The sequence below is a fragment of the Cornus florida genome, unplaced genomic scaffold (genome assembly GCF_030987335.1).
Source record: "Cornus florida cultivar Cherokee Brave unplaced genomic scaffold, ASM3098733v1 CherokeeBrave_3.0.0_Hap2_Chr05, whole genome shotgun sequence".
NCBI classification, from domain to species: domain Eukaryota; kingdom Viridiplantae; phylum Streptophyta; class Magnoliopsida; order Cornales; family Cornaceae; genus Cornus; species Cornus florida.
The window spans coordinates 28,349,980-28,422,068 of record NW_026775575.1 but is presented as its reverse complement, the minus strand read 5'-3'; the positions used below and the strand labels follow the sequence as shown (position 1 = coordinate 28,422,068).

General features: G+C 38.1%; 2 protein-coding genes across 2 annotated transcripts; both read left to right on the top strand.

Moving 5' to 3' along the window:
• Positions 1–48,419: 48,419 nt before the first annotated feature.
• Positions 48,420–56,256, top strand: LOC132306223 (autophagy-related protein 18a). The gene is made up of 4 exons (XM_059803546.1): positions 48,420–49,527; positions 51,852–52,059; positions 55,151–55,277; positions 55,736–56,256. The coding sequence occupies exons 1-4, from the start codon at positions 48,631–48,633 to the stop codon at positions 55,824–55,826; spliced, it is 1,323 nt and encodes a 440-aa protein (XP_059659529.1). The 5' UTR covers positions 48,420–48,630; the 3' UTR covers positions 55,827–56,256.
• Positions 56,257–57,635: 1,379 nt separating this feature from the next.
• LOC132306222 (glutathione S-transferase PARB-like) lies at positions 57,636–60,027 on the top strand. The gene is made up of 4 exons (XM_059803545.1): positions 57,636–57,757; positions 57,842–58,003; positions 58,889–58,937; positions 59,476–60,027. The coding sequence occupies exons 2-4, from the start codon at positions 57,854–57,856 to the stop codon at positions 59,928–59,930; spliced, it is 654 nt and encodes a 217-aa protein (XP_059659528.1). The 5' UTR covers positions 57,636–57,757; positions 57,842–57,853; the 3' UTR covers positions 59,931–60,027.
• Positions 60,028–72,089: the final 12,062 nt, after the last annotated feature.

The window sequence follows — 72,089 nt, the reverse complement described above, 5'->3', positions numbered from 1 at the left end:
TTTTGGCCCGGGGCAAAAGACTTTTTGACGATGTGTTTGTCATGAAAAGCTTTAGTCTTTGCCTTATAAATTTTGGCACTTTCATACGCATCATTACGCATTTCCTCAAGTTCATTTAATTGCAACGCACGATTAGAGCCGGCTTGTTTGAGATCAAAATTGAACCTTTTTATGACCCAATAAGCACGGTGCTCTAATTCTACCGGGAGATGACATGCTTTGCCAAAGACAAGTCGATATGGCGACATGCCAATGGGTGTCTTATAAGCTGTCCGGTAAGCCCAAAGCGCATCGTTTAGCCTTAATGACCAATCTTTGCGGTCTGGTCTAACCGTTTTTTCCAAAATGTGCTTAATCTCCCGGTTAGAAATCTCTACTTGACCACTCGTTTGAGGGTGGTAAGGTGTAGCAACCTTATGAATGACGGAATACTTAGCAAGGACGGATTTGAGATAACGATTTCGAAAATGAGATCTGCCATCACTAATGATTGCTCGGGGCGTACCAAAACGACTAAAGATGTGAGACTGAATGAAATGGATCACGACTTGGTAGCCTCGGCTTCAACCCATTTAGACACATAATCCACCGCTACAAAGATGTACTAATAGCCATAAGAAGATGGAAATGGTCCCATGAAGTCAATCCCCCACACATCAAAAATTTCAACAATTAAAATGTTAGTGAGGGGCATCATGTCTCTTCGGGACATGGATCCAAGTTTTTGACATCGTTCACACAATTTGCAAAAATTGTATGCATCCCAAAACAAGGTAGGCCAAAAGAATCAGCTTTGAAGAACTTTGTTAGCGGTCTTTTTGGCACTGAAATAGCTTCCAAAAGCAAGAGTATGGCAAAATTTTAGAATGCTTGTGGCCTCGGTTTCAGGAATGCATCGCCGGATGATTTGGTCCGAGCAATACTTGAATAGTTTCGGATCTTCCCAAAAGAAATGCTTAACTTGGGAGAAAAACCGGTCCCTCTCTTGTTTGGACCAATGAGCTGGAATTTTGCCAACCGCAAGATAATTGACAATATCCGCAAACCATGGAAGAGTAGAATGTGAAACTTGAAGAAGTTGCTCATCCGAAAAGGAATCACGGATGGCTGCGAATTCTGAAGATTTCTCAATAAGTAAGCGAGAGAGATGATCGGCGACAACATTGTCGGTCCCTTTTTTGTCCCGGATTTCAATGTCAAACTCTTGAAGTAAGAGGATCCATCGAATTAAATGGGGTTTTGTCTCTTTTTGCGCTAACAAATGCCTAAGAGCGGCATGATCCGAAAAGACGATGACCTTGGAGCCAAGAAGATAAGAGCGAAATTTATCCAAGGCGTACACCACAGCTAGCAATTCTTTTTCAGTGGTGGTGTAGTTTAATTGGGCATCGCAGAAAGTCTTGCTGGCATAATAAATGACATGCGGAAGTTTATCCACACGTTGGCCCAAAACCGCCCCTAATGCATAGTCGGATGCATCACACATGATCTCAAAGGGAAGAGACCAATTAGGCGGTTTCATGATTGGGGCGGATGAGAGAAAAGTGCGAAGTTTAATGAAAGCTTCCATGCAAGCGTCATCAAAATTAAACGAAACATCCTTGGCTAAGAGATTACACAAGGGCCATGAGATTTTGCTAAAATCTTTGATGAAGTGACGATAGAATCCGGCATGGCCAAGAAAAGAAAGAATTTGACGGACGGAATTCGGAGGAGGAAGATTAGAGATTAACTCAACTTTTGCCTTGTCTACCTCGATTCCCCGTTTAGAAATGACATGTCCTAAAACAATGCCTTCTTGGACTATGAAGTGGCTTTTCTTGCAACTTAGAATGAGATTCATCTCTTTGCATCTTTGGAGCACCAGAGACAAATTTTTGAGACACGAGTCAAAGGAGGAGCCAAATACGGAAAAATCGTCCATGAAAACTTCCAAGAACTTTTCAACCATATCTGAGAATATAGACATCATACACCTTTGGAACGTTGACGGCGCATTGCAAAGCCCAAAAGGCATGCGTCGATAGGCAAAAGTACCAAAGGGACATGTGAATGTTGTTTTCTCTTGATCTTGGGGGGCGATTGCCACTTGGTTATAGCCGGAATAACCATCAAGAAAACAATAGAAGCTTTGGCCGGCTAACCTTTCTAGGATTTGATCAATAAATGGGAGTGGGAAATGATCCTTCCTAGTTGACGAATTGAGTTTCTGGTAGTCAATGCACACACGCCACCCGGTGGTAGTCCGTTGTGGCACGAGCTTACCCGCTGAATTTTCAACAACGGTAAGACCGGATTTCTTGGGAACAACTTGTGTGGGGCTCACCCACTTGCTATCAGAGATAGGGTAGATGATTCCCACATCTAGCAATTTGATCACCTCTTTCATGACCACTTCCTTCATATTTGGATTTAACCGGCGCTGGACCTCTCTAGTAAGCTTTGCGTCATCCTCCATATGAATGCGGTGCATACAAATGGAGGGGTCAATTCCTTTCAAATCTGCCACTGTCCAACCAATAGCTTTTTTATGCTCTTGGAGAACCGCTAAAAGGTTGGTCTCTTGGTCTTTTTGAAGGTTCGAGGCAATGATGACCGGAAGGGTTTGCTTTGGACCAAGGAACACATACTTGAGATGGGCCGGGAGCGGCTTAAGCTCAAGTTGCGGCAGAGATAGCAATGATGGGACCGGAGGAGTAGTGGAAAGTTGGGGAAGTGGTTCTTTTGGAATTTTCCAAGGAGGTACATCCATGATCGCATTAATATCAAGCAAGGAATTGACTTCTTGAATGGCTTGATCAACATCAAAGTTTGAGAAGTCAAAATGGGACATGCAAGTTTCAAGAGGATCTTCGCTTAGAATGAAGGGGAGAAATTCTTCGACCACTTCATCAATGACATCCACAAGAAAACAATCATCCTCATTGGAGGGATGTTGAGTTGCATGAAAGATGTGGAGTTTGACTTGCATGTTTCCAAAAGCAATGTCCATCACCCCGGTTCAGCAATTAATTGATGCATTAGCCGTGGCTAAAAATGGCCTACCAAGGATCACGGGAATGTGCTTTTTTGGGTCATGGACCGGTTCCGTATCAAGAACCACAAAATCTATCGGGAAGTAGAATTTGTCCACTTTGATGATAACGTCCTCGAGAATACCTCGTGGATGCTTGACCGATCTATCGGCAAGTTACAAAACCACGGAAGTCGGCTTAAGATCTCTTAAACCAAGTTGTAGGTAGACTGAATATGGGATTAAATTCACACTAGCTCCTAAGTCAAGGAGGGCCCTCTCGATTTTCCTGTCACCAATGACGCAAGAGATTGTGGGGGCACCCGGATCCTTATACTTTGGAGGAGTGCTGTGCTGAATGATGGCACTAACATTTTCAGTCAACCTCACCTTTTTTGGCAAATGATTTTTAGAAGTGCGCTTTTGAGTGCACAAATCTTTGAGAAATTTTGCATAGGGAGGGATTTGCTTGATAGCATCCAAGAGGGGCAAGTTAATCTTCACTTGCTTGAAAACTTCCCACATGTCTTGAATTTTACAATTCTTGTTCCCAAAATGTGTCGACTCTTGAAGACGTTGAGGAAACGGAGCTTTTGGCTCATAAGTAGTTTCCACATTTGGGGTAACATGTGTGGGATTTCTGTGAATGGTATTTAGACAAGAATTTGGATTAGAAGAGCTTGGATTTGGATTAGAAGAGCTTGAATTTGGATTTTTCAAAGGAGGGTTTTTCTCACTTGTGTCTCCATGAACCTTGTTGTCAACCACTTTACCACTCCGAAGGGTGGTGATAGCTTGAACTTGTTCATGAGTCAACCCACTCGGAAGAGGGGTTTCATCAATCACATGCATTCCTCTAGGATTTTCAAAAGGTTGAGAGCGAAGCTTGCCCTTATCCTTTTGAAGCAATTGATTCACCGAGTTAGCTATTTGGCCGACTTGATTTTCGAGATTAGCTATGGATTGAGTATGAGAGTGAACCATTTGGAGAGTAGGCTGCAAGGATGTCAAGAGTTGCTTGTTGGAATCCATGATTTACTTGTTCAATTATTCCAACATTTGCTTGTTTGCAGCTACTATCTCGTCAATTGGACACACAGGAGGTTGATTGGAAACATTTGGATTGTAAGGAGGACGGTAGCTTGAAGAGGCTTGGAAAGGCCTACCTTGATATTGAGAAGAGGGCTGATTTTGAGGCCCTTGATTTTGAAATTGGGAATTTTGTGGGGCTTGTTGCCTCCACAAAAAATTCGGATGGTCCCTCCAACCCGGATTGTAGGTGCTGGAATATGGATTGTTCCCGGGCCGTGAGAACATGGCATTAGCTTGCTCTTGGTTGGGATTGGGAAATTGCTCTGGTGTGGGGCAATCTTCCGAGAGATGGAATGGATTAGTACATGAAGCACAAACTGAACTTACCGAATTTTGAGACAATGAAGGAGGAAGATGTGGTGCCATCAATTGGTAGAATTTATGAGCGATGGCATCCACTTGAGATGATTCCTCCCTTATTGATTTTGGTTGACAAGGGTTGGTGTTCTTTGCAATGGTTGAGGTCGGAGCCCTACGAGAATTATGTTGAAGTGAATTTTCGCTTAAATTCTCAAGTAGGGTCCAAGCCTCATCCGCATTCTTGGACATGAACATCCCACCACAAGAAGAATCAACCATGAATCTATGGGTTTCGGTCAAGCCGGCATAAAAAGCTTGCACTAATTGCCATTTTGGGATCAAATGATGAGGACATTTCCGAAGAAGATCTTGTAGCCTTTCCCAAGTCTCATGGAGTTGTTCTCCATCAATTTGAGAAAAGCTTAGAATGGAACGCCTCATTTGGTTGGTTTTACTCATCGGGTAATACTTCTTAAGGAATTCTTGTTGCAATTGAGCCCAAGAAGTAATGGAATTGGGAGCGAGGGAGTTCAACCAATATTTTGCCCTATCCTTTAGGGAGAATGGGAAAAGATGGAGATGGAGTGCATTGTCCGGAAAACCTCTCAACCGGATGGTCGAACAGATTTCAAGGAACTCATCAAGATGCTTATATGGATCTTCATTATCAAAGCCATGAAATGATGGAAGCATTTGGATGGTGCTTGATTTGATCTCATATTGAGCTGCATCGATGTTTGGCATTACTATGCAAGAAGGAGAAGCTTAGGTGGTATGGATGAAATGATCTCTAAGAGTCATTAGCTCGATATTAGGAATTTCAGCCCTTTCATTCCCCGGATTTCCTATATTATCTCCCATTGTATTAAATTCAGTTTCAAGATCCCTTATAAGAGTAGATTCCCTAAGGTTTCTTCTAAGAGTTCTTTCAAGAGAATTGATATCAATGGGCGAATCGATTGTGGGTAGAGAGAGTGACCTACGACCGAACATCAACAGCACAGCATATAATCAACAAAGCAATTCATTATCCACAACTCCACATACGATGTTCCCTTTCTCCTCAATTATCAAGACAGAAAATAAATGGCCATGACAAGGACCGATGCTTGAACACGAAATTAAAACAATAATATAGTCTCAACAAGGGCTTGCAAATAAATTAACTACTTCTAAGCTTAACACATGCATGATATCTTACAATGTGAAACTAAAAGGTCAAGAAACTTACCTGGGGTCCTCTAGACTTGCGCTTTGCTAGCGTTCCCACAGCGAGAATCGAGTCCCTAGAATCTTACAACACTTAAAACACAAAGATGGTCAAAACACACAAGGAATATTCACAAGACACAATATTCACAATCAAACTAAAATTAACCCTAAACTTTGGTTGCTAAACCGTTTGCAGTCCCCGGCAACAGCGCCAAAAATTAATCGGTTGATCAACTATACATCAACCTTCACAATAGCACGAATCATTGTAAAATAGGGCTATTGGTCGGCTAAGTCGAACCACTGGGACTGCGCTAGTCTATGGCAACCTAAGAGTCTAGAATTGTTCTTAGAATGATAAGGGGTAACAAGGGTTTGTTTGTTTGTCACTAAACTAGGAATTCAAAGATACATTAATAATAAAATTGTAAGAAATTTAGAAAGAGACATCTAGGTAGAGAAGACTAAGGAGATGAATTTACACTACACCCTAAGTACATGCTAGATTAAGTCTAAATTGGGGATGGACAATATATGCAATGGTTCAAGAAATACATGACAACACTTAATTACCATATATTTGTTAAGAGATCCATTAAATTGGCACAAGAATGATCCTTCAAAAGCTAACACATTGAACTACCTAAACTAGGATGTAGAGTCAAATATATTATCTTAAGCTAAAGACCATCAAGCATTCAAGTAAATGACAAAGCACATGAAGTAGGAAACTAGCATAACCCATCAAAGGAAGTTCCTAAGCAATGGACTATCCATTTTTCTATCAACATGCCTTGAAAACATTTCATAGTTTTCTCCCCATTGTCACCATGAGAATACAAGCAATAAGATTAATGTAAGAATCATCAAGTCAAGCTAAATAACTTACATCAATCATTTAAACATAATAGAGTTCATTACAAGAAGTAATATGCTCTAAACTATGAAAAGACCAAAATCTATACATTAAAATCCCCAAAATAGAACCTAATCTAGAACATGAACAATAAGGGGAGGCTTCATCACCTCCCTAGATAGAGTTTAGTTACCCATTGATGCACTAGAGGAAGGAGGAAGCTTGAAGAAAGACTCCATTTTCGTGCTCCTTCCTTTGCTTCAAGAACACACCTTTTTTGCTCTCTTCTCTCTCCTCTATCTTGCAAAATGTAGCTTAATGATTTTGTGTGGTCCTCCCTCTCTCTTATCAAGCTCAAGTCAAGGCTCTCTCTCCTCCAAGGAACACCTCCAACCACATCATAAAGAAGGAAGATGGCATTGAGGAAACCAATGTGCAAGTGGCTGAAATTGAGCCATTTCCGAGTGCAATCTGCCAGAATTTCGAGCACTCGAAGGGTGGTCTCGAGCACTCGAAATTAGTGTAATGAGCAACATGCAATTCTTGCCCATCTCTAACCCACTGTGGAAGAATGACCATAACTTTGTACTCCAAACTCCGAATGATGATCTGTTTGAAGATTTGCAGAGCTGATTCAGAGCTTTAAAAACTTCATGTTTTGATGAAGACCCAATTCTCAAGTCTGGTTGGTCGAAAATGGGGAGAAAGGCAGTACTTCAGTGCTGCCAGGCAGTTCTGCGCACCTCTGTTAAGAAGATCATAACTCTCTACTCCGAACTCCGAATGACGAACTGCTTGAAGATTTGGAAAGCTGATTCAGAGCTCTAAATCTTTTATGCTATGATAGAAGTCCAGTTCTTGAGTTTGCTAGGTCAAAAATGGCAACAAAAGTCAGGTTCTACTGCTGCCAGAATTTCAGAATTGGCACCCTTTTTGTTCAAAATTCCACAAGGCATCATTTTTGCTTCCTTTTTGCAATTTAACCTAAAAATGTACAAAAACATGCAAATGGAGATAATCTACATAAAATAATCAATTAATGGACTTTGTTAATGTAATTTAGGGTGCTTGAATATACAGTATTCGGCGCTTATCAGTTGGCGATTGATGTTGTTAAGTACATCCATACTAAATTGTTATATTTAATTGTTTTCACACTTTTAGATTTCAAGTTGATAACTTAGAGAATCTATGTCTTGATGTGTGGTATTAGAAATTCTAATTGTAATAAATTGTTATATTTAGTTGTTATTGCATTTTAGATTTCAAGATGGTAACCTTGAGAATCTATATCTTGATACTTGTGTAGCATGCTTCTATGTTGGTTAATTACGTAGATATTGTGATTTGTGCTTTGTTATTCAAATGTGACTTTAGAATGATCCTATAGATTCATTTGGAACATAGACTTTAGGTGGCATGATCCACTATAGTTGTTTTAGCATTTTAGATTTCAAGTTAGTGACATTGAGAATATACATCTTTTTGCTTTGTATAGCATGCTCCCATGTTACTTAAATTGCACGAATGATGTGATTTGTGCTAGAAATGATCTTAGGTAGCTTAGGATGCTCCCTGGGTCACACTTTGACATAGACGGTAGGTGGCATAAGCCCCTTTAACATGTTTCACTTTAAGGTGATAAAATTGTAAAAAGTTAGGTCGATGCATGCTTATCTCCTATGAGTAGCTTTATGTTACTCACCCACATTGTGGGGACATTTTTTAGGTACAGGGATTAAAGTTGAGACTCTCATTATGCTTGGATGGTTTTTAGACTTGGAGGTTTCCATCTTTGTGAAGGTTGGCTTGGAATGCCATTTGTAACCTTATTTGTCAAATGTGTATATTTGATTCTAAACTTGTAGTGTGTGACTAAGCACACTTTTTGAGTCTCATTTTATGTATATGACATGAGGCTAAGGACCAAACTTCTTTTGAAATCACATATATGTCATGGATGTTAAATTTTCCCTTTAATTAAAATATATGAAAATTTTACATTTTAGTATGTTATTTCGCACCGGGGTATGCATTGTGTATGAGATTCATCCATTAGCATTCATTAATCATGTATGAAGTGTGGCCAATGGCCAAATGGTAATTTCCAATCATTTGTTAATTTTGGTTTTCAAAATTTCCATTTCAAATTCATTTTCGCCTTTTTGGCCGTCGGGGGGTCAGATTTTGCATCGGTTGTTTCTGGGAGCCCCGGACCATTCCTGCACGCTCAAAATCACTTATTACGTTTGCATGCATATTCATTTAAGCCTAGAAGTGCATTTGGGGTCAAATGTATGTTTGGTGCAAACTCACATTTTTGCTATTTTGAGCCTAAACTGAGCATAAGGGTATTTTGGGGTTTTCACATAAAAAATAAAGTTTTCTTTTGGCATGGTTGGCTAGAAATCATGATTTTAAAGTGGGTTACTTTACAACTTTTTTGCAAGAAGGGCCCAGAAAGTCCTCAAAATCACATTTCAAACTTAGTTTTCTGTTAAGCCTTCAGCAAAACGAGCGCTCAAAGATGTCGCACGAGCGCTCGAAGTTGAGGCAAAGAGTTTTGGCCCTTGGACGTGTGTTGTACGAGTGCTCTAAGCCCTTGCACGAGCACTTGTGGTACTGTTCACGTGTGTGTGTGTTTGTGTCTTGGTTCAGCACTGCACCTCCGACTTCAAATTATCATATCTTCTTCGTTTTAACTCCGAATTGGTCCGTTCTTGAGTCTAAATTAACGCGTCAAAATAATCTTTCCAATGGTACCAATTAAAACTTCAGATTCTTCTTGTAGCTCTAGATATTCAAGTTTTAGTAAGGTAGTGTCTGTTTTTGGTTCGAACCGGGATAGGGTTTCCCTTCCTTTGACTTTAGAACTTGATATCTTTGTCGTCCGGACTCCGAATTATGCGATTCTTGAGTCTATTCTTGTTGATTTTTCATTGGCTTTCTAATGGTATACTTATTAGCATCTATTTATCTATGAAATGACCATTTTAGCCCTTGGTTCATTTCTCTTCGGATTTGGCTGCATTATTGCTTAGCTCATTTGAGTTCCATAGCTTCACGTGGAGTCATTTTGGTGCCTTAGGGATGACGTACATCTCTAGGGTCACCTTCCTTCTTTTGCTTCCGCATTTTGGATCCGTTTTGGGTCATCACATAACACACTGGGTTGAAAAATCCAAGGTCGTCACAGGATGTCTACCAAGATCTTTGATCCGGGCTGAAAGAGCCCAACGTCTTGCTAGAGACATTAAAGACTAGTGCTTCATAAGGTTTTCCAACCCTATTCCCTCATTTCTTATTTTGTTCTTTTCTGCGTCGTCAAGATATGTTTTGAGTTGATCATTCCAGTTTCCAGGTAATTTGAATCATTTCCTACACTTTCAGTGTCACTTCAATCGATCGAAGCTCCATTTCAATTGATCGAAGCCCCACTTTGATCGATCGAGCCCTTTGAAATCACAACTTTTCATCTTCCATTTCAATCGATTGAAGTTAATTTGGATCGATCAAAATCCATTTAGATCGATCGAAGAAAGTGTTGGATCGATCGAAGATCATTTTGATCGATCGAAAATGCGTCTTTTCGAATTCCGAGAAAATGGCTTTGGTCGTTAGCCTTTTCCCCCTAACCATAATTTTTTATTCATTTCTCTCACCTATTTCTTTTTCTTTTTCTTTCTTTTATTTCTCTATCTACCTCCTTCACCTTTCATCTCTCTCTGCCCCCGAAACCCTCTCTTCTTTCTCACTCTCAATCTCTCTCTCAAACTCTCCCACCATCTTTCTCCCTCGTTTTTGGCAAGTTCCACAAAGAAACCCAACTTGCCGCTAATATCTATTAACGTCGGCAACAAGCTTTTGGCCATTCGGCCAAGCTCGTCCCTCCCCTCACTCTATTCTCTCTTAAGGAGTTTTCTCTACTTCGATCTCCGGCCAATTTAGGCCAAAGAGAGCTCGATCTCTCCTCCGGCGAGCTCTGCAATTTCTGGCGAGACTCCGACGAGTCTCTGATTGTCACTTCCAGCCACAGTTAGGCTAGAAAGCTTGGATTCTTCCAAAAAAATCACACTTTCCATTTCCTTTTCTCATTTGTGAGTCAGGTATGTATTTATTATTATTATTTTTTTTTTTTGTGCATTTTGTTTTCAATTTTTAGTTTTATTATTTTTGCTTTAAATATATGTTGTACATATTTTTGTGTCCATCATGGAATACAAACAAAAATTTGAAAACCCAGAAAAAAAAAAAAAAAAATTGAGAGAGAATAAATGGATTGGAATTGAAATGGACCCATGGACCATGGACTGTGATACTTGTGATTGAGAAGTTTGGGCAGAATTGAAAGATGGATATTTGTGTAGTCTAGAAGGAGAATGGGTAAATTTTAAAACATAGATTTGTGTTTGTGGGCGATGTCCCTTTCGCCATGTTGAATGTATATATGCTTCTATGTTTGCCTTTTTGTTTGAAAAATTTGCGAAATGCTCATTTTTAAGGGAAACCCATGCCGAAATTCTGCAAAAATTAACTTGAATTGTGGTTTTTTATTCTAAATGGCATGTGGTCTATTTTTGTGGACTTGAATTGAATTTGGAAATTGGAAAAGAGCTCTAAAGTTCAATGTTTAAATTAAATTGAAAAAGAAAACCAAAATTTTTGGAAAGTTGTTTTGACTTTCAAGTTTTAAATGTAATGTGAAGTTCTTGATTGAATTTGGAATTTGAATGTCATGAACTTGAAATGTTTGTTTTGTGATTTGTAATGAAGCTTGATTATCAAAATGGTTTTGATTTTGAAAGTTATGAATTGAAATGGTCACTTCTTGAACTTGAAAATGTCTTGAAATTTTTTTAAAGTTACAATGGCCTATGAAGTCGAATGTTGATAAGCATGAATCCCAGCTTGTTTCATTTGTTTGTTTTGAGTATGAAAATGCATGAATATTTGTTCTAAATGCATGAAAGTTTGTCTTGAATTTGAAATTTGTGCTTTTGAAACTTGAAAATGCAAACTCACGTCAAAATGCTTAAATGTGTTTCAAATGGAATCTCTTTGCAAGTTTTTGATCATAATTTGTTTATTGCTCATGATTAAGGTGTATTGTTTCGCAAATTGATGCTTGAATGCTTAAATGCCTTTGTGATCACACTTGTTGGTTTCAAAATGTTAAAAAGGAATTTTTGAACTTTGTTTTGAAAATGAGAAGTCGAGTTGTTTAATTCCTTCCTTTGTCAACTTTTCAATGCATGATTCTTGTTATGAAGCTTTTCTATAATGCATTTGAATGTTTGGACCTCAAAGTTTTCAAAAATTCCAATTTTGCCCCAAAATTGTTAAAATTTCTAAAGTTGACCAATATGCCCTTAATTGAGTTGAAACTTGTTCCATTTGTTTCCTTTCTATCCAAATACATGTTCTAAGTGCTATTGAACTTGTTTGTGCTCAATTCTTGATTCTTGCCATGCTAGGGCATAAGTTTGATATCTTTTGACCTTAACTTGTCATGATTTTTGACTTTCTTGAAAATTGTGTTAAAAGTGACCTTCTAAACCAAACTGTTTGAAGTCAAATGTTCCACTGTTGCTTGATAAACTTGAAACTTGTCAAATGTGATCTTCTTTGAATAATTGTGTGCATCTTAAATTAATTTACAACTTGTTTCCTGTATATACACATTTTGCACACATTGATGGTTTTGAGAGTTTATGTGTATCTTTTGAATATATCATCTTGGAATTGATCTTTGAATAAGTTTGGGGGAGGGCAATGGATGTTTGGAGTTCAAAATGCATGATTGGGATATTATTGTTGTTCTTTGGCCTTAGTATCTGTTCTTGAGCTTTAATTGAATTTTAAACTGTCATTTGAAGTAAGTTTGGGGGTATTTTGCTTATCTTGGAAAAATGTTTGCAAAATACCATTTGTTTGATTCTATACACTTGTGATCCATTTCTGAAAAGCCAGGTAAGGGCTTGTGACCAAGGTTCTTTCCGGTTATGATTTTGATTCAAAAATGGTAAGTTTCTTGTTATTTTTAGGGCCTATTTACTAACGTTTTTATTTTCTGATTTTTTCTGTCAATTCCTAAAATTTTGAAGTAAAAGTGAAAATTATGTTCACAACTATAATTTTACTTTTCACCTTCTAGAAAATACTTTCAGATTTAATGAAGGAAAGAAAAATTAAGGTTTTGTTACTTTCTCTACTTTCTACACTGTTTACAAGAATTACTTTCTCTACTGTAGCATTTAAAAAAAAATAAAAAAATAAAAAAATAAAACACCTAAAAAATTAGTATCACCAATCGCTCCAAGTTGCCTCCTCCCACCATGGCCACCGCCACCACAATCGCCTCCACTCACCTCCTTCCCACCATAGCCACTGCCATAATCATCTCTCTCTTCTCTCATAGCCATCAATAATATACCCAAATCAACTTGAACCAGTCGCATAAAGGCGAATCGAAGAAGGCGAATTCGACTCTCCATCATCGGCGATAAGCTATGTTTTCCAAAGAATTCGTGAAGGTCACTGTTGTTCAACCACTTGTTACAGCCTAAGAAGAATAGGTAATCAAAGAAAAAAGCTAAAAACAACCCAAATCAGGACAAAAGCAAACGCCAATCTCAGAAGCTAAGGCGACCTTTCTTTTTTTTCCTTTTGTTTGTTTTTTCTCTCCAGTAGCAATTTCTCTTTATCTTCCCTTTGTTCACATATTTCCTTAGATTTAGTCTTACTTGGTTGAAAAACTCTTAAAACCACTTATCTAAAGTGGATTTGTTAGGATTTTGGTCTGGTTAACAAAATGTGAAAGGGTGTGCGAGAGAATCCCAAAACCCTGAACAAGGGTAGAGCTTTATGGGAAAGAGTTGTAGGGTTCAAAACCATTGTGTCTTTGATTGTAAACAAAGGAGGCACAGTAGATGTGAAGGAATCAACCAAAGTAATGAATCTGCCAATTGGTTGGCTCACACCAATTTTTCTAATGTTCTGATTTATCATTATGCTAAAATCTACACTCATCATAATCAAACCTAAATAAATAAAAAAAATTATAAAAAAAATTAGAAAGAGAAAGATAACAGGGAAAACAAAATTAAAATCAAAATTATTAAACTTACTTTCTGTTTTTTGCTTTTAAAATATTTAAAATAAAATCATTTTATTAAACATCATTTTAGTTTCTATTTCGACTCAAGAAATGAAAAGTATGATTTTACTTTTGGAGAAAGTAAAAATAAGAAAGTGAAAGCGTTAGTAATGGGCCCTCAGTCTTTGACCATTCTTTGCTTCATTTAAGCTTTAAAGGGGGTCACGAGCCATAAACGATCATTTTTCTACTTATTTATTACTTAGAAGGGGTCACGAGCCATGAGTGATCACAGGATGTTGATTTTATTGAAATAGAGTACGGGATATTTCTTTGACTGGAGTTTGACTTTGATATTTGTGCATCATTCAGAAATATATGCCATTTATTTGCATACCATGTCTAGGATTCATTTTTGAACTTGTGTATGATCATAACTGATAGGCGCTGAAAAGTACGCATTTAAACCCCTTAAGCTTGAACATTCTAGAACCTTATTCTATCTTATTTTTCCGTTTTAGTCTAATTTCATGTTATTTTCCTTTTCAGAAACTTATCCCCAAAATAAGTCAATTCAGCTAAATTAGAGCATAAAAGATGCAATCTCAAGCTTAGTGGAAGAAAGGAGCAAAGTAGAAGCAAAATGGTGAAAAACAGCATTCTTCGATCGATCGAAGTAATCTCTGATTGATCACACAGTGATCATTCCAACAATGCCAAGATAGATCGAGCCTCTTGTCCTTATCCTCAGGAAAATTCCCTCTTCGGTCAATCCAACATTCATTCGATCGATCGAACATTTTTGATCTTATCCCCACCTACCACTTTTGTCCTTTTCCCAAAATATCCCAAAAATATCTTAGCTTTGTCTTTTTTCCAAAAAAGTGCCGCCTTAGTTCGATCGATCAAACCAACCTTATAATCGATTGAACCTCCTCAAGTGGGAGAAAAATAGAGTTCCAGCCAATTAAAAGGTGTGCTCATGGTGCAATCATTTAGAGGTCCTAGTGCACGAGGTCTAACCATTGGGTGTGACATTTGAGCTACCTATATAAGGATTTTAGCCATTTAGAACCACATATACAAGAGAGGAGATACAATATAGAGAAGAGTCTAGAGATTAGAGAGTGAGGGAGAGATATACACCATCTTGAGAGAGCTCTTCCACTCATCTAGGGTTTCCACCAAGGAGAAGAAGACCATTTCTACCATAGAGATAGCCCTTGAGGGTTGGATGACATCATCAATGAGTGGCTAAACCATTCTCTTGGGGCTAGAGATAGCCTTAAGCATGCCTCATAGACCTTGATACTTTGTAATTAAAGGGGATTTGTGTTGTAATGTTTGTCTTGACATCTTTTATATATATAAATCTTGTTCCTACAATGATTTGTGTAGTTTAATTCTTCCAATTGATCATTTAATTCTATCCATGTGTCTATGTATACTAGGATGAATGTTTATGTATTTATTTCTAGATTTATGATATTGATGCATGTCTATGTGTGTTGATGCTATAAATCTAATGATGGTCAGGGCATGGTGCTTAAATAGATTGCTCTTGTGATTTATTTGATGGTATATACTTATTTCTTGATGGATTGTGCCTCTTCCTTCGTTTAATTAGTTTAATTTTCATGTCACTAGCTTAGTTGTAGTGTAGTTGCCTTACTTTCTTAGATGGGAGACAATCCATGCTTGTTATTTGATGTTCCATGCTTATGAATGCAAGTAGTATATTCCTCTAATTTGATGATGTGCATTAATTGTGGACTTTAAAGAAGGAATAATGGCTTAATTTAATATGTTATGCTATTCACTAGTTTGGTTACTGGTGTGGTCAAGCACCTTATTGCAAAAAGAGTGTAGTGTAGCTAAGTTAAATTTAAAGATTGCCACTACTACTTCTAACTATAAATATAGCTAGGGTGAGTAAGGATCGTCCTGAGGGAAATGGAGTTTATTTAGCTTGGAAATCAATGTTGGATTAGTAGGTCGAGTGATCAAAGATGTTTTGGTTGGTTAATTATACTACAATGTCAACTAAATGGATGCAAGGTAAAGCAATTGAAGTAGAATGAAATGTAGAGAATATAAGAGAAGGATCTTAGGACTTAGAGGTCACCACTAAATATCACCTTCCTAGACACTCAATGTCTAATGGATAAGGGGATTATATGTTGCAATACTAGTGTGTGTCAATAATTGAATCAACAAGCATGGATGACTAAATAAGTATACATTGTCTAGCTAAATTAGTGAATAGCATAACATATCAAGTTAAGCCATTATTCCTTCCTTCAAATCCACAATCAATGCACATCATCAAATTAGAGAAATATACTACTTGAATTCATAAGTATGGAACATCAAACAACAAGTATGGATTATCTTCCCATCTAAGAAAGTAAGACAACTACACTACAACTAAGCTAGGGACATGAAAATTAAACTAATTAAGCTAAAGAGGAGGCATTAACCATCAAGAAATAATTATGAACCATCAAACAAACCACAAGAGTATTCCATTTAAGCACCGTGCCTTGACTATCACTAGATTCATGGCATCAACACACATAGAAATGCATCAATATCACAAAACCTAGAGACAAACACATAAACATCTATTCTAGCATACATAGACATGTGAATAGAATGAAATGATCAATTGGAAGTATTAAACTACACAAATCATTGTAGAAATAAGATTCATATATATATCAAATGTCAAGACAAGAACTACAACACAAATTCCCTCAAATTACAAAACATCAAAGTCTAGGAGGCATGCTTGTGGCTATCTCTAGCCCCAAGAGAATGGTTTAGCCACTCATTGATGTAGTTATCCAACCCTCAAAGGCTATCTCCATGGTAAGAATGATCTTCCTCTCCTTGATGGAAACCCTAGATGAGTAGAAGAACTCACAAATGGTGTGTGTCTCTCTAATCTCTAGACTCCTTTAACCTCTCTTCTATGGTTCCTCTCTAAGATTGTATATATGTATAAATGGCCCAAAATCCTTATATAGGTAGCTCAAATGTCACACCCAATGGTCAGACCTCATGCATTAGGACCTCTAAATGATCGCACCACGAGCACACCTTTTAATTGGCTGGAACTCTGTTTTTCTCGCACTTGAGGAGGTTCGATCGATCACAAGGGTGGTCAGATCAATCGAACTATGGCAGTGCCTTTTTGGAATAATGACAAATCGAAGATATTTTTGGTATATTTTGGGAAAAGGACAGAAGTGGTAGGTGGGGATAAGATCAAAAATGTCCAATCGATTGAAGTAATGTTGGATCGATTGAAGAGGGAAATTTCCTAAGGATAAAGACAAGAGGCTCGATCCATCTTGGCATGGTTGGAACGATCATTGTAAGATCGATCGGAGCTTGGTTCGATCGATTAAAGAATGTTGTTTTCCACCACTTTGCTTCCACTTTACTCATTTCTTCCACTAAGCTTAAGATTGCATCTTTTATGCTCTAATTCAATTGAATTGACTTATTTTGGGGATAAGTGCCTGAAAAGGGAAATAAGATGAAATTAGACTAAATTTGGAAAATAAGATAGAATAAGGTCCTAGAACGTTCAAGCTTAAAGGATTTAAATGCGTACTTTTCAGTGTTTATCAGTTAGACAATGTATACTTACTTGGCTATCCATGCTTGTTAATTCAATTAATGGCACACACTTTTAATTACAACATATAATCCCTCTAATTCATCAAGCATTGAATGTCTAGGAAGGTAATGCATAGTGGTAAACTCTAAGTCTCAAGACCTTTCTCTTATATTTTCTACATTTCATTTATTCAAGTTGCTTCATATTGCTTCTATTAAGTTTAAATTATAGTTTAATTAACCAATCAAACCATCTTCGATCATTTGACTTACTAATCCGACCTTAATTTCTAAGCAAAAATACACTCCATATCCCTTGGGACGATTCCTACTCACTCTTAGTATATTTTTTTTAGTCAGTGGTGGTAGTGGCATTCTATAAATTCAAACTTGGCCACACTACACTTTTATTGCAACTTTGGTGCATTGACGCGACATCACACTATGTTTTGGCACCGTTATCGGGGATTTTGGCAACGTCGTATTTTGGAAATCAATTAGGAATTACTACTCTTTTGATCTTGCCTTTATTTTACTTAATTTTGGTTACTTATTATGTTTGTTCTTCATTGGGTAGGTGAATAGAGCTGAAAGGGTGAAGCAAAGCAAAAATTAAAAAAGCTAAAAATTTTAAAAAAAATGCAAAGCAAAGTAAGGCAAAAATTGCAAAATCATTTGAAGTTACTTAAAGACCCTTTGTGAGCTTTTCTAACTCTATCTCTAGTTAAATCGTTGGCCTACATGGAGGCAAGTCTTTCATTTCTTAGATAAATCGTGAGCCTGCGTAGAGGCAATTTAATTTTATTGCATATTATTGAAAGCATGGGGTATGGGAACAATGTATGTGGAGATTTGTTGATTGATTTGTTGTGAAGGCAAAGTGATTGCTACTTGCTTGTTTCTAGTTGTTGTTTTGTTCGTGCATGCATGGTCGTAGGTCATTAAATCCTACTCTTGTCCTACTTAATTTTCATCTTGAATCCATTGTTCGTAATCCTAGGGGAAGGGTTAGCTCTCATCACTCTATTTCATTAATGGAGGACATTAACGAAGACCATATGGAGGACCTTGGTCACATTGACCAACAAGGTGTCCTCTACCTTAATATGCATCATGACAACATTCAAGTGCCATTAGGCATGCCACGACCCTTCATTCCACAACAACAAGGCCATGTTCCATTGGGAATGCCTCGGCCAATTTTTGCTCCACCACCACCTCCCGTTGCTCAAGTTAACCTTGGTGCTCGTGTAGCGCCACCGGTTGTGAATCCTCCTCTTACTTTGAGAGATTATTATGTGCCAAATGAGTACCATGCCCCAACATGCATTCAACTTCCTCCTTTTAGAGCACATCACTATGAGATTAAACCACAAACTATTCAAATGCTTCCCAATTATCATGGACTTCCAAGTGAAGAACTTTACAAGCATTTGGATGAGTTTTTTGAAGTTTGTTCCACCGTGAAATACACGGACATGCTGAAACAGGTTCTATGATTAAAACTCTTCCCTTTCATCCTTAAAGATAAGACAAAATATTGGTTTAGCAATTTGAGACCTTTTTCTATAACCACTTGGGCAGAAATGTAATAAGAATTCTTGAAAAAGTCTTATCCGGTGTCAAAAACCAATGCTATAAGAATTTCTATTCGTGAATTTTCTTAAAGGGATGGGGAGATGTTTCATGAGGTATGGAAAAAATTTATTGACTTACTTAGGAAGTGCCCACACTATGACATTCCTAAGTGGCAATTAGTTCAATACTTCTTTGAAAGTTTTTCGGAAAATCACAAAGGTATGGTTGATGCATCCATAGGTAGTTCTTATCTTGATAAGCATGAAAATGATGTTTGGCAACTATATGAGATCATGAGTGAAAACTCAATGCATCGATCCTTGTCTTCCAAAAATGGTAGAAAATAGGTGGAAGGAAGAATGTTGGCTTGTATCAAGTTGACAATTCCAATAACATAGCTGCCAAAGTCAAGTCTTTATCTCAAAGGTTTGATCAATTTTTGATCAACCAAAATTCGGTGAATCAAGTGTCTTCATCCCCTAATCATGTTCATCATCTATCTAATGAATCATACATGACTTGTTCTATTGTCTTATATTCTACTTCCAATTGTCCTCATGGGCATGTGCAAAGTGAGCACCATGAACAAGTAATGCCGCATTCGTCAACCAAGGGAATAATCCCTGCACTCATTACAATGTCGGGTGGAGTAACCATTCAAACTTCTCTTGGAAAAGCCAAGAGGAAGGCTCAAACCCTCCCTAAAGTGGTTTTCAAGGCAAGTATGTTCTGCCCCCAATGAAAAGCCAAGGTTCCTAAGGTTATAGATCATCTTTTCAATCATCACATGGAAACTAATTTTCAAATTCCCATTTTCCTAATCAATCATCTTATTCTCAAGGCAATTGTAGGAGTCTCACTTTTGAGGAAAAAGTTTTAACCGCTTTGGGTACTTTGGAGGCAAATACCCAATTGCTTCATTCTCATTCTCAATCGATTGTGAAGCTAGAAGTCCAAGTCGGGAAAATAGCTAGTACATTGAATGCTAGGGAAAAAGGGAAAATGCCTTTGAATCCACCAAAGCAACAATTTGTAGTAAAGACCAATCCCTTATCGGAAGGTCATACAATTAAGCATGTCAATGCGGTGACAACCTTGAGAAGTGGAAAAATTATTGACAATCAAGTTGGTAATCAAAATAAAGAGAGTGAACCGGTGCAACTAAAAGTTGACACCCGTCCCGTCTCACATTCTATTCCTCCTTCATTGCATGTGTATGAACCCTTTGTTGAGAAAGATTTGCAAAATGATTTGAAAAATTCTTGTGTTGAAAGTGATTCCAAAAAGGATTTTAAAAAAGCTTTTGAGCCAAAGGCTCCATTTCCGGATGCCTTACAAAGATCCATTTCTCTTGAAAAGCAAAAGACCAAAGTAAATAAAATCATTGAAGTGTTTAGGCAAGTGAAGATAAATCTTCCTCTCTTAGATGCAATTAAACAAATTCTGGCTTATGCCAAATTCTTGAAAGATCTTTGCACCCTAAAGAGGAAGAACAAAAGCCAAGCACCAAAGAAAGTTGTCTGGACCGAGCAAGTAAGCTCCATCTTGCAACACAACACCCTTCCAAAATTTAAGGACCCCGGTTCACCCACTACTTCTTGCATCATTGGTGACCATGTCATTAATCGGGCTTTTTTTGATTTGGGAGCAAGTGTGAACCTTCTTCCATATTTGATGTATGTTAAATTGGGCTTAGGCGATTTAAAACCAACATTGGTAGTTTTGCAACTAGCCGACCAATCTATCAAAAAGCCCCAGGGTATAATTGACGATATTTTAATCAAAATTGACAAGTTCTTCTTCCAGGTTGATTTCGTAATCATTAACACTGAACTGTTCCCTAATCCTAAGAGGCAAATTCCCGTTATCATTGGTCGTCCTTTATTGGCAATCGCTAATGCCAACATTAATTGTAGGACGGGGATAATGAAAATTCCATTTGGCCATATGAAAGTGAAGTTGAACATTTTTAATCCAACCCCGAGTTCAATTGAAAAGCATGAAGAAGTGTGTGTTGTTAAGGAATGTATTGAAAATGAATCGACCAAAAATGAGTCTTTTCTTAATCTTGAAACTTCCAATGGGTTATCTTCTAAAATGATTTCAAAAAATATTGATTTTAAACCAATACCCTCTTTTCCTTGGTTTAACGACTTCCTTTGAGAACCGAGTCATTTCCACATTTTTACTTTTGTGGCACTATTCACTTTTCGACTTTTTCTCGGTTGTCACTTTGTTGGCATAACCTCACTTTTTGTGTTCGGATTTGATTCCGGTTTTGCATGTATCCATGAAATTTAAATTCCATGCTATGAGTATTTTTACTTTTGTAGAAAAGCATGCTAGTTGTGTACTTTTTTCTTAGGGGTGTGGATGCACACTTATTTGGAATTTCTCTTTCTTTTGGAGTCATTTGTGTAATTACTGTAAAGTAATTATTTTTCATCTTATGGACCATTTTGTAATTTAATTTGAAAGATATTTTTATGAAGGACCTTTTTGCAATTTTCAAAAAATGTGACAAGTGTCACACTCTCATTGGTCCACTTGTTGACATGTGTGTGGGAACACTTCGATGCCTTGGATGATGACATGTGGAAGGTGTAGATTGAACCACTTATTGACCTAGGATAGGTGCACTTGTTGGCTTGGATGGTTGACAAGTGTAGGCTTAGGATTAAGCCTATAATGGATGCTTGGATGAGTGACAAGTGTATGCTCCAAATTAAGTTTTGCAATTAATTTTGGGCCACTTTGGGGTTATGGTTTTAAAGAGGGGTTTTTATGCAATTGATTAAGACTTGTATGTGTTGACCTTAGTGTTAGACTACATAGTGAGTGGAGGATTTCTATTTCCTCCACTCACATTCTATCACACTTAATTTCTATCTCCTCCCTGTCTTATAAAGAAAACCCTAGCCTCCATGGATGGAGCTTGAAGCCTTAAGCTTTGACCTTGATTTTGAGGGCCTTCCATTGATTTCCAAGCTTGACCTTGGGAATACTTTTTGTTCCCCTCATCTTCCTCTTCATAAACCTAGAAGGGTTTACCATTTTGTGCTTGCTAGCCTTGGATTCAAGAGGAACAATCCTCTTGTGAGGTAAGGGGTGTTATAATTTATTTTCTAAGTGGCTTTAATTGCTTTTGTATGAATATATAAGTTGTAAGCATGCTTTTTTTTTTTTTTTTTTGTTAATTTGAGAAATAAATGATGCATCATAGTTGCTTATAACTCATTTTAGACTTGGTTTATAGCATGGCCATAGATTGATCTTTGGTATATATTAATTTGGGATGATTTAGATGAGTTTTCAAATCTAGAGATTAAATGAATTTAATTTAATTTAAATTCTAGTAAATTGTGTTTTACTTGTATTCCATTTTAAACTTGAGATATGGTGTGACCATGACTTAGTGCTTGATATATATATTAATTTGGGGTCATTTGAATGACTTTTAAAAATTAGAGGCTTAATTAATTTAAATTAATTAAATTATACTTGATGATGTCTTGCTCATTTTGCTCCTTTGATTTGATATATGTAATGAACATGTTATGTTATTTAACATATAATAATTTGAGGTTATTTGAATTTGATTTGAAATCTAGAGAATTTAATTATTTTTGTTTAATTAAATTCTATATAATGGCTTCATGGATCTAATTGTGTTCTAGAAGTTGTTTCTAGGTTTAAATCATGGACTTGGACTTGTTGTATATTCACTTGGTTATGTTTGGAGTATAGGATAACATTGTTGTTATATTCATATTCATAAGAGCATGTTTTCTTTATGGATTATATTGTTGTCTTGTGTAATGAGTTGCACATTTTGTATTTGACATCTTTTCATGCCATAGTAGTTGTGGACTTAGAGCATGTATTGTATGTGTTTCCAAATTTGGTTGTGTGGTAGATAGATAGTTGATTATCTTGCATATACACGTTGATATATAAGTTGTTGCATAACTTGTTGATTTTGAAAACTTGGGGATGTCGTTATTTGACTAAGGCTAGGACATAGTTCTAGTACGGGGGATTGTCCCTCTACAAGTCTAATGCGCACATAAGGAGGTTTACCATAGGCTAGTAACCTAAAGTAACTATAGTGTCAGTCTGATCCGGCGTGACATCCAAGTATCCACCTTATTTGATTTCACATTTCATTTCAAGTTGATAACTATATGATGTTGTAACTTTTTGTTCCTTATTCGATTTCCTATTTTAAGTTACAAGATGTTAACTTTGAGAATTCGTGCTTTATACGTTGTATTGGAAGTTCCAATGTTGGTTAAATTGCATCGGTATGGTGAATTGTGTTTTGTTGTTCTAATGTAGCCTAGGACGATTCCTTAGACTCATTTGGAACATAGATTCTAGGTGGCATGAACCACTTTAGTTGATTTCGTATCTTGGATTTCAAGTAAATGATTTTGAGGATCTATATCTTGTCACGTTGTATAGCATGCTTCTATATTGTTTAATTGCATAAAAATTGTAGTTTATGCTTGGACTGCTCTTAGATAGCTTAGGATGCTCCTTGAGTCTTACCTTGACATAGACGTTAGGTGGTATGACCCATTTTGAATTGTTTCAAGTTATTGTAAAAATCTTTAAAGAAATCGAGTCTATGCATGCTCATTCCCTACTAGTAAACTTGTTTACTCACTCCGAAGTTACTGGGGGTTTTGTTCAGGTACAAAGACTTGGTTCGTGATGTTCATCATTGCATAGATGATTGAAAACTAGAAGGTTTCAATTCTTGTAAATGATGGCTTGAAATGCCATTTGTAGCCCTTTTTGTCAAAACTTGTATTTGTTGTCTCAACTATGTAATGTGCACTTAAGTGCACCTTTTAGGACTCTTTGGATGTTTATGGAATGAGGCCAAGGGCCAAAGACACTTATATGACATGTGTGTTGGTTTAACTTCATAGTTTGTTATGGAATATATGGAAATTCAAAGGTTGAACACAATTTGTAAATGACTTGTCATAAGGCCTTAAGGCCACCTTTTGTTTATTTTCCTTGATTGATTAAAGATCACTCATAAGTATGTTGTACACGCTTGCAAATAATCATTCATGTTGGCTATGTTCTTAAGACTTGTCTTTTTTACCTTGTTTCTGCATTTTGGGGTTCCAGTATCCGCTCCATTGCTGCATTTGGCGAGCCCCCGCAAAATTTTGGTGGGTGCTTGCGGGGATCTGTTGCATTTAGAGGGCCCCTACGGGATTTTGGCTGGTGCCCGCATGGGTCTGTGTATGGCCACCTGCTCCAAATATCTTCCTTCAGAGGGCCGTATCTCACTCTTTTCAACTCTGAATTGGTCCGTTCTTGAGTCTAAACTAACCGCGTCAAAATAAGTTTTCCAATGGTACTAATTAGAGCTTAAGATTCCATTTGTAACTCAATTTATTCAAGTTTTATTGAGGTAGTGTTAGGATTTGGTTTGAACCGGAAAGGGGTTTTCTTTCCTTAACTTCAAGACTTGATATCTTCTTCGTCCGGACTCCAAATCAAGTCATTCTTGAGTCCATTTTTATTAATTTTTCATTTTCTTTCCAATGGTATGCTTGGTAGCATCCATTTATCTATGAAATGACCATTTTACCCCTAGGTTCATTCTTATCCATTTTTGAGACGTTTCCGCATTCGCATTCTTTGGGTTTTGTGATCTCATTGAGGATCACATTGGTGTTTTATAAATGTGTAGTATCTCTAGAGACCATTGTTACACCTTTTGCTTCCGCATTCGGGATTCATCAATGGATTTATGTTCGGCTTGTCATAGGACGCACTGGCTTAAAAACCAGGGCCGTCACAGTTGTCTTGTTTCTTGCTTCCATATTCTTAGATCCATTTTGGGTCATCACAGGACACACTGGGTTGAAAAATCTAGGGTCATCACATAGACCTAACAAGGAACAACAACTATGTCCAGTTATCCATCCTAGGTGATATAAGCACCCTAACTATGATCCTGAGACTCAAGCTCATATCACGGCACTATAAAGATATATATATATAATCTATTCAAGGTATAACATTCAAATGTTTATTGACCTATCATATATATAAGTAGGACTTAACTTTTGTAGTTAATCCACTTTACATTAGAATAGGTAGGACTTAGTGTTTTGAACTAATCTATCCCCAGAACAGGTAGGTCTTAGTGTTTTGAACTAATCCATCTCTAATATGCCACCGTCCCATACCAGTGCATATACATACATATAAGTAGGACTTAACTTTTATAGTTAATCCAACTTATTCTAGAATAGGTAGAACTTAGTGTTTTGAACTAATCCGTCCTTAGTATGCCACCGTCTCATACCGGTGCATACACACACAACCAATCCAACAATTGACAAAATAGTACAAGCAGTTCATCAATTATAATCTAGAATAATATAATAATAATCAGAATAATTACTGAACACATTATAGTGAAATTCTTAAAGGTAAATTTCATAATAATCCATAAATCCAACAATTGATGCAATCTAAACCGTTAAAACATCAATTAACTCCATATAAGCATACAACAGTTTTAGTTAATCAATTATGCTTATTTCAGTGCTTAAACATGATTAATACTATTTAATCATACATACACAAAATGCTAGCATTATAGTAAGCAATTAAATCCTCCAAACAGTCCAGAAATTGATACCGTTTTTAATAAATTAAATATCAATTTAATCCAAACCAAGCCTAGTTAATTGCCAATATTCCATCACCCTTATAACACTGTTGAAATATGATTAAATATTATTAAATCATATGCAAAAGATTTGGTAAGTTTTAGTAAGCAAACAACTTAACAAAAACAAAATAGTGCTCAACATGTAGGCTTTTCTTTATCTTCATGTCGCTTCATTCTTTAATACACTAATGTGATAATGCTTCCTAATATTTTCATAGGTCCATCACAATTAATTACATCCTTTAGTGCAATTTAAACGGATTAAAAATACTCCGGACAGACCAAACAGTCCCTAAAAAGACCAAAACTGTGTGTTTCGGGCGAGAGCAGGCTCTCATAAGTTGAGAACCTGCTCCATTAACTTGGGAGCCTACTCTATACTCTTTGGAGACGGCTCCATCAATGAGGGAGTGGGCTCCCTCCTTTTGGGAGCCTGCTCTCTCACTCCCTGAAGCCATTATGTGTTTTTACTTCGTCTTCCTCGTCTCCGGCTATACTCAGGGCCTCTGTAATGATTTACATACTTGTTCTAGTGTTCATTCAATGTCCCAAACTAATTATAAGACATCGACATGCATCAACCATCTCAATTAAACAAAGCATAAACTTAAAGACAACAAAAACCAATTAACAGAACTTTAAGAATTTGCAACCCAGTTTAATTCAATGAGTTTAAATATAGTTTAAACATGCATAAAATATTTATTTTAGCTTTAATTAAACCCCTGGAGTCTACCTAGGCATGCACAGAACACAGGTTTAGGGAAAAGATTTACAATAGAAACTTGCCTTTAGGTTTCCGTTCAAAACCTTAAACCATCGTCTTTAATAATTCTAGCGACCTTACTGCTTTCACCGACCACTATTGCTCCTAGTTCAACCCATGAGGAAACCAATTTCCCCTCCTTGGTTCAGTCTTAGTCTAAGATAAACCCTAATCTCCCTCTCTCTATTTCTCTCTGTTTCTCTGTATGCGTGAACAGGGTTTACAAACTCTTGGCAGACGTATAAAGGTATATATATAGGCTTATTCAAATACCAACCCTAATTCTAATTATATTGAGAGAAGGAAAGGAAAACTAACCTACTTACATAACCAAGTCGGCTACATCCGTGAAGAAAATAAAACCCTAAAACTATTAAAACATTTAATTCACTAATCCGCATAAGCATATAACAAGGAAAACCAATAATTAAAACAAACAATTAATCAAAACATTTAAATAAAATAAAGAATACAATTAATTCAATTCAAAAGAACAAAAAGTACAAATAAATAAACACCTAAATAAAATAATTTATTTAAATAACATAATTCACAATTAATTCAAATAAACAATTAAATAATTAAAAAAAATGCAATTAAACAATACTTAAAATGCCGAGACTATCCTTTTAAAATTAGGGGTATTACATATAAGAACAATAGTTATGATCGATTATAAGAAAGTTCGATCGATCGAAGCTGGTGAGATATTTATAAGGATAAGGACAAGGGCTTCGATCCATTATGGGATCAACTGACTAGATCGATCAAAGTATGATTGATCATACTAAAGGTTGAATCGATCATAGAGCAAATTTTTCATCGTTTGCTTCCATTTTACTCTATCTTCCCACTAAGACTTTGGTTGACCTTCCTGAGACTCTAATTCAACTGAGTTAGCTCATTTCCACCTTTTGCAACTAAAAAGGGGAAAAACATAAAATAAGACTAAAGCGAAAAAATAAGATATAATAAGGTCCTAATATACTCAAGATTAATGGTTGAAATGTGCATATTTCGGTATTTATCAATGGACCAAAGATAGGGTGACCATTTTCATTTTCCAGGGAATTGATGGGGCAGCCACTAGCAAGGGCAATATTCTCCAATGTGAAGGTGATAGTGGTTCCATTAAGAGTAGTAGTGAACATAGTTGTTGTCTTACAATTGGAGGAAAAATTCTGGTAAAATTGATGAACCAACCGAGGATAACTGCATGATAACATGGTTTGCAGAGGGAAGAGAGACCACGGTCCTTAAGATTTTTAACCGCCAATGCCATCTCGAGATGCCTTTTGAAGTCATCCTTGATAGCAAATTTTGTCTCGAAATCGAGGGATCATTCATTCCAATTTGGAATGAACGCCTCCTGAGATAAGCTAGCACGCCTTGATCCCATTTTAGGTGTCATTTGAGCTTGAGAAGCTGGTTGAGGAATTTCTACAAACAGATGGTGGGCAACGCCAAGCTAGCTAAAGCAAGAATGTGGCATTAAGCTTAGAAACCCACAAAACTTAGCATAGGAATGAAATTTAGCGTAGCCCCAACACAACCTAATAATCCAGAACAAGAAATCCCCTCCTGCTCATATAATATTTAAGCTTGAAAGAATTGAAAGTGAAGGGAAGGAGACTTACCATAATGAAGATGAAGCTTTTGCCCTTTTTGACAATGAAGAGATTGAAGCTTCAATTTGTTTGATGGATGGAGGGTGGAGATGATTGGAAGATGGAATAGTAGTGTAAGAATGATAAAAATATACTTGGGAAAGAGTTAGGGATGAAGTATAGAGAGAATAGAAGAGGAAGAGTGAAGTGGGGTAGAAATATATATAAAGAAATAGGTTTGACTTATAATTCTGGGCATTGGCATTCAGATGCATCGGGAATCGTCCGGACGCCAAGTGCTAAGGTGTACGGGATGCATAGCCTTGGCCTTACCGCGGCATACAGAAGGACACTGGGTATCTGGATGCCAGGCTAGGCGTCTGGACGCAAATTTGGCTGGGGACTAGTTTTTCATTTCCGCTATTTAGAGGCCGGAACAAAATCTATAATTTTCAAGAACACTTGGACATGATGTACTACCACTGGGACACCCTCTGGAACAGTCAGAATCGAAAATGGATGTGTTTCAAAAAAGCTCAAATTTTTGGGTTTCGAAAAAAAATTTGCTCCTAAGTGCATTGGCATCTGGACGTAAATTTAGTAATTTACTGGTTTTTTAGTTTTTTGATTTGGAGTCCGAGATGATCCTAAAATTTTTTGAAATTATTATCAGAGCCTATTTGATGCCTGAGACACCTAGTATGACCAATGGAATGAGATTCAGAGCACTTTTGCGAAAACACTAATTTTGAGGTTAATACTTAGGCAATTTTTTAATTTTTTTTAATTATTTATTTATTTATTTATTATTATTTTTCAAAAAGAGGAGAAGAAAAAAGGAAGAAATTAGGAAGCATGACGCTCCCTAAGACTGGCTAAGTTTAACATCAATAGCTTGACGAGATGGGAATCTCACTAGTTCTCATATATTGGATCTGTCAAGAGGACAGTCTCCACACTTCCATTCGGGACTAGGCTGTCAATGTAAGGCTTAAACCTCTGTCTATTGACCTTGAAAAGATTCCTATTATTTGGATCTTGCAGTTCGATTACACCATAAGGGAAAATAGAGATGATAAAGAAAGGACCTTCCCACCGTGAACGGAGTTTTCTGGGAAAGAGTCGCATCCTTGAATTGAAGAGCCAAACTTTTTGGCCTGGTCCAAAGGATTTTTTAACAATATGCTTATCATGGAATGCTTTTGATTTAGCTTTATAGATCTTGGAACTTTCATAAGCATCATTCCGGATTTCATCAAGCTCATTGAGCTGTAATTTCCTGTTAAAGCCGGCTTGATCAAGATTGAAATTGAACCTTTTTATTGCCCAAAAAGCATGGTGATCTAATTCGACCAGGATATAACATGATTTACCATAAATGAGCTGGTATGGAGAAATGCCAATTGGCGTCTTATACACAGTTCGGTAAGCCTAAAGTGCATTGTTTAGTCATAGAGACCAATCCTTGAGGTCCGCCCCATTCCATTTGATAGTTTCAGAATATGGCTAGAAGCCTTCAATTGGAATTGAACCACCAAAACCACTCCTTCAAAGCTATAATTCATTGGACATCATGTTCTTACACGTGTCAATATTGTGAGAAGACTAAAGGAGACATAGGACACGTGGCAAAAATCAGACATTCCACTTGGCACAAATCAAACGTTTCACTTGGCAGCATCTCAACAACAGATGGAACTTCCACTAGTTATAAATAGAAGACTTAGACAAAATAAAATGGCATCTCCACACATATCAAACAACTCCAATTTTCATTTGTCATTTCAATTCACACACTTTATCTTTTCCGAGTGTAATCTTTACTTTTCGAGCACTTTAATTTCCCGCACATATATTTTAATTCCTTTAATTTCCCACACTTGTACTTCAGTTTCTAGTTTAAATTCAATTTAGTTCAATTCATTTCATTCTTCGAGCAACACTTTCACCAAGCATTTTCATCTTTTTCTATTCAATCTTTCCATTTCCGAAGTCCTTTTCCATAAAGGCAAAAAGAACTTAGCGAGAGTGGTCATTCCAAGCTCTCCACAATCACCTGAACTTCAAGCCTCTCACAGGCAGATTTGGAACATAGTTTGGCTCTATTCCATCTCCATTGGATTCTCGGCAAATCCTGGCATGCCCGCACCTTCTACCTTTCCACCTAGAACGAAAATAATTTTTGTGGCCAAACATATTGGCACGCTTGATAGGACCACCTGTTTACACCATTATTTTTGGGCCAGTGGAAAGTCGACAGGTGGCGAGTTCCAATGAGCTTGCCACACCGAATTAATACTCTAATTCACCAAGAAGGGAGAAGTGTGATATGGAATTATCGGTATGGTCTACCAATAAAGAAGAGGTACATGGCGAGTTCCAGTAGGACTTGCCACACTGGAGTGAAACCTTGACAAAACACTCCTTTGGAAGATTGAAACTACGTAGTTTCATTTGAAGAGTGATCGGTCAGGATAAAATTCCACCATGTGGAATTACTGATTAAAAAGAGGTAATGAGTCCTAGTAAGGACTTACCAACTTTGGATATAATGTCCTAAAAGGTATAAGGAGGTGACATGCAAGTTACTATCATTAGTGCAACCTCATAGGGATATTCAAGTCAAAGACTAACCAACCAATGATTCACCGACACGTGGCGAGTTTAACTGAACTTGCCATAGCAAAACAATTCTTTTAAAGTTGAATTTATTGGAATATCCTATTCTTATTAGGATTCCAATTAAATGGATATTTTCTGTTTAAGTCAAGAGAAGGGAACGTGGGGCTGGACTTTTCTCCTTGTTTTTAGGAGGATCCAAACAACTACTTCAGTTAAGTCGGCAACATTATAGAAGAAAAGGGAAGTGGGTGATGGTTTAAAATAGGAAGTATATATTTCTGGATATATATCTATATATATGTGTAGAAATAAATAAATATATATATATATATATATATATATATATATATATATTCTGGAATACTACCCACGATGATGCAGTTGCTGAAATTATGGAGTCATTGGCATCATGAATTTTAAGCCTAGAAAGGGAAGTTTGGTTGAGAGAAGTTGCAAAATCAAGGAGACGTGGTTTGCAGAAAAGAAGAAATGTGGGATGACACATATATATGAATATATATATATATGTATATATATATATATTCATATTATATGCAGCCTACGATGAAGAAGTTGCTAGAAATAAGGGGCTACAGCACCATAAAAGGAAAGTCTAACAGGAAAAAAGTTACCCAAGTTGAGGGTAACGTGGGTCTACAAGTAACTTCCTTATATATGCATGACATATATGGAGTTGTATAGGGAAAGAAGGAGTCTGCAAATAGAAGGGACTATAAAGATCGTGGGACACTTGGCCAAATAAGAATACGGTTGAGAGTGATGGAACTTTATAGGGAAACTATCACTAACTGAGGGAAGTTATCAAGGATCGTGGACGACAAGGTTAAAGCTGATAAAATCATGTCTGAAATTAAGGAAAGAAGTCCACAACGTGATGAAGAATAAAGACATAGGACATCTATCAATTAATGAAGAGGACAAGTGGGAATTCACTTTAAAAATACCCACGAAACAAGTTTATAGAAGACTAAAGAGAACATAGTTGAAGTCTGCGATAGAGGAGGAAGAAGATGGAGGAAAGAAGTTACAACCGCCAAGATGTCATGGGACACTTGGCAGTCCAAAACCTGGCCACGTGGAAATCGCTGGAGTTGCCACACTAAACTGCTGCATGCATGGAAAAACTCTATAAATAGAGCACCCAAGGCTAGTTTGAAGGCCTACTTGCCAAGCATATAAATACAGCATCTTTGCTATTTCATGTACCTTTCATTCCAGCAATGAATTTACATTATGTCTAAACCTAGCATTTTGCTAGTTTATGTACTTTCTATTCCAGCAATGAATTTACATACTTTCAAGTTGAGTCCAGCACTTTGTTATTCTATATAGCTTTCATTCTATTTGATGAATTTTTAGTCCTGTACTCCTTTTGTTACTTTCAGCCAAGCATTGCACTTCCTTTCTTTAATTTCAGTACTCGCACTTCCTTTCTTACATTCCAAGTCCTGCATTTCAATTACCTTAAATTTCAGTACTCGAACTTCAATACCGTCTTCATTTCCATTAGCCATAGAATAGTTTAAAGTCATTGTTCAAAGGCAAAAAGGACCCTTCGAAGGTGGTCATTCCAGACCTTCGTACAATCGCCTGATCCCTATAACTTCCAACTGGATAACCATTCGGATTTTTACTTTGGAACTATTGCAGTTCCTGGCACGCCCGCAACTCATACTATTTTATTCCACATTTCCACCCAATCCGGAAAGCGGAACAAGCGCTTTCTTGCGAGCCGAACATATTGGCATGCCCGGCGAGACCTCTAAACAAATTGTTCAATGGCCGGTGGAAGAAGGCAAGGCAAGTCTATCCAAGACCCTGCCGAGATTAAAGAATTACAAGCCAATGACCTTCCAGCTGAAGGTTTACAGTTTGCCCTTGATAAAAGTGACATGGTAGAAAATTTTGCCTAAACCATGGCAAATGGACCTATTATGGACAACATTCGCATGACGGCCATGCAACAAGATAGGTTTGTGTAAGACCAATCTAAGGCTAGTTAGGATCATGCAAAAGTTGCTCTAGCTAATGAACGGAAGCTAGAAGAAATGGTAAACTGAATCTCTCAAAGGTTTGAGTCTATGTTGGAGCGGTCCATTAGAAGCTTGGCACAAGCCATGGCCCCTCGGCCAAGCAATTCTGAAAAGACTCAATAGTCGGCCCTCTGAGTCAGCAGGTCGGCTACTTTTGTTGAAGGCAGTCCCTCTCAATAACCTACAGGTTCATTCCTTCCAACTCTACAGCAGATGCAATCCCTTCTAATGGCACAGATGACCATTCCACAATCAGTACCCATGCCAACCACTCAGCAAGTTTAGAACTTTCCAACTGTGGCGTTCCCACAGCGGACATGGCATAATCAGCCTGGCCAACCATGGCCATACCATATTCCTCAAGAACAGTAGAATATTCCACCTATGAATATTCAGCCAGCCGCACCTGCACCTCTAAGGCCACATGTGGCCATGCCGATGGTAGTTGAGGGGCAACCTTTTCCAAGGGAGCCGCTTCTGGACCAAGGAGGAAGGAACCATGGAAGGAATAATCCTTTTGATGCCAACCCACTGCCGATGGTAGGAGGGGGGCATCAAGGGGTTAACTAACCTCAAGTGAGGCCAGATAACAACCTTCCATAGCCTATGGCACTTGATAGAGTCCAATTTGCAGAATTCCTCCAAAAGGAATTTGGCCTAACTCGAAGGGATGGAAGACCAACCTATAGGAAGCCCTATCCGGAGTTCATCGACGAAGTTGAATATCCAAGGAATTTTAGAATTCCAGAATTCACGACTTTTAATGGAGAGGGCGAACAGTCCACATTAGAACATATCAGCCGTTTCACTGTCCAGTGTGGAGAAGCAGCAGCCAATCCATGGCTGAAGGTATACTTGTTTCCAAATACATTAACTGGCTATGCTTTCAAGTGGTATTCCAACTTGCCAGCCAACTCTATCCAAAGTTGGCAGCAATTTGAGGACTTGTTTCATACTCAGTTCGATAGCACCGAGCCTGAGGTGTCCATGGCAGATCTTTCCAAACTCCATTAGTTACCTGGAGAGTCAGTGATCAGTTTCCTCTCCAAATTCAGAAAGGCCAAACACAAATGCAATTTGTCCTTGCCACCAAAAAAGTACGTTAAAATGGTTGTTAATGGCTTGGAATTTAAGCTTCGTAAGAAGTTTGAAGGAGTATATTTCCATGATCTATTCGATTTGGCCAGTAGAGTGGCTCAGTATGAAGACCTCCTCCATGAAGAGCAAGATCATAAGTCTTCTTTCAAGGGTACTTACTATCGTGACTATGAGGTGTTTGCCACTGAAACAGAAGGAGATTTGGAAGTTAATATAGCTGAGCTTAATATAAAGAAGGCCTATACTTGTGAGGCTTTGGCAAAACCAAAATCAACTATGGCCAACTTGCAGGCCGCCTCTAGTTCTAAGTGGAAGGGGGCAGACCCTTCTAGGAGTTACTCTTTTAATATTTCTAAAGCCGAGCAAATATTTGATTTGCTCATGGCTGACAAGCAATTGATCTTCACAGCAGGCCACAAGATACCAATGGCCTCTGAAATGGCCGAGAAGGAGTATTGCATATTCCACAATGTGTGGAGCCATTCTACTAACAATTCTATGGTTTTCGTAATATTGTGCAAAAAGCAATTGATGATGGTAGGCTAAAGTTTCTAGAAAAATCAGAGGTGATGGGTGTTGATGGAAATCCTTTCCCCAAGGTCGTTGTAACAAATGTTGCTTCTATGGTTCCGGAACATCCTAAAAAGAAGGTGGACTTAACAGATCCGGTGGCTGGTGGAAAGCTAGAAACTCCTAAGGCAGCAGCATCCATGGAGAAAACAGTGGCTGAGTTGGAAAGGAAACTCCGAGAGGCTCAAATTGCCTTAATTCAGCAAGGTTGTCACCCCAAGTGTAAAGTTCAGAATGGAGGTTGCCAGAGAGATTCTCTAAAAGAGAAGCAGATGGAGAAGCATTCCAATGGCGATCGAGGTCAGAAAAGAAAGATCTATGACCGGCTAACCTTCCAAAAGGTGGAAAACACAGTTACTGTGACCATTCCAGAGAAGGAAAGTCGAGTCTATACTGAAAGAAGGGCAGCAGAAAAGATACCAAAATTCCTTCCAAGAAGTTTGGAAAGGAGTAGGGTTCCTTGTGAGGCAAGGCCTCGTCCTAGCAGAAGGTTTGAAAGTAGCAAATGGTATGGCAAAGCATCTAAGGGTGATAGTTATTCCAGGCCAAAAATGGCTTCGAAAGTATGGATTAGAAAGGGAAATGAGCATCTCTGTCCAAGAATGGTTAAGCCTCCTACCGCACAAAATGAGAGGTGGAAGAGGCTTAATCAGCCCAAGTTTTCTATTCATGATGATTCTTATTTAACTCGTACACAAAAGCGAAGGTAGCAAAAGAGAAGGGCTGATAGAAGAAGGTTATGGGAGAAAGACCATGGCTGGTCCAACTGGCCAAAGAAGACTACTAAACCGTTAGACTTATCAAAACTTCCAGCTAAAGGAAAGGAAAGAGATCCTGATGATTTATTAGATCTTGATTCAGAAGTTGGAAATTCCTCGACTGCGGACGATGCTCCTGCAAAAGATAGAACAGACTTGGAAATCTCCAATAGTTCCAGCAACAGCAATAAAATCTATTTTGGGAGCCTTCCAGGTGAATTTACTTGCAATATGGTAGTGGTTCTTCCTTTATTTTTTGAGCCACAGCCAAATTAGCCTAATTCAATGGAAGGAGATGTAGTAGATTCAAGTCCTCCCATGGAAAGCCCTGGACAGTCTAGTTCTGGGCCAATCATTATGGAACCAAATGATGGTATTCATATAGAAGAAGATTTTGAAGAATAAGCTGAGCATCTCCAGAAATTAAAGGGGTTGTGATTGAGAAGAACAGCCCCATGAAGCCAAAGAAAATTATGTTGGAAAAGCCACCATATGGCATAACTCAGCAGCTCAAACCTTTGTATATCAAGGTACTGATGGAAGGAAGGCCCTTGCCAAGAGTTCTAGTGGATAATGGTTTAGTACTGAACGTTGTTCCAGTCAATGTCATGAGCATGCTTGAAAAGTCACCTGAAGACATTATTCCAACTGATGTATCCATTAGTAGATTCACGAGAAGAATAGTGAAGACGCAGGGAATTCTACCATTGGAGTTGACGATGGGAGATAGAACTTCCATTACAGCCTTCTTTGTCATTGAGTCCACAGCGGCCTATAATTTACTTTTAGGCCGTGAATGGATTCACCCAAACTTTTGCATCCCATCTTCACTCCATCAAATGCTAATATTTTGGGATGGAGATGAGGTAAAAATGGTGGAGGCTGACAACCGGCCATTTGTGGCAAGGGTATACCATGTAGATGCCAAACTATATAGCGAAGAGTTTGTTCCAATCAGATTTATTGGAAAGGATAGCAAAGGCCGTCCAAGGAAGGCCACCATAAGACGAACTCTCATAGAAGAGGATGTAAGGGAGCTTTTCCAAGGAACACCAAGGCCAACAGTTCTACCCAAGGCCGGTGTTCAGTACTACATTTCAGAAAAAAGTTTTTATGGAAAGGAAGCCTAAAGAAGATAGAATACTTGGCCAGGCGGTTAATTGTTGCCTTGCCAGGTTGAAAGCATATCTGGCCGAACTACGGCTGGAAAGGTCTTCAGATGCCAGTACTTCATTTTCAACTAATGTTTTGGAGATTTTAGAAGATACTGAAGACAAGTTGGATGATATCCAACTAACAGATTTGAAGACAGCACCAATGAAGCTTGATGATCTTAAGGCCGAAGTGCAAGATCCACTTTTGGAAGTTAACCTTGGAACAGAGCAAGACCCTCGGCCTACCTACATTAGTAAGCTTCTGGAACCAAACTTTAGAGAAGAATTAATTTCCTTACTTTATGAGTACAAAGATTGCTTTGCATGGACATATAGGGAAATGCCTGGACTTTCCAGAGAACTGGTAGAGCATAACCTGCCAATCAAGGAAGGTTTCAAGCCTTTCAAGCAGCCTCCAAGAAAGATGTCCCAAGAAATGGTTCTAAAGGTCAAAGAAGAGATAGAAAGACTACACAAGGCTGGTTTTATAAGAACCACCAGGTATGTAGACTAGATTTTTAACATAGTTCCGGTTATTAAGAAGAATGGCAAGCTAAGGGTATGTGTGGATTTCTGGAATATCAACCTTGCAACTCCAAAAGATTAATACCACATGCCTGTTGTTGACCAATTAGTAGATTCTACTGCTAAAAACAAAATTCTTTCATTCATGGATGGACATTCCGGGTACAACCAGATTTATATTGCAGAAGAAGACATTACCAAGACGGCTTTCAGATGTCCGAGATCTATTGAAACCTTTGAATGGGTTGTCATACCGTTTGGGTTGAAGAATGCCGGAGCAACATACCAAAGGGCCATGAATACCATTTTCCATGACATGATTGGCCATTTCTTGGAAGTTTACATTGATGATGTAGTCATGAAATCCTCGGCTAAAGTTCAACATCTCCATAATTTGAAAATGGCTTTTAAAAGGATGAGGCAGCACAAGTTGAAGATTAACCCCTTGAAGTGTGCCTTTGGGGTTTCAGCTGGAAACTTCCTGGGTTTCCTAGTCCATTAAAGAGGGATTGAGATAGACCAAAATAAAGCAAAGGCAATTATTGAAGCAAAGCTACCGGTTATTAAGAAACAACTACAAAGATTTCTTGGCCAGGTTGGATATTTGAGGAGATTCATTGCCAACCATGCTGGAAAGACTCATGCTTTCTCCCCATTGTTGAAATTAAAAGGTGCTGAGGAATTTAGGTGGACGGAACAGCACCAGCAAGCCTTTGAAGGTTTGAAAAACTACTTGGCTAACCCTCCAGTGATAATGCCTCCAATCAAGAAGCAGCCTTTAAAATTATACTTATCGGCTGCTGACGAATCCATTGGAACTCTTCTAGCTCAAAATAATGAATGGGGAAAGGAGCAAGCCATCTATTATCTAAGTAGGGCGCTCACTCCAGTAGAATGTAGGTACACTTCTATTGAAAAGTTATGTCTTTCCTTATATTATGCAGCTATGAAGTTGAAAACCTACATGTTGCCAGTAGCTGTGTATATCATTTCTCAAACAAATTTGATTAAGTATATGCTTTCGAGGCCTTTGATTACTGGGCAGATTGGAAAGTGGTCATTGGCCTTAATGGAGTTTTCCTTCAAGTACATTCCACAAAAGGCAGTTAAAGGAAAGGCAGTGGCAGACTTTCTAGTAAATCATCCTTCCACCAAGATTAATTCTAAAGTATGTGATGAGGTGGATAATCTCTTCCTTGACTATACAACTTGGACTCTTATGTTTGATGGGTCAAGTACCCATGATGGAGGAGGAGCTGGAATAGTCATCATTTCACCAAAAGGGAGAAAGACCTCATTTTCTTTCTTCTTGGATTTTAAGTGCACAAACAACCAAGCTGAGTATGAGGCAATAATCATTGGGCGGGAAATCCTGCTAGAGCTAAAGGTAGATAAGGTCCAGATTATTAAAGATTCTAACTTGATACTTAGCCAACTTTCTAAAGAATATAGATGTCTCAACTGGCATTTGAGGCCTTTCCATTCTTTGGCTTTGGAATTACTTTGCCAGTTTAATGATTTCCAACTCAAATATTGGCCAAGGCATTTAAACACGGAGGCTGATGACCTAGCACAACTAGCCTCTCGAGTGAAAGTCCCACCGGGTGTAGAAGAGACCTTGATCAAAATTAAAAGGACTTTCCCTTCCATAGAGTCACGGTATGAGATGGCAAGTCATTTCCAAGTTGATGAGCCAGAAAGAATCAAATCTGCCAAGAAGACATGGGAGATTTTCAATGTTGATATAGATGGATTAGACTTGCATGATTGGAGAACACCAATTATTCATTTCTTGCAAGATCCCAGTACCAATGTGGATAAGAGGATTCAGCTTTTGGCACCTTATTACATTTTGATTGATAGAGATCTCTATACAAAGAGTAAAGAAAATGGACTCTTGTTAAGATGCCTTGGCAGGAATGAGTCCATGAGAGTAATGGTAGAGTCGCACCTTGGAATATGTGGAGCACACTAAGCGGGAATCAAGATGAGGTGGCTCCTAATGAGGTACGGTTACTATTGGAAAGGCATTTTGAAAGATTGCATAGAGTTTGCAAAGACTTGTATTGCATGTCAAGAACATGATCCGGTCCAAAGAGTTCCAGCTATAAACATGCAGCCAATAGTGAAAATTTGGCCATTTAGAGGGTGGGCGTTGGACTTTATTGGAAAGTTAAGGCCACCATCTGTAGATAGCCACACTTATATAGTAGTTGCAACAGATTATTTCACAAAGTGGGTAGAGGCCATTCCATTAAAGACCTGTGAGCAGTCAACAGTGATTAACTTTATCAAAAAGCACATCATACACAGGTTTGGAATTCCAGAGACTCTCACCACAGATAGAAGCCTTTCCTTTGTTGGGAGTGAGGTTATTGACTATTGTGTTGAATGTGGCGTTCAAGTGATCAGTTCTACTCCATACTTTGCCCAAGCAAATGGACAGGCAAAAGCTTCCAACAAAGTAATTCTCAACATCCTAGAAAAGATGATTAAGAATCATCCAAAGGAGTGGCATCACTTGCTTTCCGAGGCCCTTTGGGCTTACAAAAATTCAAAAAGATCAAGTACGGGTGTCACACCATATATGCTTACTTATGGACATAATGCCGTTCTTCCAATGGAAATGACCATTAGGTCCGCAAGGGTGGCTTTCCAAAATCGGCTAACTCCAGCATATTACAACTATGCCATGTTGGTGGAACTAGAAGACCTGGATGAAGTCCATCTCAATGCCCTAGATCATGTCATTACTCAAAAGAAGAAAGTCACATGGGCATACAATAAGAATGTTAAGGCAAAGACATTTGTTAAAGGAGACTTGGTGGGGCAAGTTAAATTTCCACCCGGCATCAAAACTTTGGAATATGGAAAATGGACTCCTAATTGGGATGGTCCCTACTTGGTGGAAAGAGTCCTTGGGAAAGGGGCTTATAGATTGATTGATATAGATGGGGGATCCCACAAACATCCTGTGAATGGTATATATTTAAAAGAGTATCACCCCTCCATTTATAAAGATTGGAAAGCCACATTATTCCAACCAGTCACATGACATGGCTGGTATATTCTTTTCCAACCAGCCCTTATTGTTAATATATGAAGGAGGTTTTTTTTTTTTTTTTTTCCAATTTTAGTGACTTAGAAACTTTTCATATAAGGGACATATGCAAAGGATTTGAGAAACAAAACATCATTTCATTAGATACTTGATTTTATTACAAAGTCCAAAAATGGCCACTAAAACTTAGAGTTGGCCATGCAAGTATCTACTGCTTATTTCCTACCATTATCCAAAAACCCATAAGTTTTTCTAAAAAGCAACCACAAAGAGAACTACATAAGATCAAATAGCAGCAAGAACACCTCCAAGCTCCATCCAAATTTTCCTTGCTTCTGTAAGAGAAACCAATGCTCTAACCTTAGCCTCCTTAAATTTGGGAAATTCATCAACCCGTTTTTCCCATTCCTTCCTTAAAGGTTTGGATGCATTGACAGGGGCACTAGCTGTTTAGTCCAATTCAAATTCTTTACATTCCACCTGTTCCAACTCTCTTTGAATCTTGGCCAGTTCCTCGTTCAATTCTTCTTTCTTGGCCATAAGCTTTTCAGCTCTCTCTTTGATTTCTGGGTAGGACTCTAATAAGAGTTAAAAATCCTTAAGAGCCTTATCTTTGAGCTTGGTTTCCTTTTCATACTCGGTAATTGTAGAAGTACTGGAGCTCACATAGGCAACAATGAATTGGAGTTGGTGTTGCAGCTTGGTCAAAGAAGCCTGGATGGATTCAGGAAATTCAAGATGTTTCTTGAGGGTCATTATAGTGCTGGCCAGACTTTGATGGAAGGATACCACATCTTCTACATCATAAGCCATATAAGACAATAACTTTTCTTTGGCCATGGTGATGACATCATCTGAAGGTCCAGGAAGAGTGAGGACACTTGCGCTTGAAGTAAAAGTAGTGGAAGATTTGGTGGCCTTAATCACTTTATAAAGATCGGCCAAAGTGGAAGAGCTTTCCTCTGTACCATGAAGGAGGTTGAGGTAAACAAAGAAGGAGTAGCCTGAAGTGGAAACAAATCTTTATTAGATAAATAGAAAGAAAGGAGGCGAAGTTTAAAGGTGTGAAGACTTGCCTCTGGAATGGAAGGATCATGGCCGGTAGAAGTTCCACCAGTTCCGAAAGGAATGGATATTCCAATAGTGGAAGTTGGAATGGGAAGACTTTTCTCACTTTTGTTGGTCAAACTCTCCATAATTGAAGCTTAAAGGGCCAGATCTTCTCCTTGTACAATTTGTTAGTCCAAATAGATATTCATAAAGGTATACCCCATAGAAGAGCCCTGTTGGTTAAGTTTAAAGTTACAAACATTCTAAAGTTATGGAATTAGAAAGGGACAGGGATTGAGATTTACCAAAACAAGTTATTTGGATGGCTTTGATTTCTTATGTTTTGGAGAATCTCTGGACTGTTTAAACTCTTCTCCTTTGTCTAGTTCAGGCATGATTTTCCTTTTTGCTTTTCCAATAATTTTCCCAGCAGGGCTATGCACTTTGAGGGCTTTACTGGAATGTTGAGTAGCGGTTTGCCCTTTGGAAATGCCGACTTCACAATCGGAGGAATCTTCGTCAGAAGAAGAGAATTGGGGTTGAAATTCCTTTTTGACAATGGCCAGTCCCTGCAAGAGGAAATATAAGTAGGGTCCAGAAAATGAAAAAGCTATGTTCGGCCACATTGAAATACCTGAGGAGTTTTCCCTTTTCCTTTTGCTTTGTACAAAGCATCCTCTTCTTCTTCTAGCATCTCCTCTTCAATTTCTTCTTCCTCCTCTTCATCGTCACTTGAGGAAAGACTCTCAATACTTACATCACCACTTTCAGCCACACCTTCAATTTTGTTAGTCATTACAGCAGTTTTCTCTCCACCTTCATCCTCATCACTCTCTTCGAGTATTTCTTCCTCTCCATCTGAAATTACCAAATCCCAGTGTATGGAAGATTGATGAATTTCAAAAGGGAAGATGGAAAATGGAATTTATGGTAAATACATTTATACCTGGAGATAGGGGTTTAAAATACGCCAATATGGAATCACAGACAGCTTTATGACTTTTTATCTGGGTAGAAGAAATATAGGTTGACCACCATACGTTAAATTCATTGGTTGATTGAGGCTTGCTAGTATGGCCTTGGAAATGAAAGGCTGCTTTTTCCGCTGCATAAGCTTGGTCAATTGCTGCAAATTGTTCAGCATCTGTGAGACGTACACGTTGGTCAAAGATTCTGTTATAGGATTTGCAAGGCGGCAGAGGAATCATTTGGGTAAAACCCATCTGCCTTGCCAGTTGGGCTGGGTTGTAGAACTCAACACCACAGAAGTTATTCTTTAGAGTGGGCTGGGTAGTGCTATAATAAAGATCACAGGCAAGGAGGAAGCTAGCCCAAATATTTTTCCAATCCTTAGAATATTTTTTGGTGGACACTCCAGGAGATGGAACCAACCATGATGGCATGCGACCAATAGCGGTAAATGGATTAAAGAACCCATCATCACCAGCCTCACATTGATTGTAGAAATATTCAAAGTTTTCAGCAAAGTTGAAAGGGGAAAGGTCCGTTGTTGCCAAAGAATGGCACAGAAGGGATTTTCTAGTTAAAGTGGCTAGGGGTGAAGTTTTATTTTGGAAATACACTTTAAGCCACATCTAGAATAACCAGAAGGGCCCTTGGAACCTTGAAAATTTTGAAGCGAGGAGATCATGAAGACCTCTATATAAGTGGGAAAGCACAAGGGGAGCCAATGCCAAATCTCCATTTTTGGCTAGGGAAACTGCCACTTGAACGAAGTCTTTCGTGACTTGGCCAGATGGAACACACAGCAAATGGCCAGAAAGCCAATAGATCAGGAAAGCAATATGTTCATCTTCTTGAACTGGGCTGGTTTTCTTGCAGTGTTTGATAAAAGAAAGATGGGAAGAGATAAACTTTTTACTTCCAGTGGTTTTGGTAGGGGAAATGAATTGTTCAATAAAAAGGGTGGCACTTACATCATCTCCATAGGGTTTAAGACTTGTAATGCAACAAATATCTCTCAAAGTTGGGGACATCATTCCTATTACAACAAATATCTCTCAAAGTTGGGGACATCATTCCACATTTAAGGTAGAGGGAATTGGTGGTTGAAGACTAAAAGAAAAGAGCTGGAAAAAAGAGGTTTGGATCAAGTGTAATGGAGGACTTACTGATTTGAATAATGTCAAAGATGCCTTATTTTTTCCATTGTGAGAAAATCTTTTCGTCTTTTGAAAGACGATTCACCCAAGAAGACCAGGATGAATGGTATGTTGGCCAATTTCTTATACTGAAAAAGGGTTTCACCTTTTTCCCTTTCTTTGAGATGACAGGCAACTCCAAATCAAATAGGAGAGGGGACTTACCAGAAGGGTAGAATTCTACCAATTCAGAGGGGGGCACATCAGTAAAGGCTGGACCCAGCCCCACTGAAGAATCTTGGAAGTGAATCAGTGGTTCAAGATGAAGCCTAGTAGGGTTTAAGGATTTTAAAAGCATTTGAACATGGTGGCTATGGCTTCGGGTTTTGACTTTAGTTTGAAAGGAGGGGGCTGGCAGGGATGAGCTTGTCGTTTGTTTGGAGGGTTTCTTAGGAGCCATAATTTGTGATTCTTGCAGACTAAGATTTCTTTTCCTTTAAGGGATCTTGGGTGGAGAGGAAGAAAGTTAAGGAGAAGAGATTAGGGTTTTTGTGGTTAAGGGGTGAGGATGGAAGATGTATATATAGAAACAATGAAGGAGGTATTAAAGTTCAAATACGATTTTCAAGGATTGGTAGTTGGGGTTATCGAAATTTAAAAGGGAAGTTTCAAAGATTTTTGGAAGATAGATGGTTTAGTGCTGTAAATGGGTAGGAGTTTTATAGGAACATAGAATGTGCTTCATTTGGCAACAGAAGGGAATGGTATAGAGAAGATCGAGGAACCAGCCGAATAATGTGCAGAAGATTTTATTAGATATAATGATTACGTGGAGTTTCCAAGAATCCAAGGACGCCTTTTAAGGGTGGATAGCTGGAGAATTTCAAATTTAAATATCAAGGATTGGGAAGTCTGATAATTTAGTGCCATAAATGGATAAGTTTCTTGATGGAATGTGGAATTAATGGGGTTGTTGTAGAAGAGGTCGAGGGAGCAGCCACGTGTTACATAGAAGTTTTCCTTTTAAGGATTGTCATTGGGTTTCCAAGAATCAAAGGACGTATTTAGAGGGGTTTAGGTGGAATTTTGAAATTCAAAAAGAAGGAAGTAGTGCAATTTTGTGGGGTGCTATAAATAGATAGGATTTTGTAAGATACGATATCTTTTTAATTTACGGCAAAAGAAATTGGTGTGAGGCCAGCTGTATGAATCGCTAAAGGTTGAATGATTATGATGGTTATATTAAAGATTAAGTGGGTCGTGATGGCAAAGGTTCAAATCCCATGCCTTGTCATAAAATTTTTCCACAAGGCATGAAATTTGGGGGGCATATGTTTACACCATTATTTTTGGCCTAGTGGAAAGTCGACAGGTGACAAGTTCCAATGAGCTTGCCACACCGAATTAATACTCTAATTCACCAAGAAGGGAGAAGTATGATATAGAATTATCGGTATGGTCTACCAATAGAGAAGAGGTACATGGCGAGTTCCAGTAGGACTTGCCACGCTGGAGTGAAACCTTGACAAAACACTCCTTTGGAAGATTGAAACTATATAGTTTCATTTGAAGAGTGATTGGTCAGGATAAAATTCCACCACGTGGAATTACTAATTAAAAAGAGGTAATGAGTCCTAGTAAGGACTTACCAACTTTAGATATAATGTCCTAAAAGGTATAAAGAGGTGGCATGGAAGTTACTATCATGAGTGCAACCTCATAGGGATATTCAAGACAAAGACTAACCAACCAATGATTCACCGACATGTGGTGAGTTTAACTGAACTTGCCACGGCAGAATAATTCTTTTAAAGTTAAATTTATTGGAAGATCCTATTCTTATTAGGATTCCAATTAAATGTATATTTTCTATTTAAGTCAAGAGAAGGGAACGTGAGGATGGATTTTTCTCCTTGTTTTTAGGAAGATCCAAACAACTACTTCAGTTAAGTCGGCAACATTATAGAAGAAAAAGGAAGTGGGTGATAGTTTAAAATAGGAAGTATATATTTCTGGATATATATCTATACATATGTGTATAAATATATATATATATATATATATATATATATATATATATATATTCTGGAATGCTACCCATGATGATGCAGTTGCTGAAATTATGGAGTCATTGGCGTCATGAATTTCAAGCCCAGAAAGGGAAGTTTGGTTGAGAGAAGTTGCAAAATCAAGGAGACGTGGTTTGCAGAAAAGAAGGAACGTGGTATGACACATATATATGAATATAGCTTTCATTCCATGCGATGAATTTCTAGTCCTGTACTCCTTTTGTTACTTCAAGCCAAGCACTGCACTTCCTTTCTTTAATTTCAATACTCGCACTTCCTTTCTTACATTCCAAGTCCTGCATTTCAATTACCTTAAATTTAATCACTTGCACTTCAATACCGTCTTCATTTCCATTAGCCATAGAATAGTTTAAAGTCCTTATTTAAAGGTAAAAAAGACCCTTTGAAGGTGGTCATTCCAGACCTTCGTAGAATCGCCTGATCCCTGCAACTTTCCAACTGGATAACCGTTCGGATTTCTACTTTGGAACTATTGCAGTTCCTGGCACGCCCGCAACTCATACTATATTATTCCACATTTCCACCCAATCCGGAAAGCAGAACAAGCGCTTTCTCGCGAGCCGAACACCACTGATTAAAGAAATTGGAGATAATGGATGGAAGAAGAATTTCAATGAGTTCTAGCCTATTTATTACTGAAGAACGTGAGCAATATTTATACGAACTCATAGAAAAGTTCCAAGAATGTTTTCGGAATGCAATAACAGAATAGGAAAGGTCCCAATAGCATATATGAGCCCGTCCACGTGCTCAGCAACTACTACCACCTTAGGCACCGATTCCACCAGTAGTGCAACCACAACCACCACCAATTTAGGTTCCACTTCAAATGGAACCCTAAGTGCAGAACCTTCCACCAATAGTAGTTCAACCACTTCTACCGCAAGTGCAGGTTCCACTCCAAGTACAACATCTTCCACCAACAATAGTCCAGCACCTCCATCTCATGTCTAACAGAATATTCCATTTGTGAGCATTCAACAATTTGTAACCACGCCACCAAGGCCACCTATGGCCTTTCCAATAACATTTGAAGGACAACCACCTCCAAAGAAATCTCGATGGAGGAACAACCTTTAGCCAAACCTAAACCCATTTCTAGTGGCATTTGGGGGAAAAGCATGACCAATCAACTATATAGTTGGCTGGCAGATGTACAAATTCCTCCTCTTTGTAAACCTCCAGACCCCGGGGGGCAATGAATTGGATAAAAGGTATCAAGTTCTCAAGATTACAACTTTCGGCCTAAATAATAGGCTGAAAATTTTTAGTTGTCCCATTCCTCACCCAATAGAAGTATTACATGCCAAATTCTCACTCATAATCTAAAATTTTACATGCGTTATTATTCTTCAGAGAATATCAGACACATAAAATTTAGGGGGCAATGTTTATACAATAACTATCGAATAGTTGGAAGGGTTGTCGTGGTCGATCCTAATGGAAGGGTGAGCGTTTTCCAATTGGAAGGGTGAACGTTTCGAATTAGAAGAGTAATATACAAATAAGGTGCAAACATGAAACGACACTTATCTTCATTAAGGAAGCCACTTGGTATAAGTAATTGCATAGGGACACGTGTTATCCAAAGAGGGAAGCAGTTACCTGTAGTTGGAAAGACGTGTGACTTTTCAAGTGGACACGTGGCAGGCAGAGAAGGAATTAGTTTTTTACAATTGGAAAGTTGTTGCTGAATGGGACGTGTGTCAGCTAAAGGGGGAAGCAGTTACCTGCAGTTGGAAAGATGTATGACTTTCTAAGTGGACATGTGGCAGGTAGAGAAAGAAGCAGTTTTCCACAATTAAAAAGTTGTTGTTGAATGGGACACGTGTCAGCCAAAGAAGAAAGTAGTTACTTGCAGTTGGAAAGATGCGTGATCTTTACTTTATCTTTTCCTAATGTAATAATTACTTTTCAAGCATTTTAATTTTCCGCACATATATTTCAATTCCTTTAATTTCCAGCACTTGCATTTCAGTTCCTAGTTTAAATTCAATTTAGTTCAGTTCTTTCCATTCTTCCAGCAGCACTTTCACCAAGCAATTCCATCTTTTTCCTTTTCTTTCCATTTCCGAAGTCCTTTTCCACAAAGGCAAAAAGAACCTAACGAGAGCAGTCATTCCAAGCACTCCATAATCGCCTGAACTTCAGGCCTCTCACGGCCAGGTTTGAAATATAGTTTGGCTCTATTCCAATTCTATTGGATTTTAGACGAAGGGTAGTGATAGATGGGCCAGTCATTTTGGTCGATTAGCTTAGCAGAATACACATGGCAGTACAGGTAAGCATTTTTTTTCTTCGATAGAGTGGATTCCCTCTTTTTCCTCTTTTTCTCTCTCTTCTCTCTTTTTACCGTTAAGGAATCCTTGCACACAGCCATAATCGACATCAATCACTCGGCTGGCTAAACACAACAGTCGTTTCACACGCAATAACTTGTCAGACCAGTGCCACTTCCACGCCTGCAACCATCATCACTCCTCGGGCAAGCGAATCTCCAGACCCTCATCGCCTCTTTTTGGTTAGCTCTTGCCGAAGCCAAATGGCAATCAACTCTGACCTTGTTTTCCTCTATGTTACAGTTCACCGTCGTATAAGCTTACCGTTGCCATCTCTCCACCATCTGAGCTCTCTGCCATGGCTCCATCATAGCCGGCCCATCGCCATCGCCGGTCAGATCATCCTCAGCCGAGCCCGAGTTCATCCTCGCTGAACTCACCACCGAGAATCTCACAACCAAGCTTCTCCTTGCTTGCCGACCGCCATCATCCGAAGCCGCAAGCTCACGGCTGAGTCATCCACATCCAAGTACTCCATCGGCCGAGCCTGTCTTCATCCTCACTGTCCATCTCACCGTTATCCTGCCCTTCGCCGAAATAGCAACTTCTCTAGTCGCTGCTGTCGCTGCGTTGGGCTATTCCTTCATCGTCGCCAGTGGGGTCTTCTTTTGCTCAAGGTCATTCTAGCCCCGTTGCCGACTGTCTGTTTACTGCCATCACCACATCACCAAGGTTGCCGTCCTCCAAGTTCTCTGCACCGCCTTGCTTGACGGTTCATCACCAACGCTACACCGCCGTTCCATGCTCTTTGCACCATCTTTGCTCACCGGTCCATTCCGTCTTCGTCCTTGTCGGACTCTGTGCAACAACCTTGTCCCGCTGATCTCACAGACCCAACCGATACGAAAAAAATAGGTTTGTTAGAAAGAGAAGAGAGAGAAGAGAGAGGAGAGAGAAATTAAGGGACTTGGCAACTGGACAGCCACGTGTTTCTGCCTAACAAATTTATCAAAATAATAGGCTCAAATATCATTTTCCTTAGACGAATTTTGATACGCCTGCACCTTCCACCTTTCCAAGTGGACGGACGGAATTCTTTTGGCCAAACAGAAGCTAGGTAAATAAATACACTAAATAAATACCCCCTAAAGTTCGAAACTGACAGAGAGATGCGAAACGAGCGCCAACACTGATTGAATGTTGCGTTGGGACGAAGCCAAGTCGTTTTTTGTTGATATGCATTTTAAAAGACCTTACGTGCCCCCAAATCAACGAATAATAAATAAAGATTAAGAACTAGAGGACAACAAGGTAATTTCATATTAGAAGTCAGCATTTCTCGCGTTCATGGATAGTTCAGACACCGTTAAACTCTTTCCAAATTCCTACGATATCCTTTTTACTTCCTTCCATGGCCACTACCTCTCCACTGTCATCGTCCCCTCTTTGGGCAAACCCTAACCCTAATTCCAACTTTCTCTCTCATCCCGAACCCGAAAACACCTATTTCTCTCATAGCTCAACCGATTCCAATTCAATGTTTCCATCCCATACCACACGACAACCCCAAGACCAACACTTTGAAGACGAGGAGGAAGATGAAGCACCTCACAGTCATCCTGTCATCGAAAACCCTAGCCCTCACTTCCACGATTGCCTCTCTCTTCCTTCATCGCCGTCACTGCTTCACGTGTCGTTCAATCAAGATCAGGGTTGTTTCGCCACCGGCACCGATCGCGGGTTTCGAATCTACAATTGTGACCCGTTTCGTGAGATCTTCCGCCGCGATTTCGATCACGGAGGCGGTATCGGAGGCGTCGAGATGCTCTTCCGGTGCAACATTCTTGCCTTGGTCGGCGGTGGTCCTGATTCTCAGTTTCCTCCCAACAAGGTCATGATTTGGGACGATCACCAAAGCCGGTGCATCGGGGAATTATCGTTCCGGTCCGAGGTTCGGGGTATTCGGCTTCGGCGTGACCGAATTGTGGTGGTTCTGGAGCAGAAAATATTCATTTACAATTTCTCGGACTTGAAGTTGTTGCATCAGATTGAGACGATTGCGAATCCCAAGGGGCTTTGCGTGGTTTCGCAGGTGGGCGGATCGCTGGTGCTGGTTTGTCCTGGGTTGCAGAAGGGGCAGGTTAGGGTTGAGCATTACGGCTCGATGCGGACAAAGTTTATCATGGCTCACGATTCAAGGATTGCGTGCTTTGCTCTCACGCAGGACGGGCAATTGCTTGCCACAGCTAGCACTAAAGGGACTTTGGTGAGGATTTTCAATACATACGATGGAACACTATTGCAAGAGGTATGTGACCCTTTTTTAGCAGCTCAACTACATTTGTTTTGTATTGGGAAATCTTATAATTGTTTCCTGGATTGAATTTGAAAATTATAGCTATATTGAATTGAGCTTGAATTCTTGGCTTTGTGACAAATTATCATATTCACATGGGTTATGGGTTTTAGCTGAAATGTCTGTATTTGGATTCTTTGTTGGATTGGTCTTATTTGTTTAGCTATAGAAGCTTTGTGATTATAGTAGGTTTTCTACTAGATTCTTATCCTATGCTCTTTGAAGAATTCCTTTGATTGGAAAGTAACTATGCAATCATGCACCCTTAAATGGTGAGCTTATTGATATATACACACATGTATATATATGTGTGTGTGTGTGTGTGTGTGTAAATATATGTATTTTTAAAAGTGTTTGTGGCGTTTCATTGTTTTTGAGAGTTCATAAACATTTTTGGTTAATTTCTTCTAGGGGTGCAACTCGATTGGGTGTGACGAGATGAGGGGACAACTAAAGCTCAAGTTTCCCTTTTGAATGCTTTCTAATATATTCTTACTTATCAATAATAATAATAATAATAATAATAATAATACCCCAACCGGGATAAAGGCAGGTTTAAATCTTTACAAGGCAGGCTCAAAATCATAGTTTTTTTTGATAAATAAGGCAAGTTCAAAATCTTTAATCCATATTGCTGATATTTTCATCTTTCAGAATTTTATATCGAACGTTATATGACTTGGATCATATGTTAATGCAGTCGTTTTGAATTAGTGATTTTTTGTATATAATTCCTCATAACATTTCATATAGCAATCATTCTTCCTCTAATAAATTGGTCTTTGAAATCATATAGACTGTATAAAGATTTTTCCTTTTCTTTTTAACTCATATAGACTGGTACAAAGAATTTTTTATTTTTTTATTTTTTTTATTTTTTTTTTCGGATTACATTTTTGTTCTTGATTTAAACTTATGGTGGCATTGGACTGGGTTAATTATGCTACTCTTTTTCTCACCTTCCAGTACTATATCTGTACTCGCCTTTGAGTTTGCAAACTTTTGATTTAGCCTATTTTTGGCAAAGTGTATTTTGTGCTACCATGAGTGGAGGAACATGCATGGTTAGTGTTGGTTAGAAATTCCTCTTTCAAGGGTATTATCCAGAACTTGTTGATGCCTGTTAGAATGATTACAACAACATTGTAGGTAAATTTAAGAAAACTCCCTGAACTATATATCTCAAGATACATAAAACCTCCCTGAACTTTCGATTTCACATTAAACCCTCTTTTACTGTTATGTTTTAGCAAATTACTCCTTTCCTTAGGATGGTGTTTGTTCATTACATGACTTTGATAATGACAAAATTACTCTTTTGCAAAAAACACCACTGAATTTTTAATCTTTTGCAACAAACCCCCTTGACTGTTTTTTGAGCCAAAACCCACACATCAATCTTGCAAAATGACCCCTTGCCATTTGGCAACCACTGTTTCATGATTTGAAATTACCAAAATGGCCCTAATTATGAACTCAAATAAAATAAAATAGACTAAATACATAAGATACGAATAACAACTGCAAACAAAAGAGTGTCATATTGAATGTAATTAATTGACTTGAGTCCCTATTGGTATTTTATGTATTAAAATTAATATTATTTTTTTCAAACTCATTACTAGCTTCAGTAATTACTTGTTACAAATTAACAGAAACTTGATGGTCATCTAATAGGAAGGGGATTTTTACATGATTTTGAGAGATAAAGAGGGGCTTTTGGCTCAAAAATAGTTCAAGGGGGTTTGTTCCCGAAAAATAATAAAATAAAAAAAATAAAAATTATAGTTTAGGGTTTTTTTTGCAACTTGTTCTTCTTTTCACTTGAAGGATAAATTAGTACGTTTACATTCATGTTAACAGCAGCCAAACTCTGTAGGGTAGTTTGCATCTTTTCCTTTGGTTAGGGGTTGGGGGTTTTCTGCAACACATGTAATTTACCTGAACATGGTAATTGTTTTTGACGGTTCAGAGTCGAACATAATTATTTTGCAGTTGAAAAGAAAAAGGCAAAGAAAAATCATTCACTGCCTTTATTATCATCATCCATCACCCTCGGCATAACCGTCTTGTTTTGTTTTCGTTTGTGTTATTATTTTCAAGTGTCAATAAAATATGAGAAAACTGGCCTGCTCCTCTTTTCTCTATATCTTCGAAATGAGAAGGGCTTGCTTCTTTTTGTAAGAGAGCAAAGTTGTCATATACTTTTCTTTGCTTAATTTATTTGCGGGTTTAAGATTGTAGGTTCTCTAAATACAGCTGGATATTTAATGCAGGTAAGGAGGGGTGCAGATAGAGCAGAGATTTATAGCTTGGCTTTTTCTTCAACTGCCCAGTGGCTAGGAGTCTCAAGTGATAAGGGTACTATCCATGTTTTTAGCCTGAAGGCTAATTTGGGAAACCTGGGGAATGATAAGTCAAATGGTGCATCTGATCCCAGTCCCACCGTTACAACATCCAACTCATCTCTCTCTTTCATGAAAGGTTAGGTGCCATATTTAATAAGTCTAGTGGCTATTTTATATTTTTTATTTCCAATTTATTTATTTAGTTTCTCACATTGCATATTCTTATAATTAGAGACACAGTATTTTGATTTGGAATCACTTGTTTTGTTTCTACCATCTAATATGTGGCAATTATATCTAATGAATTGGGGGAATCACACAGGATGTCACTATAATTTTGGATGGAAATTTAATCAATTCTTACTAAACAATACTGAATATAATTTTTGAAGTTTCATATTATTAGCTCTCTTTTTAGTTGGGTTTTGGGGAGAAATTGTATATCCATTGATGAGTTTATTGATTTTTTGGGTTCGGTGGGTCCTTAGGTCCTTGTCTCTGGCTTCGGCCTCTGTATAGCTCTTGGGAGTTGGGACGCGTTCCTCGTTTGAACGCTTTCTAATACATTTTACTTTTCAATATATATATATAATATTACATAGGCAAGGATGTAGATTCACCTGACCCCTGAAGTGTTATAAACGTGGAATGTTTTCATTCAGAATGAAATCTTACAATGGCGTAGATTCAGATTAAGTGTTATGGAAGTAAATGTTTTAATTCAAATGGAATGTAATGTAAACATACTGCAATTGTCTTATATTTATGAGGCCTTGAAAGTGGTCTAATTTCCTAATGTCGAAACAAAGGTTCTGTAAGTTTTTTTTTTTTTTTTTTGCCTTATTTTATTTTCTTTTTGGGAGGGGGTGGGGATGGGAGTGGAGGACGAATTAAACCTTCAGTGATGTCAATGAACTTTCACTTGAGTTATCTATAGTAATTTATAAACGTTGATACTGTTATATACATTTTAATGCATTTTTAAGTAATATTTTCATTTTAAACTACATAATAGTTGGCTTAGAGTTAACAATTTAATTAGATCACGTCTTTTAGATTAATTTTTTGGTGTACCTTTTCAAACTAAATGCCTCAAGTTACCTTTTTAAATTTTATTAGCTCGTATAGAGAATTGTTTTTCTTTTCCTTTTTTAATTTTTTTTTTTTTTTTTTAATAAAAAATTAAATCATTTACTATTTTTTATTAGATTTCGTTTTATGACAAAATAAACGTAATGGTTGGCAATTATTAAATTAAACCACCTGTTTAAATTAAGTTGCTATTACCTTTTAATTAAAAGTAAACACTAAACAATCAATGTGTAGTTTTTAATACTAAAAAAAATGATAAAAAAACTACACCTTGATTGGAAACTGTCAGTTCTGAATTATATAAACAAATCATAACAAAGTTCAACTCCAACTATTCTTTTTCTCTCTACTTTTCAGAAAGATTTCAATTGTACTGGTAATGAACTCCAACTCCACCAGGCCCCTCACTCCTTGTTTGAAGTTTGAAAGCCTATGTAATTTCAACAGTCTCATGTATGCTTCAATTTTGTATATGGTAAATAATTTCAATAGTTTCATGCATTTTTTCAATTTAGTGGTGTCATTTTTTTTTGTGTGTATGCTAGTTATCAATTATTAATTAATTAATTAATTAATTAATATTATTATTATTGTTTTTGTTGTTGTTGTATTTACTTTGTTGAAATCCCTTGCATGCATAAAACTAAATTGGAAATCTTTCTCACTGGAATGAAAATCAATTTCCAGTTCTTTGTGGTGGGTTTTGGGAGTTAAGTTCTCACAGACTTAAAATTGAAAACTCTGAAGCCGAATTCTTATGGTGGGTCTTGGCAGTTGATCAATTTAATGATCAGTTGAACAAAAATGAGAGAGGTGTCTTCTGCTTGCATTAGTTTATGGAAATTAATTGTAGAGAGAAAAATTATATAAGAAAAAACAATGTTGGGTTCTAACACCAGTATGATATGGAATATTTTTCCTTGTCCAACTTGTCTTACTTTGAACTATCACCATAGTTCATATGTAACTAGTATTTGCTGTTATGTCTTTATTTTGTGTATTCGAGTGCACTGGAAATTGTTCTCACAGGCTCTAAATTAATCTCTTGTCAGTGCAAATATCAATCACACATTTTGTTTATTCAGCATTTTGAAATTTTCAACAACCTTTGAATCCTTTTACAAATATTCCTCCAAATAATGGTGTAGACGGGATTGAGGATATTAATCTCTTAGACTACCTGGCATGTAAATTTTGGTAACTTCTTTTCCATGTCTTGTAACATTTCATAAAATTTTAATAAGTTGAAGAACCATGTTTATATAATTGTGAAATTGGGTGGAGTGAAAGCAACTACGAAAGTATATGACTTGGAAGAATGCTTGTGTGGTTTTGGTGTTACGCACACATGTAGCAGTTTTTTACATTGTATGATTATAAAATTAATTTCATTATCACATTGGACAAAGTGTTGTATCCAAAGCAATTTGTAAAAAAAAAAATTTACAATCGTTTCTCATAACGTGCAATGCACGTTCATTTTACTCCTTTAGATTTAAAGTCATTGACAGACCTGGCAAATGTCCAAATCAGTCTCATCATGAACTTTTTGAATTCCTACTTCAAAAATAATAATTAAATTTAAAAAATACAAAATGAGCGCTTGGAATTCTTGTAGTAATGGTTAATTAGTCACTTTATAAATGATTCTCTTAACAGCTTTTAACTTTCATTAGTTTTAATTATTGTATATATTCTTAATGGATCAACTTGAAAGTCTTGAAACTTACCGGACAAAAAAAAAAAAACTTGGAAGTCTTGAATCCCTCAAGTCTCAACAGTTAATTGGTGAAACCTTACAGACCATATCCTCTGCTCCAAATATGCAGTCAGCTTGAAAATGTACTAGGAATTATACCAAATAGTGATAATGAGAGCAGGGATATGGTCTTATTCTCTTGTAAGGTTTGATCTGCTATTGTATCTGCATGCTACTAGTGTTTATATGTTTCCCATGGTTAGTTGACTTATAGCTGGGGTCCGGGGATGATCGATAGATAGCGAGGTTCAGTACTTTGGATGTGATGGACCATAAAACTAGCAATGAGTATTTATGTTTTATGCCAACAGAAACTTGCATATTTTTGCATTTGATGGTTTAGTGTGGATCTGATGGTTTAGTGTTTCATTGACAGGAGTATTGCCCAAGTATTTCAGCTCAGAGTGGTCTGTGGCTAAGTTTCGTTTGCTTGAAGGTTCTCAATACATCATTGCATTTGGTCACCAAAAGAATACATTAGTAATTCTTGGCTTGGATGGAAGGTGAGTTATCAGGAAAGAGAATATCAAATTTTACGTGATTTAATATAGCCATGTAGTGTTGTAGAAGCATCTTAGTGTTTATGTTACTTTTTTTTTTTTTAACCTTTAGGAGTAATATTTTGGTAGAATGACAATGAACTTACTACCATTTAGGGTGTGTTCGGAATATAAAATGGTTTCCGCTGAATTGCAGCATTTTTTTTATTTTTTATTTGTTCTAACAAGACCAGCCTACTGTATGAGTTGGAAAGAATGGTAACATGTGGCTTATGAGAAGGAGATTAGCCAAAGTAGCACATAATTTCCTCTACTTTTTGTTTATATTCTCTCTCAATGACAGATGCGAGTGTGCACACATAATTCTATTTCCTTTTGCCTTTTTATCTTCTTTTTTTTTTTTTACAAGAATTGTGAACATATTCAGCAGAATATTTATATTCTATCGAACTTTTATGCAGCTTCTATCGATGCCAGTTTGACCCAGTGACTGGTGGGGAGATGACTCAGCTAGAATATCACAACTTCCTTAAACCTGAAGAAGCTTTGTGATGCGGAGTTTTCTCTGTTATATTCCTTTGAAGTTTATGTAGTATGTATCAGTCTGACCGTTTTACTGGTGCGAAGATGACCTAGCTAGAATATCACATCTTCGTTGTGCATGAAGGTGCTCTCTAATGGAGAGCTTTGTATCTGTATATCCTTTTTTATGGCTATACACACAAGTTTATTCTTTGCCTTTTGTTTGAACCTCCTCTCCTAGGATGGGGTGGGGGTACATTGTGTTGTAAATTATTATAGATGAGCAAATGTTGTTACTGGTTTATCTTACATTAAAAATTTGGAAGAAAAAAAAAAAATTGTATATATATATATATATATATATATCTATATGTGCGTCTGTAATTGGAAATTTTCAGTGTTACAGTCTTCCCGTGGATGTTATATATTAAAATTTACACATTTCTGATGCGTTTACTGATGTGCCACATGGTGATTCGTTCGGAACCAATGGTCCTGTGATCATGTAATAATTTCTTCCATTTGTAATCTTGTGTTGGATCAAAAGGATAGCGATATCCCTGTTGTAGGTCACTACCATGAACAAATAGAAGGAATTTTGACATCCCACAATCTTCTTTTTTAGAGAAGATGTTTCCCGGTCGAAAGAAACAAAATCTAAAAATGTACAGAAACCAAATGGGTCAATGGGTTGGTCACATTGAAATCTCTTTTTCTAGTCAATTATATTATATTTTGTCTCCTCTAGTATTTAATTTTTTTAAAGATATTTATAATTACTTCATTCTATATGTTAATTTTGACCTTTTCGTTGTCTCTTACCTTTTATGCAAACTAATCTTTCATTTCTTCAAGATGAATCAGTTGGAGACAAAATGTTTTGAGTAGAATCAGTTGTAAAGGAACCATATAAGTCTGTGAATGCAACTTCAATCCCAGAAGTCTAAACCGGGAATGCCAATCCACCTTCTTTCTTGGTCTTTCACACACTGTCCCAAGCTATTTTTACTGCTCTGAGGCCCACTCCATAAGATTTACCTTAGGAGCATTACCCAGTGCCTTAATTGGTAGAACGTCCAACTTCCTGAGAGGGTTTGCTCTATTTTCACACAACGATGGGCTATCCGACCTTCTCGCTGACTGGAAGACACATCTTTGGCACCGTCCACCACCACAACCACCAGACGCTGCTTCGTCCACCACCACCACAACCACCAGATGCCGCTTGATGTAACAATGGGTCTATAGTGTATATAGTGTTGGACTGGGCTTTCGTAGGGCAAATCCCTAGTGTGAGCCATGTTTGGCACTGTTTTAATTTTGGTCCAATAATCATTGAGCTAATTTGTATCCTTTGATTGGGCTTCGAATTGGGCCTTATAAATTTTCTGTTACTATATATACAATTGCTTTACCTTTCAAAAAAAAACAAAAGAAAAAGAAAAATGAAATCTTGACAAATAAGATTGGCTGCATGGACTTGAACATCTCAAGTCTACCTACGATTCTACGAGGGAGAGAATTTTGTTGCTACATCTTGGCCAAACTATCTCCTCCTAAAGTGTTTATTGTAATGATTGACAAATTAATCGAAAACAAATAAAATCAGAGTTTTTATTATTTTTTTCCTCGATATGTCACAATTATTCCTCACTTCTGGAATTCGTTGGACCAAATAAAAATGTAACAGATAATAGAGAGGACCACATTATACCACTTCTTGTCATCATTCCATTTGTCATGGTTACAAAAAAGGCGTTGGTCCATATACCAACTTTGATCATTTTCGTATCTGTCTTTCCCAAAGGCTTAGACATGTGACTTCAACGACACCCACCTAATTTCCTCCCGTCTAATCAAAATCACACACACATATCTTTATATATATATATATATATATATATATATTATTGAATGGATATATGTCAGACATTCATATTGACTGAAAGATGAAAAATTAGGTTTAACCATTGTCCTTTATTTTTTAGGTAGTATATATTCATCCATCAACAGAAATATAACTACAAAAAGCTACATTGTGACAGGGCCGGACAGTCATGGCTCCCCGGAAAGTGTACGGAAGTCTAAACTCACCGGCCACCTTGAAGGTCATGGCATGCCTTTTCGAGCACAATCTAGACTTTGAGTTTGTTCAGATCAACCTTGAAGCTGGAGAGCACAAAAAGCAGCCCTTTCTGTCCATGAATGTAAGTTCTCCCTTTGGCGCAAATAATATATATATATATATATATATATATATATATATATATATATATATATTATTGTTTCTTTTATCATTACGTATTTTTCTTTAAATCTTGGCCAAAAAACTCACACACTGCCCCTATAATTTCAATTATTCGTTTTCAGTCTTCTTTTTGTAGAACATTTTACATTTACGAAGTCAATTTAACTTGCCCTGTCCCGCTCCATTGAGACGGGTTTAAAATCGTTCTAATAGAAGGTTTGGGAAGAGGGATTAAAACCCGCAAAACCCGAACCCGTCATGATTAATAATTCATACATAAATAAATATTTTTTATTAGCTATAAATTTTCTTTTTTCTTTATTTCTTATAATAATTTTAAATTTTAGTAACATTTTTGTTAGCTATACTATCAAAAAAAAAAAAAAAAAATACAATACAATACAAAATTTATCTTAAAATTTATTCAAGTTTGAATTATTTTACTTAAAAAATAGATGTGTATCGGGACACTCGAACCCGTCCCGACTCTGATGCAGGGCGTCTCGAATTGGGTTTGAGAATTTTTTTTTATTGGTGAGATAGATTTGGAAAAGAATGTCCTGTTTCAAACTCGCTCCGTTGACCTCCCTATTTACACTAGGCAAATGTATTTGACAGGGTGAGATTGAAAATAATCATGAAAGTAATCTGACCCAATAAAATGTGTATATACATATATATCAATGGAATTAAAGTGACCACACTATTATTCGTAATATACCATAACATTGCAGTTTAATTAATTTTGAAAAAAGTGATAATTAAAAGTAGCATGTTATTGTAAAATCATGTACGTTATGGGGGTCTAATTAAATTTTTAATATGTTTCGTATCCACTGTACAGCCATTTGGTCAGGTTCCAGTATACGAAGACCGCGGCATCAAACAGTTTGGTAAGAAGAAGCTACCTAGTCCCAAGAAATGTCTCAATTTTTTTACTTCAACTTCTGTCCAGAGAAATTATTAAATAGTTCTCGAAAAATTATTAGATAGTTCCGGAAAATATGTGAACAAGTTCAATCAAAACTCTATAACTTAAAAAGAAAAAATAAAAAATAATAATGATAATAATAATAATAGACTTCTAAGAGTTTAATACGAGACTTACAGAAGAAATCAGAACATGAGTTTTGATCGGATTGGACCGTCAAATAGGTGCTGCAGAACTTTTTTCTGGGCTTGTCCGATGTTTGTGGAAGCAAAATTTTGTCCCCCAAGGATTAGTACTCCCAAATTCTTTTACTTATTTTGCACTAGATCGAGACTGTAAAAGAGTCATATATCAATCCTAATGAGTCGGCTCAAACGGGTAAGTTACTCAGATCTGGTGCTTTAAGGAGTATACGGTCTAAAGTACGACTCTTCTTGAGTACAAATAATTCTTTGATGTAAAGGGACTATTAATTTGCTAACTTAAGCCATAAATTGCAGAATCTAGAGCAATAATAAGAAGCACGGCCCATGAGTTTGGCAAGCAAGGAGAAGAGCTAATCTACTGGGATGCCAGGAAGCAAGCAGTGGTGGCTAACTGGGTGGACGTGGAGGACCACCAATTCGAGCCACCGGCACTTAAGCTGATATTTGAGCTGGTAATCAAGCCCAGGAAAGGGTTGGAGCCCGATGAAGGCGTTGTGGCGGAAGCAGAAGCCAAGTTGGATCGAGTCCTTGACGTGTACGAGGCTCAGCTCGCGAAGTTCAAGTACTTGGTTTCAGACAAGTACACCATCGTAGATCTACTTCACCTTCCAAACTTGCAGAGCCTGATGGGAACACAGGCTAAGAAGCTAATCGAGTCGCGCCCTCGTGTGAGCGCATGGTGTGCTGAGATTCTTGCTCGGCCTGCATGGACCAAGGTGCTTGAAATGCAGAAGATGGCTCAAGCTTAGGCTTTTGTGTGACAATAATGTAAACAATTTATGGACATTCAAAGTAATTCTAATGCAGTCGTTTTTCATTAAAAAATATAATTTTAAATTACTACTATTAGGTTGAGTGTTTTTTTAGCTCATACATGCACAACATTGATTTAGAAGACTTAGTCAAGCTTGCCAATTTTCTATTCATACAAGTACCCGTTATTTATTTATTTATTTATTTATTATTTGAACACATTATCTTTTGTTTTAAAAAATAGAGGAGAAATTATTAGGTCAGTGGCCATGATTGATCAACCAGTCTATTGGCAATTTTAGGCATTATGATTTTTCTTTCTTTAGTTATTTTTTTAAGATATTAATTTGATATTTTTGTGAGTTTATCCAGCAGAAGATTAGAAAAGTTCTGTATTTTTAGAAACAAATCTCTATCTTTTTAACTTTACTTATTTTAACAATTAGTCAATTAATCACATCAAGATAAAATAAAGCAAAGCAACACAGTTAGAGATGACATCAGGATTTTTAGTAAGGAAACCCCAATTGATAAAATAGACCAATTATTTGCCTAGTGTAATGACCCGGTCTTTTTTCCTCCTTTTCCATTTTCGGCAATTTTCTTTTTTCGTCTTTTTCCGTTTTTCGTTTTTCCTTGCATAACCTCACTTGTTGTGCTCGGATTTGATTCCGCTTTTGCATGCATTCATGGTATTTGATTTCCATGACATTGGTATTTTTATTTTTCTTAAAAAACATGCTAGATTAATACTTTTCTTCCATGTCCACCGTCGCCGTCCAGAACCTATCCACTGGTCCAAAAAACGGAGCACGCTTCCATTCCTCCTCCGGTGGTACTTCCGGCACTGGTTCACCGGTTTTACTCAACTATTTTCTCTTCGTCATTTTCTCAAATACCCGCACTGCTCCTGCACTCAATAGCCTTGTCACTCTCACACAACTCTACTGTCACAGCGCACCACGTCAATTCCTCGCTTGCACTGTATTTTTCTTACTCTGTTTGCAACGTTCTTGTTGTCTCCGTACCAGGCCTTTATATAGACAATTAGTGTGATACCCCTCGGATCCGAGAAACGGGTTGATCAGACCCAGGCCCAAACCCGAGGGATGTCAAACAATTAATATGTAACCGAACATGGAATACAAGATAAAATAAGAATTAAAAATAATAAGCTGAAAGAATCTAGAAATAAAATCCTTTATAATTAAATACTTAAAACATGTTAATCCAAAACACCATAAGTTTACAACTCGGGAATCCATCCATTGGACCCCTTATTAAAAATCTCCAAAAGCTACTGAAAAACCATAAAAATAAAATCCAAAACTAACATAGAGAAGATTCCTACATAATCGGAGGAATGAATAGCTATATCTGCTTTGCACGTCCAAACTTTAACCCTGGAACTGACGAGTACCTAAAAAATAAAGAAGTGGGTCAGGCCCACATGCAAGTCCTGATCTACTACAATCCAAACAGTAATCCGATACGCAGATACATCCTGGGAAGACTCAACAATATCTAGAATAGTCCATATATGTATATAGTACACACTATAGGACGCTCACTAATCCAAAAAGGATTGTCTCAGCCTGAATAGAGATACCATGCAAATCGCACATACTGTGGTCATGTGTATCTAGACCTACCAGGGAACAACACCTCTGTCCAGATATCCATCCTAGACGATATACGCACCCTAACCATGGTCATGAGACTCAAGCTCATACCACGGCACCATACAATATATATATAAAGTCCGTACTCCTCCTAATACAAAATACCATCCATCTGTGTAGTGGTCTGATATATGTATAACCAAGCCATCCTGAAACCAAAGTAGGTCATTCAATTCTCAATTGATATGACACAAGTAGGTGATGGACTTAACCTATATGATTAATCCATACCTTAATCCATGTTGGATAGGACTTAGTATTTAATCTAGTCCATATCTAGTATGTCACCGTCCCATACCGGTACATACCATCCTCCAGTTAATACGGTTGATAATACAGTATTAAATAATCATCAACCAATCCCAAAGCAAGCACATATACATTTTAACATATATATAACCAATTTATGCATCCATTATAAGAATTTGAATCCCAATTACAGTCCATTAGTATGGCAAAGTAAAACTATACACTTAACTCCTCTGAACAGTGTCATAATAGATACAATTGATAACAGATTTAATCATCAGTTAATCCCCACTAAGCATGCATATTATTAAACAACAGTATGCTTATAACCCAGCTACAAAACCTGATTTATAATTCCAAGACATGCAGAGAAACCAACTTACTAAAACAATGAGCAATTACCAATTTATGTTTAACCTCACTCCATACAGGTTTACTTTGAAACCTAGGCTAATTCCATCCAAAATTCCTGGTTATAAGCTTGCTTCCCAATTCATATATAAGTCTTTAAGCAGTGTATTACATCATTCAGTAGCCTTGAAACAGTTTCAGAAACTCAATCTCAGCCAAACAGTCCATTCCAACTCAGTACGCGCAAAAACTAAAGAGAGAGAAGGCTCTGAAACTTGGAGAGCCTTCTCCATTAAAGGGGAGCCGGCTCCCCACCCTTGGGAGCCGGCTCTAGGCTGTTGAGAGGTGGCTCTCAACCCTAGAGAGCCGGCTCTAGCTTTGTGGGAGGCGGCTCCCTCCTTTTGAGAGCCGTCTCTCACACCCTTAAGAGCCGCTTCCCCTGTATTGCTTGTCTTCTCCGACCCCGGTGGTTTCCAGACATTGAATACAGTTATATTACATGTATTAAGGTTCCATCCTCATCCCAGATTGATCACAAGGTAGAATTATACAACTTAGAATTTAATTAAACATCAACTTTTAAAGCAACGATAACAAGATTCAACACTGAACTGTTAAAACAATTGAAATTGGATTTATTCAATGCTTCAATATTCTAATTAAACATGTTTAAAAGATGTAATTAAAACTTTGTTTAATCCCTGGAGTCTTCCTAAGCATGCACAGAACACAAATTAAAGGGATAGAGAATAACAGAGACTTGCCTGCAGTTTCAGATTTTGAAACTGATATCCACCGTCTCTACAGTTTTCCCCTGATCTGTCTTCCTATGCCCTCTCTGTAACGTACGTAAACTCCCTCTCTGTTACTCTGCCCTCACAACTCTCTGTATCACTGTATACCTGAATATGGTGAATAGGATTTTCAGAAACCCTCGGCAGACGTATACCCATATCTTTATAGAGTTATACCAAAACCCTAAATTAATTAAAGCCCTAACTAAATCCTAACCGGCCCATAGAACTTAATTAAAACCTGTGTCGGCTAAAGAAACTAAACCCTAAATTATGAAAAATAGTTAATTAAAATACTTCCTAAATTACTTCCTAAATTAAAACCTTTAATAATCAATTCAATTAAAGAAAATTTAATAATCAATTCAATTAAAGAAAATGATAAAGTCCAATCTAACGTAATACAGAAAAATAAAATACAATGTAATAATTACTTAATTCACAAAATCACCATTAAACAACAAGTCATCAATTATTGCAAATAAAACACCAATCAACAAGTTAAACAATTTAAAATTCAAACACCATTTAATAATTTAATTAAAACAATACTGGGACTATCCTTTTGAAATTAGGGGTATTACATTCTTCCCCCCTAACAAAAGGAATTCCGTCCTCGGAATTCGCTCTTACCTTCTTCCAAAATTTCAGGAAACTGCGAGCAAATGACATCCTCCCGTTCCCAAGTGGACTCAGCCTCATTGTGATGACTCCACTAAACACGAACCAAAGGGATAACCTCATTGCGAAGGATTTGATCCCGACGGTCAACAATACGACATGGTGGCTCCAAATAAGTTGCATCCAGCTGCAACTCAATCTCCCCAACATCGATATGCTGATACCGATCCTCATCGCGTAGAAATTTTCGCAACATGGAAACATGAAACACGTTGTGAACGCAATCCAAGTTATCCGGAAGTTCCAACCGATAAGCCACAGCTCCCACTCGATCCGTAATCATGAATGGACCGACAAACCGCGGAGACAACTTCCCTTTCTTCCTAAAGCGCATAACACCTTTCATAGGTGACACTTTGAGTAGAACCTGATCTCCAACTCAAAACTCCAAAGCACGAGTACGCCGATCAGCATAACTCTTCTATCTACTCTGAGCAGTACGCATGCGATCCTTAACAAGAGCAATCTTTTCAGAGGTATCCTTGATGAACTCAGGACCCAAGAATCGATTCTCTCCAACCTCCATCTAACAAACAGGTGATCGACACGTTCGACCATACAATGCCTCAAATGGTGCCATACCAATAGTCTTCTGGAAACTATTGTTATAAGTAAACTCCACAAGTGGCAAATATTCCTCCTAGTGGCCCTTGAAATCCAAAACACACGACCGAAGCATATCTTCCATAATCTGATTCACCCTCTCAGTCTGTCCGTCAGTCTGAGGATGATAAGCAGTACTAAGGTGTAACTCCGTACCTAAAGCCTGCTGAAAACTCTTCCAAAATCCAGATACAAAGCTCGAATCCCTGTCCGATATAATAGACAATGGAATGCCATGCAGCTTCACAATCTCTGAAATGTAAAGCCTCGCCAACTGCTTCGAAGTGTAGTCAGTGCAAATAGGCAAGAAATGAGCTGACTTGGTCAACCTATCCACAATGACCCATATGGAATTATGCCCCTTGAAAGAATTTGGCAACCCTTCCACAAAATCCATAGATATGCTCTCCCATTTCCACTCCGGTATCGGTAGTGGCTGTAGAGCTCCTGGCGGCCTCTGATGATCAATCTTAACCATCTGACAAGTACTACACTGAGAAACAAAAAGAGCAATGTCCCTTTTCATACCTGCCCACCAAAACTGCCGCTTCATATCTTGATACATCTTATCGCCTCCTGGATGAACAGAGAACTCAGAGTGGTGAGTCTCAGTCATCACATCCTTCCTCAAATTATCAGCAGAAGGTACCACTAACCGTCCCTTGTACCTTAAACCTCCATCAGCCCCAACATAGTAGAATGGAACCTCTCCGGAAGCTATCTCTGCAACCTTGTCAACACACTGCTGATCCGTGAGTTGTGCTTGTAAAACCTTGCGAATGATGGAAGGTGTAACCACCACGTAAGCCAAAAAAGCGTCTGACAATTCATCTACACTCTTCAAAGCATTCCACTCAGTAGTGAATAAAGCAGAAAGACTACCAACAGGTCGGCGACTGAGTGCATCCGCCACTACATTTGCTTTCCCTGGATGGTACTGTATAGAAAAATGATAGTCTTTTACAAACTCCAACCACCTGCGCTGTCTCATATTCAGCTCCCGCTGAGTGAACAAGTACTGCAGACTTTTGTGATCACTGAATAATCTGAAGGACTCACCCAATAGATAATGCCTCCAAATACGCAAGGCAAAGACCACTGCTGCCAACTCCAAATCATGTGTTGGATAATCAAGCTCATGAGGCTTAGGTTTTCGAGATCCATAAGAAACCGGTCGCTCCTCCTGCATCAATACACATCCAAGACCCTGGAACGAAGCATCCGTGTAAACAAGATACTCTATCCCACTCTGCGGAGTAGCCAGAACCGGTGCAGAAGTCAGCTTCCTTTTCAGCTCATCAAAAGCTCGTTGACAGTGTTCATCCCACACGAACTGTACACCCTTCTTGGTCAGATGAGTGAGTGGTCCTGCTATCTTGGAGAACCCCTGGATGAATCTCCTGTAATATCCTGCCAGACCAAGAAAACTCCGAATCTCAGTAGGTGATGTAGGCTGTCCCCACTCAACCACCGCTGAAACCTTGGCCGGATCCACTGCTATCCCCTTTTCTGACACCACGTGACCCAGAAATTTCACCTCCCGCTGCCAAAATTCATACTTCTCGAACTTGGCATATAACTGGTGCTCAAGAAGCAGCGTCTGCAAGACTATGCGAAGATGTCTAGCATGATCATCCTCCGACCGAGAATAGATCAAGATGTCATCAATAAAGACAATAACAAACTGATCCAAATAAGCCTGGAAGACTCTATTCATTAAGTCCATGAATACTGCAGGTGCATTAGTCGTCCCAAACGGCATAACACGAAACTCATAAGAACCATATCTCGTGAGAAATGCTGTCTTAGGAACATCCTGCTCCCTAACCCTCAGCTGATGATACCCAGAACGCAGATCAATCTTGGAGAAGTATGTGGCTCCCCTTAACTGATCAAACAAGTCATCAATCCTGGGCAAAGGATACTTATTACGAATCGTAACCTTGTTCAACTCCCTATAATCTATACACAGGCGAAGCGAACCATCCTTCTTCTTTACAAATAGAACCGGTGCTCCCCAAGGTGATGTACTCCTACGAATAAAACCCTGGTTGAGTAACTGCTGAATCTGATCCCTCAGCTCTCTCATCTCCACCGGTGCCATCCTATAGGGTGCCCTAGCAATAGGCGTAGTGCCTGGGGCTAAGTCTATCACAAAATCAATCTCTCGACTAGGTGGCAACCCTAGAATCTCCTGAAATACATCCGGGAAATCCTGTACAATCGGTATGTTATCCAATGGCACAGTAATCCCCTCCTCATTTTCCTCCTCCACATGGAACAAATAGGTGCTACCGCCCCCTTTAGAATGTGGCATAGCTACTACATACATATCCTGACCAAGTATGGTAAAAATAATAGATCTATCAAAACAATCAACTTGGGCATGGTAGTGAGACAACCAATCCATCCCAAGTATCACATCATAAGTGTGCATGTCTAGGTCCAGTAGATTGGCTAGAAATCTGAGTCTGCCAATATCTAATGTCACAGGCCCATCACTCTCATGTATAATAGCTGTATCACCCAATGGTGTATAAATACCCTGAGGTCTAGTGCATACCCTCGTCCGCATCCCAGATAAAGCAACAAAAATCCTAACTACAAATGAGTGTGTAGCACCTGTATCAAATAAAACACATCCATGCAAACCATGAATAGGAAACTTACCCTCAATAGTCTGAGGTGCCTGAACATTTTGTGGCATGGGGTTATACACCCTGCCATAGTGCAACTATTGTGGTGCATGTCCCTGAGTCTGCGGCAGTGCCAGTAAAGCCAGATGTGTCTGTCCCTGAATCCGTGGAACCTGTGGAGCTGGTAGAGGCACTAGCGCCTTCTATCCCTGCTGCACATACTGTCCCTGTCCCTGTCCTGCTTTACGACACTGCCTGGTAGTATGACCATACTCTCCACAGGTGTAACAACTACCCTGGAAAGTACCAAATGGCCTCCTCTGTCGGTTAGCCTGTGGCTGACCCTGTCCTGCCTGTGGTCCCCCATTCTGTTGCCTCTAAATAGGTGCCCCATTCCGGTAAGCATCTGAACCACCCTTGTGCTTCTTCCAAGGCTGTTGTCCTTGGAACTTGCCTTTGTCATTCTGCCGGTGACCATTGCCATTCCCCTTTTCAGCTGACTGATTAGTAGAGTCTTTATCACCTCGCTTCTTACCATGAGCCTGTCTGATATCCACAGTCAACTGATACTGTTGTAGAGCGGCGTCTACCACCTGAGCATAGGTAGTATATGCTGGACTACCTGTAATAGCTCTCTTGATAGACCACATCAGTCCCTTGACAAAACTGTTGCGCTTCTTCTTCTCTGTATCCACCTCCTCCGGTGCAAAGAGAGACAAGCGTGCGAACTGCTGCTCATATTCCGCCACTGTCATGTTTCCCTGCTGCAGATTTAGAAACTCGGTCTTCATAGCTGCCCTGACTGCATAGGGAAAATATTTCTCATCAAAGCGAGCACTGAACTCATCATAAGACAATGTCATCCTCTCCTCTGAGGTGGTAACTGACTCCCACCACTGTAGTACATCCCCAACTAGCTTGAAAGTAGCAAGCATCTGCTTCTGAACCTCCGTGCACTGAACCAAATGAAAATGACGCTCAATGTCCTGTTTCCACTGGTGAGCTGCTCTCGCATCGGTTGAGCCTGAGAACACAGGTGGACTCCCCTTTGTGAAAGAGCTCCTAGCCTTTCCCCAAGAATCCGTCTGAACCACTGGTGCTGGTAGTGATGCCGGCTGTACCTGAGGTTGATTCCAAAGTGCAGCTGTTACCCCTGCCTCTATAGCCCGAGCAATAAGGTCATTAAGGTGAGAAGGAAACTCTAGATTTCCTCCCTGATCCCCAGTTTGCTGAACTTCCTCCTGCTCCTCATAAAACTGACCTTCATCCTCCTGACGCTGCCTACGGGCCGCTTCCCTTCGTTGCCGATTGTTCCGTCTGGTTCTTGTGTTAGCTATTCTGTCAACACAGAAAGACAGACATCAGCACGATTAAACTGAACCGTAAAGAATACAATGAATCCTAAACTTAAGCTCTAAACAATAGAGAACACTACGCGGAAGTCTTATACGATTGAATCCTAGAGGCACTTGAACCTGGAGTGCTCTGATACCAACTGTGATACCCCTCAGATCCGAGACATGGGTTGATCAGGCCCAGGCCCAAACCCGAGGGATGTCAAACAATTAATATGTAACCGAACACGAAATACAAGATAAAATAAGAATTAAAAATAATAAGCTGAAAGAATCTAGAAATAAAATCCTTTATAATTAAATACTTAAAACCTGTTAATCCAAAACTCCATAAGTTTACAACTCGGGAATCCATCCATTGGACCCCTTATTAAAAATCTCCAAAAGATACTGAAAAACCATAAAAATAAAATCCAAAACTAACATAGAGAAAATTCCTACATAATCGGAGGAATGAATAGCTGTATCTACTTTGCACGTCCAAACTCTAACCCTGGAACTGACGAGCACCTGAAAAATAAAGAAGTGGGTCAGGCCCACCCACATGCAGGTCCTGATCTACTACAATCCAAACAGTAATCCGATACACAGATACATCCTAGGAAGACTCAACAATATCTAGAATAGTCCATATATGTATATAGTACACACTATAGGACCCTCACTAGTCCAAAAAGGATTGTCTCAGCCTGAATAGAGATACCATACAAATCGCACATACTGTGGTCATGTGTATCTAGACCTACCAGGGAACAACACCACTGTCCAGCTATCCATCCTAGGCGATATACGCACCCTAACCATGGTCATGAGACTCAAGCTCATACCACGGCACCATACAATATATATATAAAGTCCGTACTCCTCCTAATACAAAATACCATCCATCTGTATAGTGGTCTGATATATGTATAACCAAGCCATCCTGAAACCAAAGTAGGTCATTCAATTCTCAATTGATATGACACAAGTAGGTGATGGACTTAACCTATATGATTAATCCATACCTTAATCCATGTTGGATAGGACTTAGTATTTAATCTAGTCCATATCTAGTATGTCACCGTCCCATACCGGTACATACCATCCTCCAGTTAATACGGTTGATAATACAGTATTAAATAATCATCAACCAATCCCAAAGCAAGCACATATATAGTTTAACATATATATAACCAATTTATGCATCCAATATAAGAATTTAAATCCCAATTACAGTCCATTAGTATGGCAAAGTAAAACTATACACTTAACTCCTCCGAACAGTGTCATAATAGATACAATTGATAACAGATTTAATCATCAGTTAATCCCCACTAAGCATGCATATTATTAAACAACAGTATGCTTATAACCCAGCTACAAAACCTGATTTATAATTCCAAGACATGCAGAGAAACCAACTTACTAAAACAATGAGCAATTACCAATTTATGTTTAACCTCACTCCATACAGGTTTACTTTGAAACCTAGGCTAATTCCATCCAAAATTCCTGGTTATAAGCTTGCTTCCCAATTCATATATAAGTCTTTAAGCAGTGTATTACATCATTCAGTAGCCTTGAAACAGTTTCAGAAACTCAGCCTCAGCCAAACAGTCCATTCCACCTCAGTACGCGCAAAAATTAAAGAGAGGGAAGGCTCTGAAACTTGGAGAGCCTTCTCCATTAAAGGGGAGCCGGCTCCCCACCCTTGGGAGCCGGCTCTAGGCTGTTGAGAGGCGGCTCTCAACCCTAGAGAGCCGGCTCTAGCTTTGTGGGAGGCGGCTCCCTCCTTTTGAGAGCCGTCTCTCACACCCTTAAGAGCCGTTTCCCCTGTATTGCTTGTCTTCTCCGACCCCGGTGGTTTCCAGACATTGAATACAGTTATATTACATGTATTAAGGTTCCATCCTCATCCTAGATTGATCACAAGGTAGAATTATACAACTTAGAATTTAATTAAACATCAACTTTTAAAGCAACGATAACAAGATTCAACACTGAACTATTAAAACAATTGAAACTGGATTTATTCAATGCTTCAATATTCTGATTAAACATGTTTAAAAGATGTAATTAAAACTTAGTTTAATCCCTGGAGTCTTCCTAAGCATGCACAGAACACAAATTAAAGGGATAGAGAAAAACAGAGACTTACCTGCAGTTTCAGATTTTGAAACTGATATCCACCGTTTCTACAGTTTTCCCCTGCTCTGTCTTCCTATGCCCTCTCTGTAACGTACGTAAACTCCCTCTCTATTACTCTGCCCTCACAACTCTCTGTATCACTGTATACCTGAATATGGTGAATAGGGTTTTCAGAAACCCTCGATATTTATAGAGTTATACCAAAACCCTAAATTAATTAAAGCCCTAACTAAATCCTAACCGGCCCATAGAACTTAATTAAAACCTGTGTCGGCTAAAGAAACTAAACCCTAAATTATGAAAAATAGTTAATTAAAATACTTCCTAAATTACTTCCTAAATTAAAACCTTTAATAATCAATTCAATTAAAGAAAATTTAATGATCAATTCAATTAAAGAAAATGATAAAGTCCAATCTAACGTAATACAGAAAAATCAAATACAATGTATAATTACTTAATTCACAAAATCACCATTAAACAACAAGTCATCAATTATTGCAAATAAAACATCAATCAACAAGTTAAACAATTTAAAATTCAAACACCATTTAATAATTTAATTAAAACAATACTAGGACAATCCTTTTGAAATTAGGGGTATTACAATTAGGGTTTCGTTTTGGGGAAGACGACGACACTCAACAACCGTGTCCTATCATTTTCCCATTAAATGCTTAAACCGCCAATGTGACTACCGTGGTTTTAGGCCAGCGTGTCCTGTGATGAACCGTAAGGATGATCCGATAAAGGATCCGAATGCGGAAGCGAAAACAGAAAACATGACTCTAAGAAGTCAAAGTGACCTTCCACGAAGTCGTGAAACTCAACAAGAACTGATGCGAAAGCAAAAGATCGAAAATATGACAAATAAGCCCCCAGGGGCAAAATAGTTATTTCTAAAAACTGTAGATTCGGGTACCACCGAGCACACCGCTGGAAGGATAACGAAAAACTAATCAAGATGGACTCAAGAATCACATGATTCGGAGTCTGGACGAAGGAGAAACGGCATGACGAAGAAAAACGAGCACTAAAGACAAAAAGGGTAAACTGGTAATTATTTAGGAAGAATCGGGTGTAACCGAGCACACCGTTGGAAAGACAGTGAAAAATTAGTCAAGTTCAAAAAAAAATTCACTTAAATCGGAGTCCGGACGAAGGAGAAAAGCCCAAAAGAAGAATTGACGTCGCGGCGGCCCGACGAAGGCCATGGCGCACACGGCGCCCATGCACGAGCCCACTGGCGCGCATGCCGGCGCCCAAAGACATGGCTGCGGCTACATTTTTTTTTTGATCTGCCTAGAACTAAGGCTTGAAACGGAGGTCAAGACGAGTTTTTCTGAAAAATACAAAGAAGAAACCCCCCGTAAAATCGAGCTTTCTACCCGACCTCGCGGACGGAATCGAAAAAAAACTCACTGTGAAATCCTTAAAATGCCTCTAGATCAGAACTGAACAAGAGGGTTAAAAGTTGCTACAGTGACTGTCTGCAACTGAGAGCAAAAACGGGCTAGAAGATAAATTTTTCTGGAAAAACACAAAGAAGAAACCCCCCTCAAAATTGAGTTTTCTACATAAGATGTGAGAGAATTCAAAAAAACACGCAATGTAGAATGCCTCTCCATGAAATCTGGTCATGGAGGTCCAAAAAAACTGCTAAATTGAAAAACT

Excerpts from the sequence above, each read along its gene's own strand:
- LOC132306222 (XM_059803545.1), top strand. The coding sequence starts at position 57,854 with ATGGCTCCCCGGAAAGTGTACGGAAGTCTAAACTCACCGGCCACCTTG. Across the intron at positions 58,004-58,888 it reads AGCCCTTTCTGTCCATGAAT|CCATTTGGTCAGGTTCCAGT; the intron begins GTAAGTTCTCCC and ends TCCACTGTACAG. Across the intron at positions 58,938-59,475 it reads CCGCGGCATCAAACAGTTTG|AATCTAGAGCAATAATAAGA; the intron begins GTAAGAAGAAGC and ends CATAAATTGCAG.
- LOC132306223 (XM_059803546.1), top strand. The coding sequence starts at position 48,631 with ATGGCCACTACCTCTCCACTGTCATCGTCCCCTCTTTGGGCAAACCCT. Across the intron at positions 52,060-55,150 it reads ATCTCTCTCTTTCATGAAAG|GAGTATTGCCCAAGTATTTC; the intron begins GTTAGGTGCCAT and ends TTTCATTGACAG. Across the intron at positions 55,278-55,735 it reads ATTCTTGGCTTGGATGGAAG|CTTCTATCGATGCCAGTTTG; the intron begins GTGAGTTATCAG and ends ACTTTTATGCAG.